Source organism: Pagrus pagrus (assembly GCF_965226575.1).
Source record: "Pagrus pagrus genome assembly, chromosome: 13".
Lineage (NCBI taxonomy): Eukaryota > Metazoa > Chordata > Actinopteri > Spariformes > Sparidae > Pagrus > Pagrus pagrus.
In genome coordinates this window covers 15,845,825-15,917,913 of record NC_140197.1, presented here as the reverse complement: position 1 = coordinate 15,917,913, position 72,089 = coordinate 15,845,825, and the positions used below count along the sequence as shown (strand labels likewise).

At 37.4% G+C, this 72,089-nt stretch overlaps 1 protein-coding gene, 1 long non-coding RNA gene and 2 gene segments (V, D, J or C); 1 reads left to right on the top strand and 3 right to left on the bottom strand.

Annotated features, from left to right (window-relative positions):
* Positions 1–22,888: 22,888 nt before the first annotated feature.
* On the bottom strand, positions 22,889–28,129 carry LOC311267352 (immunoglobulin heavy constant mu-like). The segment is given in 7 exons: positions 27,183–28,129; positions 26,766–27,092; positions 25,467–25,793; positions 24,735–25,043; positions 24,337–24,663; positions 23,656–23,807; positions 22,889–22,943 (listed from the first exon to the last, which is right to left on the bottom strand).
* Positions 28,130–31,108: 2,979 nt separating this feature from the next.
* Positions 31,109–32,495, top strand: LOC311267353. Its single transcript, XR_014623823.1, has 2 exons — positions 31,109–31,306; positions 31,384–32,495. It is a non-coding gene; the product is annotated as an uncharacterized lncRNA (long non-coding RNA).
* Positions 32,496–35,665: 3,170 nt separating this feature from the next.
* Positions 35,666–41,997, bottom strand: LOC311268488 (immunoglobulin heavy constant mu; the record flags this gene model as incomplete). Its single annotated transcript, XM_084372156.1, has 8 exons — positions 35,666–36,003; positions 36,734–36,873; positions 37,398–37,718; positions 37,815–38,126; positions 38,230–38,508; positions 38,646–38,933; positions 40,665–40,725; positions 41,932–41,997. 8 exons carry the CDS (start codon positions 41,995–41,997, stop codon positions 35,989–35,991), a joined length of 1,482 nt encoding a protein of 493 aa, XP_084228282.1. The 3' UTR covers positions 35,666–35,988.
* A 14,583-nt stretch (positions 41,998–56,580) lies between these two features.
* On the bottom strand, positions 56,581–58,211 carry LOC311268486 (Ig heavy chain V region 1-62-3-like). The segment is given in 3 exons: positions 58,169–58,211; positions 57,956–58,072; positions 56,581–56,897 (listed from the first exon to the last, which is right to left on the bottom strand).
* Positions 58,212–72,089: the final 13,878 nt, after the last annotated feature.

Here is a 72,089-nt window from a genome sequence, read left to right as displayed (position 1 = left end):
TGTTTCTTTATGTTCGCGCACTGCTGAAAAAGGCCTTTAGTTTAACTGTTGTGTGTCTTAGTGCAGAAGTACATTTAAAATTATGGGTTAAAACAATTATGTAGTTTCCCCAGCATTTCACTGTGGTTCTACTGTTGGCATCGCTAGACAGCGTTAACAACGTGGCTACCACTAGCAGCCTGGCTACTGTCCGAAGCAAAACACAACCGTAAGAGTCGCAATTTGACATAGAAGCTCCGAACTCAGTGCTATGAAAAGGCAGAGTTAAACACTTGCTAGTATTAATAAGTAGGCAGGTTTTGTTGCGTACGGATTAAGTAGAAAGTATTCCTGTTTTGAACCATCTCAAGTGCCACTGGTAAGGGGTGACACACATTAACAGGGGACCTGACTTAAACACAACACCAGAGCGCTCTCCAACCAGTAAATTAAAAACATCTTTAAAATAATTTGACATCAAATGAACTCTAAGTAGTCACATGTACTGTATGTCGTTTTATGTCTGTGTTTCAGTGTGTGAATTTATTATCTTTACAAATACAAAGCAGGGGAGAACAAAAACTAGCTTTTCTGATGTCTCCTGCTTAAATTATGATCATTAGTTGACATTTAAAACATACTTCAAAGAACTTGACATCAAATTAACAATAAGCAGTCACACATCTTTTGTTTTGTGTTTGTCAGGGTGTGAAATTATTATCTTGACTGATACAAAGCAAGTGAAGATAAAGAAGAGTGTCAATTTTCCCCTCTCTTTTTTTTCCCAGATGAATGCAATTTTCCCTTCAACTATTCTTGAATTGAATACACCTCCCAGTGTCTGGGGGCACAGTGTCTCAGTTCAGTTGTCTAGAGGTTTTTGTATTACCACATATCACTGTGGTTGCCCCAGTACACAGTGTCATATACTCATACAAAAACCTTTGCTTGACATGATGCCTTTGTCAGTGTTTTCCACTCTTTGTACTCAAGAGTATTTACTTTGTTCACTACCTGTTTACATTAATACTATAAAACCATAAATAAACATCATATATCTTAATCACATTTTTATCTTGTGCATATTAACGTGATGTCCTATGTGTATTACTTTTAAGCTCATAAAGTCCTAATTCAACCCTTTATGAAGAAGAACTCAATATTGTTAATGTTTAAAACATCTCTGCTGTCACTAACAGCTTTGTTGAACACGTATCTCACCCATTTGTTTTCTGTCTCAGCATCACATTTCTCTCTCAGTGGAAAGAGGTTTTTGTCAAAGGATATATCACTGTGGTCGCCGCTATATGCATCACTGTGATACAAGTCCATACAAAAACTTGTCTCTGCACACTGGCTATCACGACACACTAATGCTGTTACTTTAAATGTGTTTTAACGTTGAGATCTATTCATATGAAAGGAATCAGCAGTGCAAAAGTTACATAATCATTGTTCTTTTTGAATTATTAATATTTTTTACTTTTTCATTCATTCACGTTATAAAACAGGCTCCACAGTTATGATTATACATATTATGTCCTGGGGGCACAGTGCCTCAGTTCAGTTGTCTAGAGGTTTTTGTATTACCACATATCGCTGTGGCTGCCCCCACACAGTGTCACATACACGTACAAGAACCCTCTCTTCACTTGGTGCGTGGTCAGTATTTCCTACTCTTTGTACTTGGCAGGAGTATTGGTTTATTTCACTACCTTTTTACAGCACAACTATGAAACTATAAAAGAACATTCTACTTTGTGATAATCACATTTTTATTTCGTGATATTCATATGTTGTCCTCAGTGGTAAGGAAACAGAATCAGTTTAAGATCATGACGTCCTCACACAACCCCTTGAATAACAATAGATAGCTGTCCATCTTTAAACATCACTGCTGTTCCTCATAAGAGTTTTGTTGAACACTTATCTCACCTACTTGTTTCCTGTTTCAGCACCACATTTCATTCTCAGTGGAAAGAAGTTTTTTGTAACAGGATATATCACTGTGGTCCGCTGTCATATACTGATTTATGATAGATGACCATACAGAAACTTTACTTTCACACTGTGATATAACTCAATACACAAACTCCACCCTGCATGATGGCTAACATGATGCACAAATGCTGTGTTGTTTTTACATTAGTTTAACAAGTAATGTTTAGATCTAATCATATGGATAAATCAATGTTTTTCTGTTCATAAAACATTTAATTTGGTCATGTTTTACACTCCTGAAAAGAGTCTTCTTCATTAACTAAAATAGTAGTTTTGTGAGAAGATATACATAATGCATGCTGAAATTATGTTCATTAGCTGACATTCAAAACATACTTCAAAGAACTTGACATTAAATTAACCATAAGCAGTCACACATCTCTTGTTTTGTGTGTTTGTCAGGGTGTGAAATTATTTTCTTGACTGATACAAAGCAAGTGAAGACAAAGAAGAGTGTCAATTTTCCCCTTTCTCTCTTTTCTTTTTTTTTCTTTTCAGGTAAATACAATTTTCCCTTCAACTATTCTTGCATTGAATACACCTCCCAGTGTCTTAATACATTTTGGAAATGGCATGGTTTTGTAAATATCTCCTCTAATCCTTTAGGCACTGTGACTTTGTGTCAGTTTTTTGTATTACCACATATCACTGTGGCCACCGTCGTACACAGTGTCACACACTCATACAAAAACCTTTGCTTGACATGATGCCTTTGTCAGTGTTTTCTACTCTTTGTACTCAATAGTATTTACTTTGTTCACTACTTGTTTACAGTAATACTATGAAACCATAAATAAACATCATACATTTTTCTTAATCACATTTTTACCTTGTGCATATTAACATGATGTCCTGTGTGCATTACTTTTAAGCTCATAAAGTCCTAATTCAACCCTTTATGAAGAAGAACTCATTATTGTCAATGTTTAAAACATCTCTGCTGTCACTAACAGCTTTGTTGAACACTTACCTCACCCATTTGTTTTCTGTCTCAGCATCACATTTCTCTCTCAGTGGAAAGAGGTTTTTGTCAAAGGATATATCACTGTGGCCCCAGCTGCTATATGCATCACTGTGATACAAGTCCATACAAAAACTTGTCTCTGCACACTGGCTATCATGACACACCAATGCTGTTACTTTAAATGTGTTTTAACGTTGAGATCTATTCATATGAAAGGAATCAGCAGTGCAAAAGTTACATAATCATTGTTCTTTTTGAATTATTAATATTTTTTACTTTTTCATTTATTCACGTTATAAAACAGGCTCCACAGTTATGATTATACATATTATGTCCTGGGGGCACAGTGCCTCAGTTCAGTTGTCTAGAGGTTTTTGTATTACCACATATCACTGTGGCTGTCCCCACACAGTGTCACATACACGTACAAGAACCCTCTCTTGACATGGTGCGTGGTCAGTATTTCCTACTCTTTGTACTTGGCAGGAGTATTGGTTTATTTCAGTACCTTTTTACAGCACAACTATGAAACCATAGAAGAACATTCTACTTTGTGATAATCACATTTTTATTTTGTGATATTCATATGATGTCCTCGGTGGTAAGGAAACAGAATCAGTTTTAAGATCATGACATCCTCACACAACCCTTTGAATAGCAACAGATAGCTGTCGACCTTTAAACATCACTGCTGTTCCTCATAAGAGTTTTGTTGAACACTTATCTCACCTACTTGTTTCCTGTATCAGCACCACATTTCATTCTCAGTGGAAAGAGGTTTTTGCCACATGATATATCACTGTGGCTGTCATATTGCACTGTGATATAACTCAATACAAAAACTCCACTCTGCATGATGGCTGTCATGATGCACAAATGCTGTTACTTGTGTTGTTTTTGCATTAGTTTAACAAGTAATGTTAAGATCTAATCATATGGAAAGAATCAGCATTTGTCTGTTAATTGTTTTTTTTATATATATATATATATATATATATATATATATATATATATATATATATAAAAAAACAATTAACAGTAACTAACAGTTTTTTTTAATATAAAAAAAATCATTTGGTCATGTTTTACACTCCTGAAAAGATTCTTCTTAATTACGGTGATGATGCAATAAAAAAAAAAAATCACACAAAAAAAACCATGTAGAAATATTGATAAATGATCTAGTGTTGTAAAACCACAAACAGATGACACCCTAATTTGAATGAGTAGCAAAGCTACTATATCATAAAACAAAATCAAGAGGCCAAGACAGGAGGATATATTTTTCATGTCAGGCAAAGGCTGGGTGACCCTTACACAAATGGTTATGACCTTTATTTGAACACTGTGATTGTCTTGTTTTAGAAGCACATGTAAATTTATGAGTTAAACCGGTTATGGTTAAAAATAGTAGTTTTGTGAGAAGTTATAAATAATGCATGCTTAAATTATGTTCATTAGCTTACATTCAAAACATACTTCAACGAACTTGACATCAAATTAACCATAAGCAGTCACACATCTCTTGTTTTGTGTTTGTCAGGGTGTGAAATTATTATCTTGACTGATACAAAGCAAGTGAAGACAAAGAAGAGTGTCAATTTTCCCCTTTCTCTGTCTTTTTTTTTTCTTTCAGGTAAATGCAATTTTCCCTTCAACTATTCTTGAATTGAATACACCTCCCAGTGTCTTAATACATTTTGGAAATGGCATGGTTTTGTAAATATCTCCTCTATTCCTTTAGGCACTGTGACTTAGTGACAGGTTTTTGTATTACCACATATCACTGTGGCCATCCCAGTACACAGTGTCACACACTCATACAAAAACCTTTGCTTGACATGATGCCTTTGTCAGTGTTTTCTACTCTTTGTACTCAAGAATATTTACTTTGTTCACTACCTGTTTACAGTAATACTATGAAACCATAAATAAACATCATACACTTTTCTTAATCACATTTTTACCTTGTGCATATTAACGTAAATGTCCTGTGTGTATTACTTTTCAGCTCATAAAGTCCTAATTCAACCCTTTATGAAGAAGAACTCAATATTGTTAATGTTTAAAACATCTCTGCTCTCACTAACATCTTTGTTGAACACGTATCTCACCTATTTGTTTCCTGTCTCAGCATCACATTTCTCTCTCAGTGGAAAGAGGTTTTTGTGAAAGGATATATCACTGTGGCCGTAGCCGTAGCCGCTATAAGCATCACTGTGATGCAAGTCCATACAAAAACTTGTCTCTGCACCCTGGCTATCATGACACACTAATGCTGTTACTTTAAATGTGTTTTAACGTTGAGATCTATTCATATGAAAGGAATCAGCAGTGCAAAAGTTACATAATCATTGTTCTTTTTGAATTATTAATATTTTTTACTTTTTCATTCATTCACGTTATAAAACAGGCTCCACAGTTATGATTATACATATTATGTCCTGGGGGCACAGTGCCTCAGTTCAGTTGTCTAGAGGTTTTTGTATTACCACATATCGCTGTGGCTGCCCCCACACAGTGTCACATACATGTACAAGAACCCTCTCTTCACTTGGTGCGTGGTCAGTATTTCCTACTCTTTGTACTTGGCAGGAGTATTGGTTTATTTCACTACCTTTTTACAGCACAACTATGAAACTATAAAAGAACATTCTACTTTGTGATAATCACATTTTTATTTTGTGATATTCATATGATGTCCTCAGTGGTAAGGAAACAGAATCAGTTTTAAGATCATGACGTCCTCACACAACCCCTTGAATAACAATAGATAGCTGTCCATCTTTAAACATCACTGCTGTTCCTCATAAGAGTTTTGTTGAACACTTATCTCACCTACTTGTTTCCTGTTTCAGCACCACATTTTTCTCAGTGGAAAGAAGTTTTTTGTAACAGGATATGTCACTGTGGTCCACTGTCATATACTGATTTATGATAGATGACCATACAGAAATTTTACTTTCACACTGTGATATAACTCAATACTCAAACTCCACCCTGCATGATGGCTAACATGATGCACAAATGCTGTGTTGTTTTTACATTAGTTTAATAAGTAATGTTTAGATCTAATCATATGGATAAATCAATGTTTTTCTGTTCATAAAACATTTAATTTGGTCATGTTTTACACTCCTGAAAAGAGTCTTCTTAATTAACTAAAATAGTAGTTTTGTAAGAAGATATACATAATGCATGCTGAAATTATGTTCATTAGCTGACATTCAAAACATACTTCAAAGAACTTGACATTAAATTAACCATAAGCAGTCACACATCTCTTGTTTTGTGTGTTTGTCAGGGTGTGAAATTATTATCTTGACTGATACAAAGCAAGTGAAGACAAGAAGAGTGTCAATTTTCCCCTTTCTCTCTTTTTTTTTTATTTTTTTCCAGGTAAATGCAATTTTCCCTTCGTCTATTCTTGCATTGAATACACCTCCCAGTGTCTTAATACATTTTGGAAATGGCATGGTTTTGTAAATATCTCCTCTATTTCTTTAGGCTCTGTGACTTTGTGTCAGTTTTTTGTATTACCACATATCACTGTGGCCGCCGTCGTACACAGTGTCACACACTCATACAAAAACCTTTGCTTGACATGATGCCTTTGTCAGTGTTTTCTACTCTTTGTACTCAAGAGTATTTACTTTGTTCACTACCTGTTTACAGTAATACTATGAAACCATAAATAAACATCATACATATTTCTTAATCACATTTTTACCTTGTGCATATTAACATGATGTCCTGTGTGTATTGCTTTTAAGCTCATAAAGTCCTAATTCAACCCTTTTTGGAAGAAGAACTCATTATTGTCAATGTTTAAAACATCTCTGCTCTCACTAACAGCTTTGTTGAACACTTACCTCACCTATTTGTTTTCTGTCTCAGCATCACATTTCTCTCTCAGTGGAAAGAGGTTTTTGTCAAAGGATGTATCACTGTGGTTGTAGCTGTAGCTGTAGCTGCTATAAGCATCACTGTGATACAAGTCCATACAAAAACTTGTCTCTGCACACTGGCTATCATGACACACCAATGCTGTTACTTTAAATGTGTTTTAACGTTGAGATCTATTCACATGAAAGGAATCAGCAGTGCAAAAGTTACATAATCATTGTTCTTTTTGAATTATTATTATTTTTTACTTTTTCATTTATTCACATTCTAAAACAGGCTCCACAGTTATGATTATGCATATTATGTCCTGGGGGCACAGTGCCTCAGTTCAGTTTCTAGAGGTTTTTGTATTACCACATATCACTGTGGCTGCCCCAGTACACAGTGTCAAATACACGTACAAGAACCCTCTCTTGACATGGTGCGTGGTCAGTATTTCCTACTCTTTATACTTGGCAGGAGTATTGGTTTATTTCACTACCTTTTTACAGCACAACTATGAAACCATAAAAGAACATTCTACTTTGTGATAATCACATTTTTATTTTGTGATATTCATATGATGTCCTTGGTGGTAAGGAAACAGAATCAGTTTTAAGATCATGACATCCTCACACAACCCTTTGAATAACAATAGATAGCTGTCCATCTTTAAATATTACTGCTGTTCCTCATAAGAGTTTTGTTGAACACTTATCTCACCTACTTGTTTCCTGTATCAGCACTACATTTCATTCTCAGTGGAAAGAGGTTTTTGCCACATGATATATCACTGTGGCTGTCATATTGCACTGTGATATAACTCAATACAAAAACTCCACTCTGCATGATGGCTGTCATGATGCACAAATGCTGTTACTTGTGTTGTTTTTGCATTAGTTTAACAAGTAATGTTAAGATCTAATCATATGGAAAGAATCAGCATTTTTCTGTTAATTGTTTTTTTTTTTAATATAAAAAATCATTTGGTCATGTTTTACACTCCTGAAAAGATTCTTCTTAATTACGGTGATGATGCAATAAAAAAAAAAAAAACACAAAAAAAACAAAAACATGTAGAAATATTGATAATGATCTAGTGTTGTAAAACCACAAACAGATGACACCCTAATTTGAATAAGTAACAAAGCTACTATATCATAAAACAAAATCAAGAGGCCAAGACGGGAGGATGCATTTCTCATGTCAGGCAAAGGCTGGGTGACCCTTACACAAATGGTTATCACCTTTATTTGAACACTGTGAGTGTCTTGTTTTAGAAGCACAGGTACATTTATGAGTTAAACCGGTGATGGATAAAAATAGTAGTTTTGTGAGAAGTTATGTGTAATGCATGCTTAAATTATGTTCATTAGCTGACATTCAAAACATACTTCAAAGAACTTGACATTAAATTAACCATAAGCAGTCGCACATCTCTTGTTTTGTGTTTGTCAGGGTGTGAAATTATTATCTTGACTGATACAAAGCAAGTGAAGACAAAGAAGAGTGTCAATTTTCCCCTTTCTCTCTTTTTTTTTTTTTTTTTTCCAGGTAATTGCAATTTTCCCTTCAACTATTTTTGCATTGAATACACCTCCCAGTGTCTTAATACATTTTGGAAATGGCATGGTTATCTCCTCTATTTCTTTAGGTGCTGTGACTTAGTGACAGATTTTTCTATTACCACATATCACTGTGGCCATCCCAGTACACAGTGTCACACACTCATACAAAAACCTTTGCTTGACATGATGCCTTTGTCAGTGTTTTCTACTCTTTGTACTCAAGAGTATTTACTTTGTTCACTACCTTTTTACAGTAATACTATGAAACCATAAATAAACATTATACATTTTTCTTAATCACATTTTTACCTTGTGCATATTAACATGATGTCCTGTGTGTATTACTTTTAAGCTCATAAAGTCCTAATTCAACCCTTTATGGAAGAACTCATTATTGTCAATGTTTAAAACATCTCTGCTCTCACTAACAGTTTTGTTGAACACTTATCTCACCCATTTGTTTTCTGTCTCAGCATCACATTTCTCTCTCAGTGGAAAGAGGTTTTTGTCAAAGGATATATCACTGTGGCCGTAGCCGTAGCTGTAGCTGCTATAAGCATCACTGTGATACAAGTCCATACAAAAACTTGTCTCTGCACACTGGCTATCATGACACACTAATGCTGTTTCTTTAAATATGTTTTAACGTTGAGATCTATTCACATGAAAGGAATCAGCAGTGCAAAAGTTACATAATCATTGTTCTTTTTGAATTATTATTATTTTTTACTTTTTCATTTATTCACGTTATAAAACAGGCTCCACAGTTATGATTATACATATTATGTCCTGGGGGCACAGTGCCTTAGTTCAGTTGTCTAGAGGTTTTTGTATTACCACATGTCACTGCGGCTGCCCCACACAGTGTCACATACACGTACAAGAACCCTCTCTTGACATGGTGCGTGGTCAGTATTTCCTACTCTTTGTACTTGGCAGGAGTATTGGTTTATTTCAGTACCTTTTTACAGCACAACTATGAAACCATAGAAGAACATTCTACTTTGTGATAATCACATTTTTATTTTGTGATATTCATATGATGTTGTTTTTGCATTAGTTTAACAAGTAATGTTAAGATCTAATCATATGGAAAGAATCAGCATTTTTCTGTTTATTGTTTTTTTGTTTTTTTTGTTTTTTTTATAAAAAAAATCATTTGGTCATGTTTTACACTCCTGAAAAGATTCTTCTTAATTACGGTGATGATACAATAAAAAACCAAAAACAAACAAAAAAACATGTAGAAATATTGATAAATGATCTAGTGTTGTAAAACCACAAACAGATGACACCCTAATTTGAATAAGTAACAAAGCTACTATATCATAAAACAAAATCAAGAGGCCAAGACAGGAGGATACATTTCTCATGTCAGGCAAAGGCTGGGTGACCCTTAAGCCTAGTTTATGCTTCTGCGTCGCGGCGACGGCCTAGCTACGTCGTCGACCCTACGCCGTCATTGAGCATTCGAAGTTCTGCGTCGAGGGAACGCTTTGTTCTGCAATTCACCGCCAAGCCGCTAGGGGGGTGTGGCTGACTTTCTGACCTCCTCGATAATTCTTTCGTCTGCCTGGTCCATTTTTTCCGCGCCGCTCGTACCACAAAAACTTTAAAAATGGCGGTGTTGTTATACTGTTGACCGGAAAAGCAACTGTCAGAAATGACGTTCTGAGCGGACCAATCACAGTCCTTGCCGTTCGCGTCTCGACGCGTCGACGTGACGCGTAGTCAGGATTTTTTGGAGGCGCACGTCAGGCTACAGCGCAGGGTCCGTGTAGGGGTCTGTGTCGACGACGTAGCTACGCCGTCGCCGCGACGCAGAAGCATAAATTAGGCTTTACACAACTGATTATCACCTTTATTTGAACACTGTGAATATCTTGTTTTAGAAGCACAGGTAAATTTATGAGTTAAACGGTTATGGATAAAAATAGTAGTTTTGTGAGAAGTTATACGTAATGCATGCTTAAATTATGTTCATTAGCTGACATTCAAAACATACTTCAAAGAACTTGACATCAAATTAACAATAAGCAGTCGCACATCTCTTGTTTTGTGTTTGTCAGGGTGTGAAATTATTATCTTGACTGATATAAAGCAAGTGAAGACAAAGAAGAGTGTCAATTTTCCCCTTTCTCTCTTTTCTTTTTTTTTTTTTCAGGTAAATACAATTTTCCCTTCAACTATTTTTGCATTGAATACACGTCCCAGTGTCTTAATACATTTTGGAAATGGCATGGTTATCTCCTCTATTTCTTTAGGTGCTGTGACTTAGTGACAGATTTTTCTATTACCACATATCACTGTGGCCATCCCAGTACACAGTGTCACACACTCATACAAAAACCTTTGCTTGACATGATGCCTTTGTCAGTGTTTTCTACTCTTTGTACTCAAGAGTATTTACTTTGTTCACTACCTGTTTACAGTAATACTATGAAACCATAAATAAACATTATACATTTTTCTTAATCACATTTTTACCTTGTGCATATTAACATGATGTCCTGTGTGTATTACTTTTCAGCTCATAAAGTCCTAATTCAACCCTTTATGGAAGAACTCATTATTGTCAATGTTTAAAACATCTCTGCTGTCACTAACAGCTTTGTTGAATACTTATCCCACCCATTTGTTTTCTGTCTCAGCATCACATTTCTCCCTCAGTGGAAAGAGGTTTTTGTCAAAGGATATATCACTGTGGCCCCAGCCACTGCTGCTATAAGCATCACTGTGATACAAGTCCATACAAAAACTTGTCTCTGCACACTGGCTATCATGACACACTAATGCTGTTACTTTAAATGTGTTTTAACGTTGAGATGTATTCATATGAAAGGAATCAGCAGTGCAAAAGTTACATAATCATTGTTCTTTTTGAATTATTAATATTTTTTGCTTTTTCACTTATTCAAGTTCTAAAACAGGCTCCACAGTTATGATTATACATATTATGTCCTGGGGGCACATTGCCTCAGTTCAGTTGTCTAGAGGTTTTTGTATTACCACATATCGCTGTGGCTGCCCCCACACAGTGTCACATACACGTACAAGAACCCTCTCTTCACTTGGTGCGTGGTCAGTATTTCCTACTCTTTGTACTTGGCAGGAGTATTGGTTTATTTCACTACCTTTTTACAGCACAACTATGAAACAATAAAAGAACAGTCTATTTTGTGATCATCACATTTTTATTTTGTGATATTCATATGATGTCCTTGGTAGTAAGGAAACAGAATCAGTTTTAAGATCATGATGTCCTCACACAACCCCTTGAATAACAATAGATAGCTGTCCATCTTTAAACATCACTGCTGTTCCTAATAAGAGTTTTGTTGAACACTTATCTCACCTACTTGTTTCCTGTATCAGCACCACATTTTATTCTCAGTGGAAAGAAGTTTTTTGTAACAGGATATATCACTGTTGTCCGCTGTCATATACTGATTTATGATAGATGACCATACAGAAACTTTACTTTCACACTGTGATATAATTCAATACAAAAACTCCACTCTGCATGATGGCTGTCATGATGCACAAATGCTGTTACTTGTGTTGTTTTGCATTAGTTTAACAAGTAATGTTAAGATCTAAACATATGGAAAGAATCAGCATTTTTCTGTTTATTTTTTTTTGTTTGTTTTTTTTTTTAAATAAAAACAATCATTTGGTCATGTTTTACACTCCTGAAAAGATTCTTCTCAATTACAGTGATGACAAAATAAAACAAAAAAATCAATCAAACAAAAAAAAACATGTAGAAATATTGATAAATGATCTAGTGTTGTAAAACCACAAACAGATGACACCCTAATTTGAATGAGTAACAAAGCTGTTTTATCATAAAACAAAATCAAGAGGCCAAGACAGGAGGATACATTTATCATGTCAGGCAAAGGCTGGGTGACCCTTACACAAATGATTATCACCTTTATTTGAACACTGTGATTGTCTTGTTTTAGAAGCACATGTAAATTTATGAGTTAAACCGGTTATGGATAAAAATAGTAGTTTTGTGAGAAGTTTTAAATAATGCATGCTTAAATTATGTTCATTAGCTTACATTCAAAACATACTTCAAAGAACTTGACATTAATACTTATCCCACCCATTTGTTTTCTGTCTCAGCATCACATTTCTCTCTCAGTGGAAAGAGGTTTTTGTCAAAGGATATATCACTGTGGCCGTAGTTGTAGCCGCTGCTGCTATATGCATCACTGTGATACAAGTCCATACAAAAACTTGTCTCTGCACACTGGCTATCATGACACACTAATGCTGTTTCTTTAAATGTGTTTTAACATTGAGATCTATTCACATGAAAGGAATCAGCAGTGTAAAAGTTACATAATCATTGTTCTTTTTGAATTTTTATTATTTTTTACTTTTTCATTTATTCACGTTATAAAACAGGCTCCACAGTTATGATTATATATATATTATGTCCTGGGGGCACAGTGCCTCAGTTCAGTCGTCTAGAGGTTTTTGTATTACCACATATCACTGTGGCCACCCCAGTACACAGTGTCACACACTCATACAAAAACCTTTGCTTGACATGATGCCTTTGGCCGTGTTTTCTACTCCTTGTACTCAATAGTATTTACTTTGTTCACTACTTCTTTACAGTAATACTATGAAACCATAAATAAACATCATACATCTTAATCACATTTTTATCTTCTGCATATTAACGTGATATCCTGTGTGTATTACTTTTAAGCTCATAAAGTCCTAATTCAACCCTTTATGAAGAAGAACTCATTATTGTCAATGTTTAAAACATCTCTGCTCTCACTAACAGCTTTGCTGAACACATATCTCACCTATTTGTTTTCTGTCTCAGCATCACATTTCTCTCTCAGTGGAAAGAGGTTTTTGTCAAAGGATATATCACTGTGGCCGTAGCTGTCGCTGTAGCCGTAGCCATAGACTCTATAAGCATCACTGTGATACAAGTCCATACAAAAACTTGTCTCTGCACACTGGCTATCACGACACACTAATGCTGTTACTTTAAATGTGTTTTAACGTTGAGATCTATTCACATGAAAGGAATCAGCAGTGCAAAAGTTACATAATCATTGTTCTTTTTGAATTATTAATATTTTTTGCTTTTTCATTTATTCACATTATAAAACAGGCTCCACAGTTATGATTATACATATTATGTCCTGGGGGCACAGTGCCTCAGTTCAGTTGTCTAGAGGTTTTTGTATTACCACATATCACTGTGGCTGCCCCCACACAGTGTCACATACACGTACAAGAACCCTCTCTTCACTTGGTGCGTGGTCAGTATTTCCTACTCTTTATACTTGGCAGGAGTATTGGTTTATTTCACTACCTTTTTACAGCACAACTATGAAACCATAAAAGAACATTCTACTTTGTGATAATCACATTTTTATTTTGTGATATTCATATGATGTCCTCGGTGGTAAGGAAACAGAATCAGTTTTAAGATCATGACGTCCTCACACAACCCCTTGAATAACAATAGATAGCTGTCCATTTTAAACATCACTGCTGCTCCTCATAAGAGTTTTGTTGAACATTTATCTCACCTACTTGTTTCCTGTATCAGCACCACATTTCCCTCGCAGTGGAAAGAAGTTTTTGTAACAGGATATATCACTGTGGCCGCTGCTATAATACTGCACTGTGATAGCAGTCCATACAAAAACTTCACTCTGCACGCTGGCTATCACAACACACAAATGCTGTGTCTCTAACGATGTTTTTTCATATAAGTTTAACGTTGAGATCTATTAATATGAAAGGAATCAGCAGTGCAAAATTTACATGATCATTGTTCTTTTTTAATTATTATTCATTACTTTTTCATTTAGTCATTTGCTGGTAGTTTATGTTTTTTTTATTAGTATTTATTTTTTCATTTCTTATGGTTATGTGCACCACTGAAAAAAGGCAGTTGCTTAGACAAGATCAATAGATTCTGACAGGAGGATATTTCAAATCAAGTATAATTTTTCAGCATATCATCCAAAGGTTGTGTGACCTATCGCACAAATGGTTGTTGCCTGTAGTTTTACAGCATGAGTATCTTGGTGTAAAAGAACATTTAATTGTATCAATTAATTGTACTTATTTTGATGACTAATGCCTAAAGGATAAGTTCATCCGAAAATGAACATTCAGTCATCATCTAATCACCCCCATGTCGATGTCGAAGGTTTGGTGAAGTTTCGTAGTCCAAAAAACATTTCTGGAGCTTCACCGACAAAAAAAATAAATAAAAAAACAACAACAACAGCAAAAAACTGTGTTGCAGCATTCTCCTGAACAACAGTGGTAGATGGGGACTTGTTTTAAAATCTAAAAAATACAACAGAAAAAAATATAACATGGCTCCACGCAGGTCAGCCGATGTAATCCAAGTCTCCAGGAGCCACAACATCCCAAATTGATTTGAAAAGACACAATTTACACCATTGACAGGTGCTGGAGCTCATGCACCCACATCTGCATGCTAATGTTTTTTAGCTTAGCAGTGTTCCAGCTTTAGTAAGTGTGTAAAACATAATTTCAAATCACTTTGAGCTTCCGGATACTTGTATTATACCAGTTTTTGTTTTGTTTGTTTGTTTGTTTGTTTTTTGTCCGATCTACTTCAGTTGTAGAGAACGCTGCAGCTCTGTTTTGCTGTGAAGCTCCAGAAATATTTTGTGGACCACGAAACTTCACCTGACTTTCCATCAGCATGAGGCTCATTAGATAATGATAGTTCGGTTGTGGAGAGGTTTTTGTATTACCACATATCACTGTGGTTGCCACCCCACACAGTGTCACATACACGTACAAAAACCCTTTCTTGATGTGGCGTGCAGTCAGTATGTTGTTGTCTTTGCACTCCGCGGAAGTATTCACTATATTTAGTACCGTTTTACGATAAAACTATGAAACCATAAAAGAACATTTTTACCCTGTGAATATTTACATGATGTCCTGCATGGTGAGGAAACTTTATTACATTTAAGGTCATGATGTCGAAACTCAACCCTTTGTATAAGATCATCTTAAAACATCTCTGCCGTTCCTAATAAGACGTTTGTTGAACACTTATCTCACCCACTTGTTTCCTGAATCAGCACCGTATTTCCTTCTCAGTGAAAAGAGGTTTTTGTCACATGATATATCACTGTGGCCGTTATACTGCACTGTGATGTAACTCAGTACAAAAACTCCACCCTGCATGATGGCTATCATGATGCACAAATGCAGTTACTTGTCTTGTTTTTTTATATTAGTTTAACAAGTAATGTTAGGATCTAGTGATACGGAAAGAATCAGCATTTCTCTGTTTATTGTTTTTTTGAAAATAAAGATAATAATTTGGTCATGTTTTACACTCCTGAAAAGTGTCTTCATAATTATAGTGATGACACAATAAATGTACAAATATTGTCAACGATTGTAAAACCACATACAGATGACACTCTTATTTGAATGAACAACAAAGCTATCATAAAACAAAATCAAGAGGCTTAGACAGGAGGATACATTTTTCATGTCAGGCACATCATCCAAAGGCTCGGTGACAAATGGTTATCACCTTTATTTGAACAGTGTCTTATTTGAGTGTCTTGGTTTAGAGGCACGTGTAAATTTACGGGTTAAACCGATTTATACAAAATGCATGCTTAAATTATGTTCATTAGCTTACATTCAAAACATACTTCGAAGAACTTGACATTAAATTAACCATAAGCAGTCACACATCTCTTGTTTTGTGTTTGTCAGGGTGTGAAATTATTATCTTGACTGATACAAAGCAAGTGAAGACAAAGAAGAGTGTCAATTTTCCCCTTTCTCTCTTTTTTTTTCCAGATAAATGCAATTTTCCCTTCAACTATTCTTGATTTGAATACACATCCCAGTGTCTTAATACATTTTGGAAATGGCATGGTTTTGTCAATACCTTATCTATTTCTTTAGGCACTGTGACTTTGTGTCAGGTTTTTGTATTACCACATATCACTGTGGCTGCCGTCATACACAGTGTCACACACTCATACAAAAACCTTTGCTTGACATGATGCCTTTGTCAGTGTTTTCTGCTCTTTGTACTCAAGAGTATTTACTTTGTTCACTACCTGTTTACAGTAATACTATGAAACCATAAATAAACATCATACATTTTTCTTAATCACATTTTTACCTTGTGCATATTAACGTGATGTCCTGTGTGTATTACTTTTAAGCTCATAAAGTCCTAATTCAACCCTTTATGAAGAAGAACTCATTATTGTCAATGTTTAAAACATCTCTGCTGTCACTAACAGCTTTGTTGAACACTTACCTCACCTATTTGTTTTCTGTCTCAGCATCACATTTCTCTCTCAGTGGAAAGAGGTTTTTGTCAAAGGATATATCACTGTGGCCGCCGCTATATGCATCACTGTGATACAAGTCCATACAAAAACTTGTCTCTGCACACTGGCTATCATGACACACTAATGCTGTTTCCTTAAATGCGGTTTAACGTTGAGATCTATTCATATGAAAGGAATCAGCAGTGCAAAAGTTACATAATCATTGTTCTTTTTGAATTATTATTATTATTTACTTTTTCATTTATTCACGTTATAAAACAGGCTCCACAGTTATGATTATACATATTATGTCCTGGGGGCACAGTGCCTCAGTTCAGTTGTCTAGAGGTTTTTGTATTACCACATATCGCTGTGGCTGCCCCCACACAGTGTCACATACACGTACAAGAACCCTCTCTTGACTTGGTGCGTGGTCAGTATTTTCTACTCTTTGTACTTGGCAGGAGTATTGGCAAAATAAATAAAAATAATAATTTGGTCATGTTTTACACTCCTGTGTGTATTACTTTTAAGCTCATAAAGTCCTAATTCAACCCTTTATGAAGAAGAACTCATTATTGTAAATGTTTAAAACATTTCTGCTCTCACTAACAGCTTTGTTGAACACTTATCTCACCTATTTGTTTTCTGTCTCAGCATCACATTTCTCTCTCAGTGGAAAGAGGTTTTTGTCAAAGGATATATCACTGTGGCCGTAGCCGTTAGGATCACTGTGATACAAGTCCATACAAAAACTTGTCTCTGCACACTGGCTATCGTGACACACTAATGCTGTTTCTTTAAATGTGGTGTTTTTCATATTAGTTTAACGTTGAGATCTATTCATATACCGTACAAGGAATCAGCAGTGCAAAAGTTACATGATCATTGTTCTTTTTTAATTATTTTAATGTTTTACTTTTTCATTTAGTCATGTTATAAAACCAGTTATGATCATGCACATTTCATACCAAAAATGTTTTAAGCACCTCATCCAAAGATTGGGGGCCCTAACACAAATATTTGTTATATTTTGTTCAACATCGTGTGTCTTTGTGTTGCAGTATTTTAAAACTTAATGGAACATCATTATGTAGCATTTAAAATTAGCTATTTTAATTTTAAATCAAATTTAAAATGATGACTTAGTAATATGGGTGGCAATAGTGATTTATTTGATAATTAATACATCCATCATTTATGACCATTAGCAGACAATTAAAATGTACTTAACATCAAATTAACTAAGTTGTCACACATCTGCCTTTTTACATTTGTTTTTCAGTATTTGAAGTTATGATTTCTGCTGATGCAAAGCAAATGAAAAATAATTCTGAGGTGTTATAATTTGGAATTGAAGAAAACAAAAAACAACAAAACAATACAATTCCACATAAATGCATTTTATTCTTCCGTTGTTCTATTAAATATGAGCTTTCTTCAGAGTGACTGTCAGGACCTGACTTCTCTTATTCCTGTGACGCAATGACTTTTTGCTTCAGTTCAGTTCAAGGGAGGTTTTTGTATGACCAAATATCACTGTGGCTGCCACTCCATACACAGTGTCATGTAGTCATACAAAAACCTCTCCCTGATATAGTGCATTGTTGTACTGTACAGTATGTACCCAGCAGGAGCACCAATGAAACACCATTCTGCATTTTCTCCATTTTAATGATTTTTACCCTTGATCCCATACTTTTTCAATGTTTTTGAAAATCACATTTGTCCCACTTTGGTGATTTGTAGTCATACCCTGGCTCTAAGGATAGCAAAGCTAGTCTGTCCACCACTTTAGTCTGGACTGACTAGTCTGGACTATTTCAACAGCTATTTGATGGATTGGGGATGAAATTTTCTACAGGCGTTCCTGGTCACCAGATGATGAATCCTGATTACTTTGTTGATTTCCAACATATTGGCTTTTAGTAAAATACCTTGACAACTGTATATGTTAAACTAAGATGTGAACATGGTAAAAGTTGTATATACTTAACACAAGTATGTTGTCATCATCATGGTGAGCATGTTAGAATGCTGACATTAGCATTTAGCCCAAAGCATCCACTGTGCTATAACTGCAGCCTCACAGAGCTGCTAGCTTAGCTATAGACTTTGTCTTTTTACCTTGTGAGTATTTACAATCTCCTGTGAGTAAAAGACACTGTTTAACATGTTATCTCATAATGTCCTTTAACAACCCTTACCCCTTATACTTATTTACTTTTCATTATAAAGTTTTGTTGGACATGTATTTTACCTACTTGTTTTCTGTATCAGCACCACATTTCCCTCTCATTGGACAGAAGTTTTTGTCACAGGATATATTACTGTGGTTGTTATTGTACACTGTGACATAACTCCGTACAAAAACTCCACCTTGCACACTGGCTTTCACAACGCATACTGTATGCTGTTACTTTTATCAGCAGTTTACCTTTTGATTTCATGATGATTACGTGATTATGTTCACATTATGGGAAAGGATTCAGGAGTTTTTTATTATTTGTTTATTTATGTAGTTTAATTTATTCTGGGGGAAAAAAGCGTTTACCATTAATGAAACAAATACAGTTACACAGTTTATTATGTATTTTCGCTGACAGGATGATAAATATTTAACACTCAATTTTCTTTTTTTTTTTCAGGCATATCACCCAAAGGCAGTATAAGCAGCTGCCCTACTGTATCAGTGATATAACAACGCTGCCCAGTCATTTATTAAGTCTTTAAACTACATGATATACAGAATTTTGATTTAGTCTAGCTGCCTGTTTATTACCATGTATCAGTGTTTACATACACCTTTCATTACAGTATAAAGAGCTTTGCCTCTCTTATGAGGTTTTTGTAACTGTGGAAATCACTGTGACCACCCACAGTGAGACACCAAAATACAAAAACCTATGCCACAGTGTCCCTGTCACACCCTGCTGTGCAATGCACAATACAAGAAGTCTGCTTATTTTTACTTAAAAAATTAAACAGTGTGAGTGTGTCAGTTTTTTTTTATAATAATAACTTGTGATGAATGTTTTTCAACAACTTAACATAATGAATATGTGAAATGTGCCCTTCTGCACTGCCAACAAAGACATAATATTGTATTTGTGAGGGTTTGTTATGTGCTATAAAGGGTACCATATGCTTAAATTACAAAGGAAAGACTGAAATTGATTTTCTGCTTCTATATGGCTTCGTGGCTTTGATTTGAAAAATTATGCATTTCATTTTTTATGTGACCTCAGAATGTGAGTGTGTACAAGCTGTATAATTTGTTTGCAATAAACTAAAAAGATTGTTTTGAAGAGATGAGAAAATTATAATTGTTGGAAATGTAATTTAATATTACCAATGTAGCCTTTCAAAGAAATTTGACATGGTTGCATTATGCATTGCATTGCCTTATGATTAGGCCTACATGGTTTTTGTTATGGTGTGTAACACAGTGCTGTAACCCCAGCTACTACTATAGTCACCACAGTGACACAAGCAGTTACCAAAACCTTACCACACCGGCATGAGGCACGTTTTATTTATTGAACAGATAAAGGAGAGATTGTTTTACAAATAAATAAATAACGTACATTTAAGAATGCAATTCTCTGTACACTTTTTTTTTTTTTTCTAGTACAATATGAATTGATCTTATTAAACCCTCTGATGAAGCCACTTATACTGTAAAGGTGAACACTAATTTTGAGCACAGTACCTTAAAGGGGCACTATGTAGTTTTGTAGAAGAAAATAAAAACTTTGATGTTACAATATTAATGAGATAATAATAACAACTTAGACATATTTATTTTTTCCATCACTGAATAAACAAGCTGTTGTCAGAGGAAAAGAAGGTCCCATGAACACTGTTTGAAGCTAGAAAGGTGGCAGGGTCCGCCAAATGTAAACAAAATAAAACAATGAATACAAACATCATTTGTATTCACCCTCTAAACCTGGTGGCCTCAAACAAATCCTACCCTTGAAATAAGACACTTTTAAAGATCAACGTCATGCTTAATGTTGCATGAAAGAAAAGCATTGTTGCACTGACCTCTATAGGAAGAAAGCTTCAAGTCTTTTGCATTTGTGACCACATCTTGCGGTCATGAAGCGTCAGATAATATTAACAGTGCAGATTGGGGGCGGTGCACATAGAAGCCAGAAGATGGCAGCACTAGCAAGCTTTTCAACTTGATAGTTCATCTTCACTGGTAGGATGCACCAAAGAAGACCAGTGATTTAGTAGCTTACCACCTGCTGCCTTAATGTGCATCAAATATTAAGCTTACTGTAAATAGGCTGTAAATGCAAATAAGGTCAACGTATTTTAATATAGACCCACATAAATCTGGTTCTGTGAGGTTATTTTAAAGTATTTTGGCAAAAACATCCACTCATTATTGATATATTGAGAATTTACAGGATTTTGCTTACTTGAATTATTGTTGGAAATAGGACAATTAATCATTTTACCCCTAAATGTTTCCACTGCACATTTGTGAAATTATCTGAATACACAACCACAGCGGACATAAGGCTTTTGTCTACTCATCAGTAGAAGTGAGTCAAAATGTACCGAGTAAATGTTAAATTTTTTAAATGAGTGTGTAGGGGGCACGTTTAATTGTAAATCCAGTGGAACAGCATCATGCCAGAACCTGAGGCCACATAGAAAAAGCACTTTGTTGAAAACAATGATCAAATTGACAACATTATAATCAGATATAATACAGAAAAGTCACATGCCCGCAATAAAAGCCTCTCAGACAGCTTCACAATGTCTTTGTCACTAGATGGCAGTCTGGACTCACTTTTCATGCTTCTATCAACCAGCTGGCATGTGAACCATAAACCAAAATGTCCATGTAGCACATGAACCAGCTGACATTATAAAACATTTCATGAAGTGAAATTGTTTATAAGGACATATGTCTGTGGAGGGTTTGAAGGATAGAGAACGCAGGTTGAGATATCTTTCTGAATGATTAAATTGCAGTAAAAAAACTCACAAATAAACAATTAAATAACTAGAAAAGAATGAATAAGTAAATACATTTGTTAAAGTAGTTAGAAGAAGTATGCTACATATTAGCCCAAGCAGTTGAAACTGTGTGTGCTGATATTCTAGATTACTGTACAATACAGCAAAACAAACAAAACAACCTACAGTAATACGCAAATAAAAATGCACTTTATCTGGTATTTCTGTACCTTCCTGCATTTCCTGCAATATTGTTTGATGAGCTTATAAATTCTGTGTATTTGACATTCATCCTGCAACATCATGTGTGTCACATTTGTAAAATTGCTTACGATGCAGGTGAAGATGTGCATCTGCTGTGTGCATCTCAGCCACTTCATGCCTGAATTCACACTGAGATGCAAATATAGGCTGAGATGAGTCTCGTGCTTCGAGGGAAGTTTATTTGTAGCTCTGACAGTTTCCAGAAAGTTTCACTGCTACAGGTGCAGTCCCAGAGGTGCTGAGAGACGGGGGAAGTGGCTCTCTAAAGATGATATGTTTAGAAATGTCAGGAAACTGAAACCCTCAGAGCTTAACTGATAACAGAAGTTTACAGTCTGTTGGCTTGATGTGGTGTATTTTAGATATTCTTAGATCCCCCTGCTGTGACTACAAAATCCTCAAAAGCTATTGATTTTTATCACATGCACACTATCAACCATATTTAATACTTGCTTTATTTTTTATGTGGCTGTAAAATATCTATTGAGTTCATTATTAAAGTTAAAAAAAGCACATATTTCTAGTTATATTACACAATGCAATACCACACACAGAATATATGTATTATTAGTTACATTTTTTTTTTACATATTATTAAAAAGTGATGATACACTTCACTAACGCACTTTAATTACCCCTACTGTGTTAAATAAAAGTAATCAGGTAATTTCTGTAATCATAATGTACCAACAGTACACACATTTATTTATACAAACAATTTTTAAACTGCAGATGCATTTTTAATTTTACAACCAAAACCATCTCCAGTTACTTAATCACAATTCATGATGACCCTCTGATTTAGCAGATGAACAGTATATTATCAATTAAAATTAAATCTCTGAAATGCTTGAACTTAAATGTTTTTTAAACTATAAAATATATATTAAAAAACAAGCAAATGAAGACCTGTAGTTGTCTCTTGCGCTGCATCCATCTTGTCCTTCACTGTCTCTTCATCTGGAAGAAAAAAAAATCAAACAATTAAAAATATATATTATGTTTACTTGTCAAATACAGATCGTTTAACACTGTTAAGGTTTGATTTATCACTTCAATCTGGAGTTTCAGACAGCTGGAGAACTGACACCTGTGTCTTTAAAAGTGGTGCAGGTGACTAAGCTGTTGGGCCGTATCATTGGTTCATTTAGTTTTTTAGAACTTGCATAAAAAGCTTTATCCTCATACAACTGGACTCTTACTTCCTGTGGTTTGTTACTGAAAGATGGTATGGCTACTCATTTTTATGTACGTGCCATGGAACGTATAAAAGACACAAACCAGCACATTTTCTATAGATGCTCTTCAAATTAAAAGTGTTGATCAGTCGAACATGTGCTAGCTGACTGTGCTAATGAACTGCAAATGCTACATGTCACAACACTTTACTGTCTAAAATGGTATTGTAGCCAGATGGAGAAATTTACCCTTTTTATTATCATTATTATTGTCTCTGTAGTTTCTAATTTTATTGAGTTGAACGGATGCATTTCTTGAAACTACAGGGGTATCCCTTTTCAAGATCATGTACATTTCACAATCTGGATAAAGCTGACAGTCCATCATAATGACAGACAGAAAATCTTTAACTCTGGGCAGTTGATGGATGTGTACATTCTCATTATATCTTTAGTTAGTATAACTGAAATGCAGAAGAGTCCTGCATGTTTACCTTGACCAGGCTCAGTATCACGCTATAGAAGGCAGAAGATATGAAGAGAAATATGAAGGAGGAGGCTGTGGACCACAGACTGCTGTACTCATCCTCTTCACTGGCACTGTCTGTGCAGCTCAGAGAAAAACTCATTGACTCTGGATCAAACTCTAAGAAGAGGAAGGCATAGGTGGTTAGATAAGATGTGTGTGTGTGTGTGTGTGTGTGTGTGTGTGTGTGTGTGTGTGTTAACAGCATGTTTTTATTAAGATAAGATGACTTTGTCTCTCTTGAATAGTGCTCAAACTTGAATCATCAGCATCACTATTTGATCTCATGTCATGTTTAAATGTTTCTCTAGCTAAACAGTGGCACAGTACAGTAAACTACAGTGAGTTTGCCAGTCATTCATGAACGTGTAACACAAGTGTCTCCATGCAACATTTATTTGAAACAGTCAGCACACATCTCTAGCTGTCAGACATTGTGACACAGACAGATTAAAACACAATACGATGACATTAAAACAGAAGGAAAACTATATTGACATGTTGACTCATATTTTCACAATCACACAGACTGGTGACATCACAGAGCGCACATGTTTCCATGGCAGCAACGACACACAGGGATAGAACACGCTAGCACAAAATACCACATGTAAAGCTGAATCTGCTATTCAACATTCAAGCGAGTTACCCTGGGCCTTCGACACTTCTTGCGGCTTCATGCTGATGTTGCTGCCAGCAGGCCAGACATAGCACCCGATCTTGTGATGTGCGTTCCACTTTTCCTTGGTGATGGTGTAAACACTTGTGACTGAGTAGCCATTTTTGGTCTTCTGTGGCGGGGAGTTGATGCCATCAGTGTACTCTTTGATCTCTTGTTCATTTTGTTCTGACCAGGCGATGTAGTAATCCTGTAGCCCACGACTGGAGACCAGACACACCAGAGTGACCTCACTGGCAGCTTTTTGGATGTCCTCCTCTGGGAGGACATGCACTGTTACTTCTGGCGTCCCTCCATCTGAAAGAGATACTCAGTTTAACAAAGTGGTTCACTAGACATAAATTATGACGTGTGACTCAGTGACATACCTCCTTTGTGGACAGTCAGATCTTGAACAACTGGAGTCATATCGTTTCCTTCGGCAGTACAGCGCACTTTGGTGACTTCCAGCCACTCAGTGTAATTGCGAGTCATTGTGCTTGTTTTGCTTAAATGGCCCTTGCTGGACTTTGTTTCTGTCAATCTGTCAATCACATTTTGTCCATCAATTTGCCACATGATTTTAGTATCATCGACAATGCTCCGGTCTTGTCCAGTAATGATACACTCCAACTTCACCTGGTTGTTGTTGAAAATCTCTTTGGGACTCGGTTGGTTCAGTGTCACTGTGATGAGAGCTACATAAAAGAGAGCAACATGTTTCTTAACATTTGTGTACTATTATGTCACTATTGAGTTACAGAACAACAGTATTAACAACGACTGTAGTGGGTCCGTACCTATCATCTAAAGATGATACGTTTAGAAATGTCAGGAAACTGAAACCCTCAGAGCTTAACTGATAACAGAAGTTTACAGTCTGTTGACTTGATGTGGTGTTATTTTAGATCTTCTTAGATCCCCCTGCTGTGATTACAAAATCCTCAAAAGCTTTTGATATTTATCACATGCACACTATCAACCATATTTAATACTTGCTTGACATCACAGAGCGCACATGTTTCCATGGCATCAACGACACACAGGGATAGAACATGATACTGTAGCACAAAATACCACATGTAAAGCTGAATCTGCTATTCAACATTCAAGCGAGTTACCCTGGGCCTTCGACACTTCTCGCGGCATCATGGAGGTCTTGCTGCCAGCAGGCCAGACATAGCACCCGATCTTGTGATGTGCGTTCCACTTTTCCTTGGTGATGGTGTAAACACTTGTGACTGAGTAGCCATTTTTGGTCTTCTGTGGCAGGGAGTTGATGCCATCAGTGTACTCTTTGATCCCTTGTCCACTTTGTTCTGACCAGGCGATGTAGTAATCCTGCAGCCCACGACTGGAGACCAGACACACCAGAGTGACCTCACTGGCAGCTTTTTGGATGTCCTCCTCTGGGAGGACATGCACTGTTACTTCTGGCGTCCCTCCATCTGAAAGAGATACTCAGTTTAACAAAGTGGTTCACTAGACATAAGTTATGACGTGTGACTCAGTGACATACCTCCTTTGTGGACAGTCAGATCTTGAACAACTGGAGTCATATCATTTCCTTCGGCAAAACAGCGCACTTTGGTGACTTCCAGCCACTCAGTGTAATTGCGAGTCATTGTGCTTGTTTTGCTAAAAGGGCCCTTGCTGGACTTTGTTTCTGTCAATCTGTCAATCACATTTTGTCCATCAATTTGCCACATGATTTTAGTATCATTGACAATGCTCCGGTCTTGTCCAGTAATGATACACTCCAACTTCACCTGGTTGTTGGTGAAAATCTCTTTGGGACTTGGTTGGTTCAGTGTCACTGTGATGAGAGCTACATAAAAGAGAGCAACATGTTTCTTAACATTTGTGTACTATTATGTCACTATTGAGTTACAGAACAACAGTATTAACAACGACTGTAGTGGGTCCGTACCTATCATCTAAAGATGATATGTTTAGAAATGGCAGGAAACTGAAACCCTCAGAGCTTAACTGATAACAGAAGTTTACAGTCTGCTGACTTGATGTGGTGTCATCTTAGATCTTCTTAGATCCCCTTGCTGTGACTACAAAATCCTCAAAAGCTTTTGATATTTATCACATGAACACTATCAACCATATTTAATACTTGCTTTATTTTTTATGTGGCTGTAAAATATCTATTGAGTTAATTATTAAAGTCAACAAAGCACATATTTCTAGTTATATTACACAATGCAATACCACACACAGAATATATGTATTTTGACTAGTTACATTTTTTTAAATTGATATGTTGACTCATATTTTCACAATCACAGAGACTGGTGACATCACAGAGCGCACATGTTTCCATGGCAGCAACGACACACAGGGATAGAACACGCTAGCACAAAATACCACATGTAAAGCTGAATCTGCTATTCAACATTCAAGCGAGTTACCCTGGGCCTTCGACACTTCTCGCGGCATCATGGAGGTCTTGCTGCCAGCAGGCCAGACATAGCACCCGATCTTGTGATGTGCGTTCCACTTTTCCTTGGTGATGGTGTAAACACTTGTGACTGAGTAGCCATTTTTGGTCTTCTGTGGCGGGGAGTTGATGCCATCAGTGTACTCTTTGATCCCTTGTCCATTTTGTTCTGACCAGGCGATGTAGTAATCCTGCAGCCCACGACTGGAGACCAGACACACCAGAGTGACCTCACTGGCAGCTTTTTGGATGTCCTCCTCTGGGAGGACATGCACTGTTACTTCTGGCGTCCCTCCATCTGAAAGAGATACTCAGTTTAACAAAGTGGTTGATATATAGGCTTGATGTTCACTAGACATAAGTTGTGATGTGTGACTCAGTGACATACCTCCTTTGTGGACAGTCAGATCTTGAACAACTGGAGTCATATCGTTTCCTTCGGCAGAACAGCGCACTTTGGTGACCACCAGCCACTCAGTGTAATTGCGAGTCATCGTGCTGGTTTTGCTATACTGGCCATTGCTGGACTGTGTTGCTGAAGTATCAATGTCGTTCACATTTTGTCCATCAATTTGCCACATGATTTTAGTATCATGGACAATGCTCCGATCTTTTCCAGTAATGATACACTCCAACTTCACCTGGTTGTTGTTGAAAATCTCTTTGGGACTCGGTTAGTTCAGTGTCACTATGATGGGAGCTACATAAAAGAGAGCAACATGTTTCTTAACATTTGTGCACTATTATGTCACTATTGAGTTACAGAACAACAGTATTATACAATGACTGTAGTGGGTCTGTACCTTTAGAGGCCTTCTTTGTATATTGTGTTCCTTCATGCGTCACCTCACACGTGTAAACATCGCCAGTGCCCCAGTCCGTGTTCTTGACGTTCAGGATACTGACAGCTGAATACTTTTTTCCAGTTGATTCGGGCGTCCAATCAGTGCTGCCAGAGACATCGATTGCATTCTTTTTCCATTTGATTTTCAATTGTTTTGGGGCAAAATCCTCAATTGTGCACACTAGGGCTTGAGTATCTTCTCTTGGCACTGATAGCAAATTTACCTTTGGAGGGGATGAGACTAAGAATACAAAAACACAGACAGATGAGTGTAAGCACGAGAAAAAAACAAGAGAAAAAAGAGAAAAATTATAACTGAACATTTAAAAATCAAACCAAAATAAACAAGGTGATGAATGTTGTTAAGCTGAAAATCACATACTTTTTTTCAGTGTCACAATCTCGGAGCCTGCAGAACAATTAAAAGAATGCTTCGCATTCCAGTCAGACTTTGACAATTTCACCACACTGACTTTTGTGTATTTGTTGTTTTTCTCGACTGAAGGGTATTGTACAGAAGTCAAGCTGTTCCCATTGGTACCGGCCCACTTAAACTCAAGATGGCTTGGGAAGAAGTCAAGTGCAAGACAACCAACAGTGATTGTAGTACCAGACTCAGCTTGGCATTGAACCAAAGGAAACAGAGTCGGGGCGGCAGGTTGTTCTGTGAAAGAGGAAACATGTCAATACCCAAGTAGGTAAATAACACATGCAGCTAACCGATAGCTTGTCGTGTACCAGTTACCATCATTGACAGAGGATATCATGCTCCTTTGTTGCAAAGATCGCCACTATACAATAATATACAAAAACATAAACAATACCATTATCATTGTTCACAAAAAGATGCTACGGCTGAAATGATTGTTTCCTAGCAGCATAGGCATTTTTTTTAGGCATCTTTATAATCCTTACTTAATACTTTACTATACTACTTACTGTTTACTATAAAATACTTAATTAGGTAATAGTCAAAGTTAGTGACCGTCCACTAAGTTTTCTTTGGATAGAAGTTGGAAGTTAAATGCAAGAAAACCAACAATGATTTGATCTGAATAAATGAAACAGAGTGGATTTTTCAATTTTAAACAACACAGACAATGAATCACTCATTTAAAAGTTAATGATTGGTTGAATCTTCAAAAAATGGAGGCCCGGAGTTTTTCCAATATTAAATAAATGATCTTACAAATAATTACAATATATTGAATATAATCATGATACTGTGAACTACTTCAATACATGTTTAAAACTCAGGTCATGATAATTAAGATTTTTCTCACTTTTTAACATTATTTCAACTTTTGTTTTCTTTACTGTATATTGTCTTATTCATTAATTTAAAGCTGGACATATTCAGAGGATTTGAGCAAATCTTGAACTTAAACCTAAATCATTCTGTACCATTTTGCAGGAACAAAGCTCGGTTTATCTTTAAATATCTATACGGTGTATTAATACTGTCATGAACGAATAAACAATTAAATAATCATGTGAATATAATGGATCACAGAAATCATCAACAACTTAGAACACCGGCAAATACGGTAGTCAGTTTGCACATGGAATTTTCTTTCATAGGTGATAAATAAAACAATATTTTTTAGCATTTTTGTTTTTTTGTATAGATGATTAACAGCTGTACCTACTGTGCATTTTAAAAGTTAGTTGTCCCTGTGCTATTTCAATCACACACAAAAAAGTATTCAATTTTATCAATTTTGATAGGTAGGTACTTGTTTCTTTGAATCACGTACTGATCCTGTATTTAAACACAGAAAAATATCTTAAGTATGTCAAATTCATGCTACTTTTTATTTATTTAAGAAAATGCTGGTATGGTATTGTACGCAGTAAAATTACACTGTAGAAAAAAATGTCTAGAATAATAATCTGAATTAAAAAAATCATCAGAATTGTGAATGTTAAGTTCAACTCAAACATCATCCTGCATCGAGTGAAATTACTTTTTCAACGCTCTCTAAGAAACAGCTGTGCTAAAACACATCTGGCTGCTCAGTTTTCTAGTTTTTCCAACATCAGTATGAACCTATATAAGAAATTTCAACATTTCTCTACCACCAATATTTGTATCTTAAAGATAAAATTAAAAAAAAAGGTCACAAAATTATGTTTAAAAGTGACTTACCTGAAGATACTGTGACTTGGGTCCCTTTACCCCAGTAGTCGAAATAATCACAGTGCTGCGTCTTCACTCACTGCTTTAACAAAAACCTCAAGTACCAGAAAAATGGGTTAAAACCTCATTAAGTGTTTGAAAAACACAGAAAATCCTGGTCAGTATTATACTGCGGTGTCATCCTATGAACATGTGTTGTGTGTTGATTCTCAATCAGTTATTAAAGTAAAGATTTACTGGTAGATAGACTTTACATCTCTGCGCTAACATGGACTTTTAACTACTTATTAACTAACTTTTGACCACTGATCTACTTATTTAAGATTATAAAGATGGTAGTTACCTCATAATCCAATCAGAAATATTTTGTCCTGCCTTTTTTCCATCACAAGAATGAGAGAGTGTAAGATTAGTGCTCTTAGGTTTTTGTATGGCTCTATATCACAGTGGCCACCCCAGTCCATCACTGTGATGAACCCTCATACAAAAACTAGATACTGGTGGCTTCACTGAGACTCAGGGGACCTGCAGTGTCAGGGAGGATACGAGTTAAACACCAGAATACCATTATGAACTGTGCTAATCTGAAGAACTGAAATTAAAATTGACCCCTATTTTTTTACTTTTAATTTGAACTTTTTATGTTCTAATTTATTGGTGCATTATCCATTATTTGTGGGTTGGTGACCCACAAATAATGGTGATGATTGCCATCCTCTATTCAGAACATGTTGGATAAAACTGTAACATAATATTCTGCTATATTGGTTTTGAAAGGCTATATTGTTGAAAACAAACCAACAATACAGCAAAAACAACAACAACAGTATTTTCAATGTAAATATTTAGAACATATTGAAGAAATACTAGGAGTTTTAAAATGTGTCAAGAAACTCTAAGCAGCTTTTTATTGCACTTTACTTTTATTTGAATGTAAAGATTACATGTAAAAACTTCACATGGTGAACAAATTGCATGTTAAAAACAGTATTACATGTTAAAATTACATGTTAAAAACAGTATTACGAACATATATATATATTACATATATTAACAGTATTACGAACATATACAGTACTGTTAGTGTGGAAGTCCAAGAACATCGACAGGAGAGTTACGGCTCACTCGAAGACACCAGGTTTCTCAATCCAGCCTGCAAGTAGCCGTGCGTGTGTGTTTCTCTCTCTGTGTGTGTGTGTGTGTGTGTGTGTGTGTGTGTGTGTGTGTTTACTTTGTGATGTCTCATCATATTTGATCATATTTATTAGGTTTTTTAAAATGTATTCAGAATGGACTAGCAAGACCATGAATCAGCCAACATGAAACGGGCTAATGGACAAAGATCAACAGGTTTTCCCTTCTTTATATTCCTAAATACAAAATGTACAAACTGTTATTCTAAAGGTGTTTAGGAGGATTTTGGCTCTCGTTCGATGGCGTTAATTTATTTCATTTCTGTTGTTAGCGGGTAGTTGTGGCCGCGGTTACTGTCCCCGTTCCAGTACGCACAGGTGACTGGAGGAGTAAGGTGCGTACTCGCAACATCTCGTGTTTTGAGTCTTTAGTGTCATCAGCTGATAGGCAACCTGTTGATTTTCTTTGTAGCTCCCGGACTCTCCATCTGCGGACCCGAGACGCTCCATCTCTCACGGAGTAATACCTTCTCCCTCCTCGGTTGGTCACAAGGACGCCTGTGAAATCGGGACGTACTAGGGCTTGGACACATTAAAGAAAAGTAGCCTGTGGGATCACTGCTGCTCCGCCGGGCCCTGATTCGAGCCGCGACTCACTATATAGACGTTAGACTGTCCGACTTTCTAATTGTCGGCGGAGCTCACCGCCGCTCCACGTTGCGCCTCGGCGCATTCTCTGCGCGCTGCTGCGCTCAGCGCATAAACTCCGACACCTGTCGCCCGAAAACGCTCCCTCCGCCCCGTCCTTTGTGGCCAGTTACGGGCAGAGCGGCCGCACCACGAGGGATCGTGGCTGTTTGGTGTCTCTGTGTTGTGGGTGTTGGGTGCGTGTGTGTGAAACGTGTTGACGAGTGTGAGTGTGTATGTGAGTGTGTGGATCAAGGGGTTATGATGGGGCCCAGGTGAACCATCAGATTTATATTTTCTGTTGATTGTTTTCTTTATTTTCCCTGGTTTAGTATTTGTTTCATGATTGATTAAGAAATCATTTATCTCTGGCCAGAGGTTACTTTCTTTGGTTCTTTTTTGGTTTCTTTATTTCTTTTGGTTTTGGTTCAGAACCAATCATTTATTGGGTTATTGTGTGTTCTCCCCTTAGCCTGGTTAACCTTGTATTAAGATAAGTTGTTTGCTATTTTTGTTTTTCTTGGACACTGTTATATTATTTGCTTATATGATTGTGTTTATTGTTTATGGCGGTTCCCTTATTAATTGTCCCCTTTTTGTTTCCTGTTTCTAGTAGCTGAGAGCCAGCGGTGGAGGTGGTGCCCTGGGTGATGGTTTCCCTCTGCGTGCTGTGTGACACTTTTCGGTTTGTTTTCTCTACACATTATACTGTAATTTGAGTTGTTTCACGTGTGAGTGGGGTGCTCTTTTAATTTGAAGGATTTCCTTCCCCTCCTACCCCTCCCTGCTGTGTCTTCTCCTCTGTACAGGAACCATTTATCCCCCTATTCCCTTCTTAGATTTTTAACTTTGCAATATTTGTTATAAAAATAAAATTGGTTGTCATAATTTACTGAACCACGTCTCCTGCCGTTTTGAGTTACGTACCTGTGTCCATTTTGTTTTGCTGATTATTGTTCCCCTCACTTAAATTTACTTTAAAGGTCCTGGGGTGAAACCCCCCAGGTGGCGTTGTCGGTTTAGGTTACAGAAATCATAGATTTAAGTAAATTTCCTTTCTTAATTTAAAGTATTTTTGGGGGCCCAACCCTCGTACTGCTACAATAATAAAAAAAAAAAATGATGCCCTCGAACAGGACTTTTACTCTTCTAACATGCAGTATACATTTTGAAAGTTGTACAATGTCTTAATTTCTTGATTTTGGACGGCCAAACTACTATTTTCGTGACTTTTTGTGTGACAAATTTTCAATTGGATTTAACATTTCAGTTCAGATAAAATAAGAACTCCATATTGAGTCTTTTCTTTCATGACTGACAGTTACTCACAGAAATGTGATACTGAGACAAGTGAATGTTTCCAGTGGTGGTAAATAGAGGAAGTATTTTTTGTATGACTCCTGTTATTGTCTCTCATTGTGTCTCTCTGGCACAGTAATACACAGCAGTGTCTTCAGGCTGCACATTCTGTCCATATAGAGTCACTGTGTTACTGGAAGAGTCTGAATCAATACTGAACTTGTTCTTTAGTGAATCTTTGTAATCTGAATCTCCAACAACTGCCCACCCACTCCAGTCCTTTCCCTGCAGGCTGTCTGATCCAAGCTGTGTAGCGGCTGCTAACAGAATAAGAGACCCGACAGGTGATGGTCAGACGTTGACCTGGCTGCACAGTCACAGAGGCTGGCTGTGTCAGCTGTTCACACTTCACACCTGTTTAAAAAAAGAAAATGTTTTGTAACAAATGATCAAGTTAAACTCCAAAAGAAGAACTGCTGACTTTGACAAATCCAGAGAGACTCACATCCAGCTGCCAACAGCAGCAGCAGAGCTACAGAAAACATGGTTGATGTTGAAACTGATGTGCTGTGAAGTTTTTATAGCTGAGTAACAAGGAAGCTCACTGAGTTTGCATAGAATCAAACACATGAAGCATCAATGTTGGTCTGACTGGAGCCAATAGAAGAGTCGGTTGACTGTTATTATATCTGCTGCAACTATTCTTACTGTGAATATTACATGAACCATAGATAATGGAAAACATAGTCCGCCAAATGTAAACAAAATAACAGTATGAAATTGTGTTTTCTGTTTATTCAGCCAATGAAATTAAGATAGTTTGTTTATTTAGTTTGTTAAAGGAAGATCTTTCAGTTCTGATTAAAATCTCTTCCCCACAACTACATAGTGCACCTTTAACAACCTTTTATAAGATGAGAGAAAGCAGAGATGGTGGTTGTGTTATTAAAATTCAACTGGACTTGAAAGGACACCAACAAGGATGCATTTGTCTGCAGCTAACCTCGGGATAGGGAGACAGTGTCGTCTGCGTCCACGTCTTCTGGTCTCAGTGTTTGGCTTGTGCTTTTATTGTCAGTATTTGTATTATTTGATTTCCCCCAATAATGTATGAATCAAAGACTTAATAAATGTTTTATTATCTAGTTAATTATCTAGTGTGTTTGTATTTCAGCAACACTATCATTTGTATTCACCCTCTAAACCTGGTGGCCTCAAACAAATCCTACCCTTGAAATAAAACACTTTTAAAGATCAACGTCATGCTTAATGTTGCATGAAAGAAAAGCATTGTTGCACTGACCTCTATAGGAAGAAAGCTTCAAGTCTTTTGCATTTGTGACCACATCTCACGGTCATGAAGCGTCAGATAATATTAACAGTGCAGATTGGGGGCGGTGCACATAGAAGCCATAAGATGGCAGCACAAGCAAGCTTTTCAACTTGATAGTTCATCTTCACTGGTAGGATGCACCCAAAGACCAGTGATTTAGTAGCTTACCACCCGCTGCCTTAATGTGCATCAAATATTAAGCTTAAATAGGCTGTAAATGCAAATAAGGTCAAAGTATTTTAATATAGACCTGCATAAATCTGGTTCCGTGAGGTTATTTTAAAGTATTAAGATAATAAGATATAATACAGAAAAGTCACATGCCAGCAATAAGAGCCTCTCAGACAGCTTCACGATGTCTTTGTCACTAGATGGCAGTCTGGACTCACTTTTCATGCTTCCATCAACCAGCTGGCATGTGAACCATAAACCAAAATGTCCATGTAGCACCCAGCTGACATTATAAAACATTTCATGGAGTGAAATTGTTTATAAGGACATTTGTCTGTGGAGGGTTTGAAGGATAGAGAACGCAGGTTGAATTATTTTTCTGAATGATTAAATAAACAATTAAATAAAAGAATGAATAAGTAAATGCATATGTTAAAGTAGTTAGAAGAAGTATGCCACATATTAGCCCAAGCAGTTGAAACTGTGTGTGCTGATATCCTAAATAACATAGATAACAATAACAATAAATGTACAATACAGCAAAACAAACAAAACAACCTGCAGTAATACACAAATAAACATGCACTTTATCTGGTATTTCTGTACCTTCCTGCATTTCCTGCAATATTGTTTGATGAGCTTATAAATTCTGTGTATTTGACATTCATCCTGCAACATCACATTTGTAAAATTGCTTGCGATGCGTGTGAAGATGTGCATCTGCTGTGGGCATTTCAGCCACTTCATGCCTGAATTCACACTGAGATGCAAATACACGCTGTGAAAGATGAGTCTCATGCTTCGAGGGAAGTTTATTTGTAGCTCTGACGGTTTCCAGAAAGTTTCACTGCTACAGGTGCAGTCCCAGAGGTGCTGAGAGACGGGGGAAGTGGCTCTCTAAAGATGATATGTTTAGAAATGTCAGGAAACTGAAACCCTCAGAGCTTAACTGATAACAGAAGTTTACAGTCTGTTGACTTGATGTGGTCTTATTTTAGATCTTCTTAGATCCCCCTGCTGTGACTACAAAATCCTCAAAAGCTTTTGATATTCATCACATGCACACTATCAACCATATTTAATACTTGCTTTATTTTTTTTTATGTGGCTGTAAAATTTCTATTGAGTTCATTATTAAAGTCAACAAAGCACATATTTCTAGTTATATTACACAATGCAGTACCACACACAGAATATATGTATTTTTACTCATTACATTTTTTTTTTCACATATTATTAAAAAGTGATGATACACTTCACTAACGCACTTTAATTACCCTTACTGTGTTAAATAAAAGTAATCAAGTAATTTCTGTAATCATAATGTACCAACAGTACACACATTTATTTACACAAACAATTTTTAAACTGCAGATGCATTTTAAATTTTACAGCCAAAACCATCTCCAGTTACTTAATCACAATTCATGATGACCCTCTGATTTAGCAGATGAACAGTATATTATCAATTAAAATTAAATCTCTGAAATGCTTGAACTTAAATGTTTTTTAAACTATAAAAAATATATAAAAAAAACAAGCAAATGAGACCTGTAGTTGTCTCTTGCGCTGCATCCATCTTGTCCTTCACTGTCTCTTCATCTGGAAAAAAAAAAAATCAAACAATTAAAAATATATATTATGTTTACTTGTCAAATACAGATCGTTTAACACTGTTAAGGTTTGATTTATCACTTCAATCTGGAGTTTCAGACAGCTGGAAAACTGACACCTGTGTCTTTAAAAGTTGTGCAGGTGACTAAGCTGTTGGGCCGAATCATTGGTTCATTTTGTTTTTTAGAACTTGCATAAAAAGCTTTATCCTCATACAACTGGACTCTTACTTCCTGTGGTTTGTTACTGAAAGATGGTATGTGAAATGTGCTTAATTTGTTAAATTGTTATGGCTACTCATTTTTATGTATGTGCCATGGAACGTTTAAAAGAAACAAACCAGCACATTTTCTATAGATGCTCTTCAAATTAAAAGTGTTGATCAATCGAACACGTGCTAGCTGACTGTACTAATAAACTGCAAATGTCACAACACTTTACTGTCTAAAATGGTATTGTAGCCAGATGGAGAAATTTACCCTTTTTATTATTATTGTCTCTGTTGTTTCTAATTTTACAGAGTTGAATGGATGCATTTTTTGAAACTACAGGGGTATCCCTTTTCAAGATCATGTACATTTCACAAACTGGATAAAGCTGACAGTCCATCATAACGACAGACAGAAAATCTTTAACTCTGGGCAGTTGATGGATGTATACATTCTCATTATATCTTTAGTTAGTATAACTGATATGCGGAAGAGTCCTGCATGTTTACCTTGACCAGGCTCAGTATCACGCTATAGAAGGCAGAAGATATGAAGAGAAATATGAAGGAGGAGGCTGTGGACCACAGACTGCTGTACTCATCCTCTTCACTGGCACTGTCTGTGCAGCTCAGAGAAAAACTCATTGACTCTGGATCAAAGGAAGGCATAGGTGGTTAGATGTGTGTATGTGTGTGTGTGTGTGTGTGTGTTAACAGCATGTTTTTATTAAGATAAGATGCCTTTGTCTCTCTTGAATAGTGCTCAAACTTGAATCATCAGCATCACTATTTGATCTCATGTCATGTTTAAATGTTTCTCTAGCTAAACAGTGGCACAGTACAGTAACCTACAGTGAGTTTGTGCCTTTCGGCCCAAAGTCATTCATGAACGTGTAACACAATTGTCTTCATGCAACATTTATTTGAAACAGTCAGCACACATCTCTAGCTGTCAGACATTGTGACACAGACAGATTAAAACACAATACGATGACATTGAAACAGAAGAAAAACTAAATTGACATGTTGACTCATATTTTCACAATCACAGAGACTGGTGACATCACAGAGCGCACATGTTTCCATGGCAGCAACAACACACAGGGATAGAACATGCTAGCACAAAATACCACATGTAAAGCTGAATCTGCTATTCAACATTCAAGCGAGTTACCCTGGGCCTTCGACACTTCTTGCGGCTTCATGCTGATGTTGCTGCCAGCAGGCCAGACATAGCACCCGATCTTGTGATGTGCGTTCCACTTTTCCTTGGTGATGGTGTAAACACTTGTGACTGAGTAGCCATTTTTGGTCTTCTGTGGCGGGGAGTTGATGCCATCAGTGTACTCTTTGACCCCTTGTCCATTTTGTTCTGACCAGGTGATGTAGTAATCCTGCAGCCCACGACTGGAGACCAGACACACCAGAGTGACCTCACTGGCAGCTTTTTGGATGTCCTCCTCTGGGAGGACATGCACTGTTACTTCTGGCGTCCCTATATTTGAAAGAGATACTCAGTTTAACAAAGTGGTTGATATATAGGCTTGATGTTCACTAGACATAGGTTGTGACGTGTGACTCAGTGACATACCTCCTTTGTGGACAGTCAGATCTTGAACAACTGGAGTCATATCGTTTCCTTCGGCAGAACAGCGCACTTTGGTGACCACCAGCCACTCAGTGTATTTGCGAGTCATCGTGCTGGTTTTGCTATACTGGCCATTGCTGGCCTGTGCTGCTGAAGTATCAACGTCGTTCACATTTTGACCATCAATTTGCCACGTGATTTTAGTATCATTGACAATGCTCTGGTCTTTTCCAGTAATGATACACTCCAACTTCACCTGGTTGTTGGTGAAAATCTCTTTGGGACTCGGTTGGTTCAGTGTCACTGTGATGGGAGCTACATAAAAGAGAGCAACATGTTTCTTAACATTTGTGCACTATTATGTCACTATTGAGTTACAGAACAACAGTATTATACAATGACTGTAGTGGGTCTGTACCTTTAGAGGCCTTCTTTTTATATTGTTTTCCTCCGTGCGTCACCTCACATGTGTAAACATCCCTAGTGTCCCAGTCCGTGTTCTTGACGTTCAGGATACTGACAGCTGAATACACGTTTTCAAATAATTCAGGCTTCCAATCAGTGCTGCCAGAGACATCGTTTGCATTCCTTTTCCATTTGAATGTCAATTCTTTTGGGTCAGTATACTCAATTGTGCACACTAGGGCTTGAGTATCTTCTCTTGGCACTGATAGCAAAGTTACCTTCGGAGGGGGGGCTAAGAATACAAAATACCAGACAGATGAGTGTAAGCATGAGAAAAATCATGAAAAAAAGAAAAAATTATAACTGAACATTTAAAAATCAAATCAAAATGGACAAGGTGATGAATGTTGTTAAGTTAAAATGACATACCTATTTGCACACTCTTTGGGCCTCCAGAGTGAATCACAGAACAATTAAAAGAATGCTTCGCATTCCAGTCAGACTTTAACAATGTGATCACACTGACTTTTGTGTATTTGTTGTTTTTCTCAACTGCAGGGTATTGTGAAGGAGTCAAGCTTTTCCCATTGGTACCGGCCCACTTGAAGTCAAGATGGCTTGGGAAGAAGTCAAGTGCAAGACAACCAACAGTGATTGTAGTACCAGACTCAGCTTGGCATTGAACCAAAGGAAACAGAGTCGGGGCGGCAGGTTGTTCTGTGAAAGAGGAAACATACCCAAGTAGGTAAATAACACATGCAGCTAACCGATAGCTTGTCGTGTACCAGTTACCATCATTGACAGACAGGATATCATGCTCCTTTGTGCAAAGATCGCCACTATACAATAATATACAAAAATATAAACAATGCCATTATCATTGTTCACAATAAGATGCTACGGCTGAAATGATTGTTTCCTAGCAGCATAGGCATTTTTTTTCTAAATAATCTTCATAATCCTTCCTTAATACTTCACTATACTACTTACTATTTACTATAAAATACTTAATTAGGTAATAGTCATATCAATGCTAATGGAAAATCACCCACAGGATAACACCACATCAACTGTGACTGATATTAGTTTGAATGATGAAATTGAAGAGAGATAGAATCTGCCCAAATATCATTTCAATTGATTATACATTTTAATAAATTATGTCCTATTTATTATTTTTGTTTTATCTGCTCATCACACAGATAAACAGGCTGGATCAAAGTTAGTGACCGTCCACTAAGTTTTCTTTGGATAGAAGTTAGAAGTTAAATGCAGGAAAACCAACAGTGATTTTATCTCCAGTCGGGTCACACTGAACCAAATGAAACAGAGTGGATTTTTCAATTTAAAATCACATAAATACAATTTCACATAAATAACGCAGGCAATGAATCACTCATTTAAAAGCTAATGATTGGTTGAATCTTCAAAAAATGGAGGCCCAGAGTTTTTCCAATATTAAATAAATGATCTTACAAATAATTACAATATATGGAATATAATCATGAAACTGTGAACTACTTCAATAAATGTTTAAAACTCAGGTCATGATAATTAAGATTTTTCTCACTTTTTAACATTATTGCAACTTTTGTTTTTTTTTTACTGTATATTGTCTTATTCATTAATTTAAAGCTGGACATATTCAGAGGACTTGAGCAAATCTTGAACTTAAACCTAAATCATTCTGTACCATTTTGCAGGAACAAAGCTCGGTTTATCTTTAAATATCTATACGGTATATTAATACTGTCATGAAGGAATAAACGATTAAAAAATCGTGTGAATATAATGAATCACAGAAATCATCAACAAGTTAGAACACCGGCAAATACGGTAGTCAGTTTGCACGCGAAATTTTCTTTCATAGGTGATAAATAAAACAATATTTTTTTAGCATTTTTGTTTTTTTGTATGGATGATTAACAGCTGAACCTACTGTGCATTTTAAAAGTTAGTCGTCCCTGTGCTATTTCAATCACACACAAAAAAGTATTCAATTTTATCACTTTTGCTAGGTAGGTACTTGTTTAACTGAATCACGTACTGATCCTGTATTTAAACACAGAAAAATATCTTAAGTATGTCAAATTCATGCTACTTTTTATTTATTTAAGAAAATACTGGTATGGTATTGTACGCAGTAAAATTACACTGTAGAAAAAATGTCTAGAATAATAATCTGAATTAAAAAAATCACCAGAAATGTGAATGTTAAGTTCAACTCAAACAACAACCTGCATCGAGTGACAATGGCAATAAATAACTTTTTCAACGCTTTCAAGAAACAACTGTGCCAAAACGCATCTGGCTGCTCAGTTTTCTAGTTGTTCCAACATCAGTATGAACCTATATAAGAAATTTCAACATTTCTCTACCACCAATATTTGTATCTTAAAGATAAAATTAAAAAAAAAGGTCACTAAATTATGTTTAAAAGTGACTTACCTGAAGATACTGTGACTTGGGTCCCTTTACCCCAGTAGTCGAAATAATCACAGTGCTGCGTCTTCACTCACTGCTTGAACAAAAACCTCAAGTACCAGAAAAATGGGTTAAAACCTCATTAAGTGTTTGAAAAACACAGAAAATCCTGGTCAGTATTATACTGCGGTGTCATCCTATGAACATGTGTTGTGTGTTGATTCTCAATCAGTTATTAAAGTAAAGATTTACTGGTAGATAGACTTTACATCTCTGCGCTAACATGGACTTTTAACTACTTATTAACTAACTTTTGACCGCTGATCTACTTATTAAAGATAATAAAGATGGTAGTTACCTCATAATCCAATCAGAAATATTTTGTCCTGCCTTTTTCCATCACAAGAATGAGAGAGTGTAAGATTAGTGCTCTTAGGTTTTTGTATGGCTCTATATCACAGTGGCCCCATCCCACCACAATGATGAACCCTCATACAAAAACTAGATGTTGGTGGCTTCACTGAGACTCAGGGGACCTGCAGTGTCAGGGAGGATACGAGTAAAACAAAACTTAAATTCCACTCAACAAAAATAGTTACTGAATTTAAATTTTGCACTTTACTTAAATCAGTTTATCATTGTTGTTTTTTTTGTTTTTGTTTTTTTATCGATCATTTGAATGATCATTACCACTGAATACCATTATGAACTGTGCTAATCTGAAGAACTGAAATTAAAATTGACCCCTAATTTTTTACTTTTAATTTGAACTTTTTATGTTCTAATTTATTGGTGCATTATCCATTATTTGTGGGTTGGTGACCCACAAATAATGGTGATGATTACCATCCTCTATTCAGAACATGTTGGATAAAACTGTAACATAATATTCTGCTATATTGGTTTTGAAAGGCTATATTGTTGAAAACAAACCAATAATACAGCAAAAACACCAACAACAACAACAACAGTATTTTCAATGTAAATATTTAAAACATATTGAAGAAATACTAGGAGTTTTAAAATGTGTCAAGGAACTCTGAAGAACACATTCATATTAAACTGACAATGATTAATTTTAAAAAATCGCTAAATGAACAAAATTATTGCAACATCAAAGGAACGATGAATGTTTAAATTTAGAGTTTTTTTTTTTATTTCAGCCCTGTGGCCAAAATACAATCTTGGCATTTTATATTCCAGCAAAGCACTGACACATGTCACATGTATCATATTCTAAACAATTACACAATACATGTCATATCACATCACTGTACATGTGTGAGCTAACTTTCATGTTGGGAGCTGGAGGGGACAGCAGTGGCAGCTGCCAAGCCGCCGAGCCAGAGACCGCCATTTTCGACAGCGTTTCAAAAATTGTAAGCGTGACACAGCTGGATATATTTGATGAAACATCAGGACATTTTCTAGCCGGGTTAGTGTCAAAAACACCAGGTAAGCCAAAAAATGTTTTTTGACGTTTTTTGACTAAACCTACTCAGACCATAAGCACAAAATTGTCACAACATTTAATTGAGAACAAATCGTGAAGAAAGTAAAGTTGCAAGATACAGTATCTGCGTTTTGAAGAAACATAAATTGCCAACATTTATCTGGCGACTGGGTTGTTTATGTGATCCTTTTGGCAGCAAATAGCCTATACAGTATATAAGGGGTATGAAAGACTAAGATAATGTTGCATTGTTGATACAAAGTAAGTTATGTGCTGCTCAGCTTCATAAGAGAAGATCAACCTGATGATGTGTAGACTCCACTCTTTGTTTCAGTTTAGCAAAAGTTGGACAGGACCATGGTGTGGGCAGACATACCAAATATTCTGAATTAGGAGTTGATTTAGAAACAATTTGTATGTGCAGCACTTTCTATCAGTGACTGTCACAGTGACGTCTGCAGTGGTTTGTGTACGGCTCTGAGGCTTCCTGTGTCACTGTGGCTGTCGAGCACAATAATAAATAGCAGAATCTTCAGCCGTCAGACTGTTCATCTGCAGATACACCTGATGTCTGCTGTTGTCTCTCGAAATGGTGAAGCGATTCTGGACCGATGTGGTATATAGTTTAATGCTTCCACTCGGAGCAGAAATGTGGGAAACCCACTCCAGTCCTTTTCCTTCAGCTTGTCTGACCCAGCTGATATGAGCATCACCATCTGATATTCCTGCATATGTACAGGTCAGTCTGTGGGATTCTCCATGCCGCTTCACCACTGGTTCAGACTCGGTCAGAGTCTGAGTGCAAACACCTGGAGAGAAAAGCAGTTTGATCAGAATGGAGCCAAACAGAAACCTTGACATAGAAAGTAAAGAGTTCAGAAGCTTGTATTCACCAGAAGCCAGTGATAGTATCAGAAATGTAGTTAGAGACATAGTGAAAAGACGTCGCATGTTTAGCTGGTGGTTTGGTTTGTCTTCAGTTTGCAGCCAGATAAATAAAGATGGAAGAGTTCAAGATTTGCATTGACTCCTCCTAACAATGCTGAAAAAAACTGATGTTTATTGACTGAAGGGAGTCATCTTATTCAGAGAATATTTTTGATGGCTTATTTAAGATATTAATTACATTAGTGTTTTGCCCTTTTTTTGCTTATTATATGTGTTTTTAATAAAAGTTTCAGCACTCATACACGTAATAAATGGAACAGAGGGATATAACATTTGGTGCCTGAATCCGAGCACACAGCTGCTAATACAGATTTACTCATTTAGTCATCACAAGTGAGGAACAAGTTTGATAATGGAGTCGTATCAGGATGCTATTCATTTTCCTGCTTGTCTTATTTTATGGTCACAGCAACAAGACAGGTTGAAATACATCTGTACAGACAAACACTCACACGTATGAGCACTTGAAAAAGTAAGGTCGACACCTAAATTGCTTATGTGTCGACAGGGTGAGGAAACCATCACAGAGACTCACAGAATGATGAAATCATTAATTGTAATTGTGTTGATGGTTTACTTCCTGCCATGTGTTCCATGTAAGGCCAAGTGAGCAGCATTAAAAACACAGTCAGTCCTTGTCTGCCCTCTAGTGTTACAAAGGGGGGACTGTTACTATCTCCTTCATAGTAAACTGTGTCCGCATCTTCTCTGCAGTCAGATAAGTATAGATGCTGTAACATTGCATGGACAGGGACTTTTAATTTCTCTTCTGTGAAAGAAAACAACACACATTGTTCCAGTAGCTATTATACTGCAAACTGAGCCTATCTACAGTTGTCTGCTGTTTGTGTGTGTTTGTCAGTGACTTGAGCTGAGCCCTCAGCACCTCCCCTGCAGCTGCACAGAGTCGAGGACCCTATTTATTTAAACTTTCTTTTAAGTTTGAAAGGATTTGATGAATGACTCCTGAGGTTTGCAAACCACAGAAAGAAAGAAAGAAAGAAAGAAAGAAAGAAAGAGACTTTCTTTATGTAGAAAAATGTTTTGTTGTATTTGTGTGATGATTTCCAGAGAGATACAATGAATTTCCAATATGACAAGAAACTGAACTAACAAACCACTTTTCTTATATAAATGCTGAAAATCTTAATCCTGCTACCACAACTATCAAATAATAATAATCAAAGCTATGACAGTACAGATTTAATTTAAATTGACAGCTTTCAGAGTTTTACTACCCCTTGTGAGCCGCAGCAGATGAGAACACATGATCATATGCACCAGGAACCAAATCGATTATTTAATATCCCTCCTTTCTGATGTAAGTTCAAAGCTCAAAGGTAAGAGACACACCTGAATCCTGTGGAGGAAACATTATGTGTTACTTTTCTTTGAGATAAGCATGGTCTTTTTTAATGCAAGAGAGTAGAGTAAGAGTACTTTTACTCAGTTTTCATGTTAAAACGTGTTAAATACTTTTTCTCAAGTAAAATTCTGGATGCATGGTTTTTACTTTTAACAGAGTATCTCTACATCTGTGCTCGTCTGTCAGCTCTATATTGGAACTTCGAGTCAACAGGGCCGTTAAAAGTTTTAGCAGTAAAATTTCTTTTAGCTTTTTAGGTTTTTGTAGAAAACTGTCTTGCTTGTGAGTCTTAGAACTGTTGGGCTCCAACGTAAAGGCCATTTTGTACTTACAAATCAGAAATGAGGTATAAAAGTCAACATGAAACAGATGCAATAATGGCACCTATTCAAATTGATTGAAAAACTGTACTCCAAACACAGATCTGTCAACAGATCAGCTTTATACAGTATGCCATACACCAGAAAAAATGTCATCTGACAGGAGGGCACCAGAAAATGTCGTCTCTTAACTCATTATTATTATCAAGAGAGTCTAGATCATTCTCCAAGGTGTCTGTACCTCCAGTCACCCAGGGTCTGCTTATACTGTATAAGTATGCCAAGTGTAAGTGACAGTAAGTTACAATGTCATTGCACAAATTAAACAGGAGATACAAAACCAAAAAACATTCTTTCATGATCAGAAGTTTCTCCCATGGACTTTTTTACATCTCCTCTAAACATTACTTCCAAGGAAAAACAGGCAACACAGACTTTTTGTTATTTATAAAGTCTCTACTCTAACTCTGTGACTTTGTGCAGCACAACTCAATTAGAAGAGGAAGTAGTTTTTGTATGACTCTCCTGTTATTGTCTCTCACTGTGTCTCTTCTGGCACAGTAATACACTGCTGTGTCCTCCGTCTTCAGACTGTTCATCTGTAGATAGACTTTACTGCTGGAGTCATCTCTGGAGATGGTGAATCTACCCTTGACTGACTGGGAGTAAAAGATTGGAGTACTGTCTGTGTGTACAAGCGCGATCCACTCCAGTCCTTTTCCAGGAGCCTGTCTGATCCAGTTCCAGACCGAGCCTTCAAAGTCAAATCCAGATGTTGTGCAGGTGAGTCTGTGAGACTCTCCGGGTCTTTTAACTGCTGGTTCAGACTCTGTTATGGTCCGACCTTCAGCACCAGTCGAAACAAACAGAGCAACATCCAGGAGTGTCAGCTTTCTGTAAGCCATGTTCAAAGTGTGCTTCTGTTTTCAAATCCATGAGTCCTCTTTAAATATGATGTAAACTGGGTCACTGTGAGAGTTTGTTTACAGGAAGCTCCTCCTACATCACATTCTGCTTTTAAAGTCAAATTAGAAAATTTGATTTTTCTATTTCATTATATTTTTGTCAAAGCATCCAGCAGATTGGTTGTTATAAACTTGAGTCAAATAAGTTACATAATCACATCAATTCTTTGATTAATATCATAATGTAAAATGCTAAACAGTTTAATCTGGAATTTTAGGATCATGAAAAACATGTTATTATAATTGTAAGATTTATAATGTATTAATTCATATATTTCCTTTTGTTTTTATATTTTAATTGCAAACAAAGGTGACGTAACCATGATCATATAATTTAATACTTCAGTCTGCTGCAGCTGGTTTAAGGCCTGAATTTTCAAGGTTCAGTTTTCATATTGTGGATGTTGGAAGCCACAGACAACCAGAAAAACTTGGATACTAAAAACTGATTGCTGTAGTGCACGTGTAAATCTCTGCTGAAAATGTGCAATTACTACACAAATGCTGTTTTTTGTCAGCTACTGTTTTCTTTAAGGTGGGTTTGAGGTGTGGATTCCAAGAAATTCAACTATGGAAAGAATAAGATGTCCTTTTTTAGTAATATTTGTGTTTGTAATTAAACATCATAGGTTTCTCACAAAGATTTAAATTAAGCTGCATGTATTATATATATGTACTTGTATTATATATAATTTTCTTTGACTGATAGAAGTGAGGACAGGAATGATGTAATATGATTGTGATGTTTACAGTTAGACTTTTTTAAATTATTTATGTATTAAATAGTTTTTGTTATTGCTTAATGGTGATCTTTATCAGGCCAGTTTAGATGATTCTCTTAAAAATTAAAAGATGTAAATACAAATGTAATTCTTTCTTATGGGTCTATCAGCCCAGTAAAGATGAGTACTGCAGGTTTTTGTACAGCTGCTCAACCAACTCCAGTCACTGTGGCTCTCGAGCACAATAATAAACAGCAGAATCTTCAGTCTTCAGACTGTTCATCTGCAGATACACCTGCTGTCTGCTGTTGTCTCTGGATATGGTAAACCGGCCTTTGACTGACTCAGAGTAGTAGATGCTACCACTGCTACCACTGATAGTAGCAACCCATTCCAGTCCTTTTCCAGCAGCCTGTCTGATCCAAGCGTTCCAGCTATTGCCACCAAACCCTGAATATGTGCAGGTCAGTCTGTGGGATCCTCCAGGCCTTTTAACTGCTGGTTCAGACTCAGTCAGTGTTTGACCCTCAGTACCTACAGACAGTTAAACAGCACATTAGTTACTGTAATGCAGCCATGTTGTCTTTGTAGCGGGAGGTTTGTCAGAAAAACAATCATTGTTCTTACCTGCCCAGTTAATAGACAGGATGAGAAAAACAGCCAGATAATCAGGTCTGATCATTGTAAAAGCCAGTTGTCTCTGTCCAGTCTACAGTGTGTATGTCAGTGATTCAGTCTCTGTCCTTCACTCTGCAACACATATGTAGAGATGAAGAGATCAGAGTTTTGCATCGACTCCTCCTCCTCACAGAGAAACACACCACATCTCACACACCTCTGGACAAAACGAGAATGACATCATCATATTATTTTATATATTTTAAGATTTTTATTGTGATTGTTTTAATGATAAAGATGTTTTTGAAGTTATTTAACAGTGATGTTTATTCACACACCAGTAAGATGTATTTATTTGGTGGTCCATCCATATACTGGATATATCATGTAAATGTTCAAATATTCTCAACACTTGCTGTTAAACATTAATAATGGGAACATTATAAAACATCATTGTTGTAGAAAAACACATGTTAAATGTAACACTGAGAAACAGGAAGTCACAAACCACAACATCAGCTGTCGTTTTCATATGATCCATGCATGTGAGTGTTTAGAGTCACTGTCATACTCTCCTTAGTTAGTGTCATCTGACTTCATATGTTCTGCTGCCACCTGTAGGTCTTTGTAAACAAATGTTCTGTGGAGTTTTTGTAAAGCTTCTCTGCTTCCTTTAACCAGTGTGTGTTTGGCACAGTAATACACAGCAGAGTCCTCTGGCTTTAAGTTGGACAGTCTTAGATACACCATGCTGTTGCTGTCATCTCTACTGATTTCTGCACGTCCTTGCACACTGCTGGTATGCGTGTTTTTACTGGCATCAGTCCAGCCTTCCCCGATCCATTCCAGTCCTTTTCCTGCAGGTTGTCTGATCCAGTTCATAGTGCAGCAGCTGAATGTGAAGCCAGATCCCCTGCAGGACAGACTGAGAGTCTCCCCAGGCTTTTTCACTACTGAACTGGAAGGAATAGACTCCATACTCTGACCTGTACAACCTGATGAGAGGAAAGACGAGAGGAACCACAGAAGAAAGTGAGACAGTCATCTGGGAGGTTTTCTGCTATCACTGACTGACCATCAGTCCATGTTGTGTGATAAAAGATAAAACAGCAAGAAGCAGGAGGACTCACAGGGCAGAGAGAGAGAGCAACCAGCAGAAGAGTGAGTGTGTTCATCATCCTGAGGCTGGAGATGTGACCTCTGATGCTCCACACAGAGTACAAGAGCAGTCAGCAGGACAGAAGTACACTGCACAGACTGAAGATTTGCATCCGGATATCATGAGGAGGGGGTGGCTCATGTACAGGCACTCTGTTAAAGTTTCATTTAATTGTGTCGTTAATTATTTTTTTAAATTGATGATGCTTGTCGTTTCATGTTGCAGGGAAGAAAGGTGGGTTCTTTTTTATCGGGTGGAGAGCAACACTGAGGAGACCAAAGAGCCAAACTTCAAGAATACAAAAGTTTCAAATTTATTTTACCAGAATAAACACAGTTTCCCCACAATCCCCGTACAATAGGGCCTAAAAAGTCCACAGGTTCTGGCTGGCAATCTAATCTAAGGTTCTCAGTGAGTCAGGGACAGATTCAGAATGAGGGTGAGAACCACCAGGGTGCCATTCCCCACCTCTCTTAAGCCTTCACAAAAGGGCATCGTCACACCATGATTGGCTGGGATGGAAATGCCCCAAGCTGCCTCCACTCCTCAATCAGGAGTCAGTCTCCCCACCCTGCTCACAGGTGATCAGAATTCCCTGCAATTAGTCCAGAGGGATTTTGGAAAATCAGCCCAAAACAAAGAAAGATAGCAAGTCTTAAACAATGGGACTGCTACAAATAAACTGAGCTAAACCAACAAACCCCTTTTTCTTATATAAATGCTTAATTTTTTTATCTGGACTGAGGTTTGTTGATTATCTGACTGGAATCTGTCCAAAACAAACAAAAAGGTAACTGCTGTTCATATGTTGTAATACCTGATATAAAACAGTACAACTGAGGACATAAAACTTGATTCAATAAAAGATAGTGCTGCATTTACACTCTTTTTTCATCATGAAATTAGTTTATCTTATATGTACTAAAGACTTACAAGGATGTACAATTTGATTTCTTAAACTATCACTATATTTGTGCTCTAATTTGGACTGTTAATAACAGGTTAGACAAGTAATAAGATATTTTGATTAGAACTGTAAAATGGGGCAGAGAAGTTTTAATCAAAACAACTTGAATGCTCCTGAAACAGGACTTTTACTTTTCCAACAACTTTTTGTTAGAACATTTCACAAGTTTGTTGGGAGATCTTGGGACGGCCAAACAAGATCATTTTCATGACTTTTTGTGTGACAAATTTTGAATTGAATTTAGCATTAAACATTTCAGTTTATTTAAAATAAGAGTTCAATATTGAGTTACAGCTCTGAACTTTCATGACTGACAGTTACTCACAAAAAAGTGATACTAAGAGAACTGAATGTTTCCACTGGTGGTAAATAGAGGAAGTAGTTTTTGTATGACTCTCCTGTGATTGTGTCTCTCTGGCACAGTAATACACAGCTGTGTCTTCAGGCTGCACATTCTGTCCATTTAGAGTCACTGTTTTACTGGAAGAGTCTAAATCGATGCTGAACTTGTTCTTTAGGGAATCTTTGTAGGATGAGCTTCCAGTATTTTTCATCCCAATCCACTCCAGTCCTTTCCCTGCAGGCTGTCTGATCCAAGCTGAGTAGTAGCTGGCTGTGTCAACTGTTCACACTTCACACCTGTTAAAAAAAGAAAATGTTTTGTAACAAATGATCAAGTTAAACTGCAAAAGAAGAACTGTTGACTTTGACAAATCCAGAGAGACTCACATCCAGCTGCCAACAGCAGCAGCAGAGCTACAGAAAACATGGTTGATGTTGAAACTGACGTGCTGTGAACTCCACTGACAGCCTGATGTGAAGTTTTTATAGCTGAGTAACAAGGAAGCTCACTGAGTTTGCATAGAATCAAACACATGAAGCATCAATGTTGGTCTGACTGGAGCCAATAGAAGAGTCTGTTGAATGTTATTATATCTGCAGAGTGAAAACATGCCTGGAAATCACCTCTGCTTTACATATGATATTTTCATTTCATTACACACTCAACTGTAACATTTTGAAAATGCCGCTGTATTAACAGAAATGAAACAACTGTAAATGATTATCACAACTAATCTTACTGTGAATATTAAATGAACCATAGACAATGGAAAAAAAAATCCTTAAAATCAACATTACAATATTAATGATGATGTGTCGTGGAAACAAAAGAGAAACCACCAAGAATGTTGCTTTCTATAAGACATGTTTACAGTTTGTTCAACATGTTGTCAAATCATTAAAACACTTTAAATATGATGTGAGCTGTTTTCCTGAGATCATTTATTTACTGTCAGCACCTCCTACATCACATTTAAGATTAACTTCAAATGTAAGAACAGCTTGTTGTAGTTGCAGCATTTGATCACTTAGTGTACTTCCTGTATTTGCAGCAAAGTGACAACAGACAGCATCATGTAAACAGTATGGAAACTTCTGTCTGATGCTGCTGGTTGGCATGAAAGATTTTTAATAATTTCAGTGTCAGCAAATGTTTGAAGACATACAGAGAAACTTGGAGCCTCGAGAGGAAAACAGCTGCTCAGGAACTGAAACCTGTGAGACAAAATGCAAAAACTACATCTGAGTGTTGAGAGTCAGTCAGTTAATATCAATGAGAACACAGAGTCTCCTTTAAGTAACAGAGGAGAGAGAAACTTGTCACTGACTGCCCTCTAGTGATTTTATACAAGAAACTGTAACATTATTTTTCTCCTTCATATTATGACTAATTTAGATTTCACAAAATTCAGAGACATTATTGCCTCTTAATTTGTAGAAATGTTTAAATTTGTAGTAGTTTTATTTCAGAGACCACATTGTTGTGTTGTCTTTGGGCCTTTTATCAACAACAAATCTTTATTGTGTTTTGTTTCATTTAATATTTACTATCAATATTTCTCAGGAACAGATTTAATAATATAATTTAATATAATATGATTATGTGTGATATGAAATACTTCATGCTCGAGCTCTTCCAGGCCAGTAAAGATGAGTACTGCAGGTTTTTGTACAGCTGCTTAACCAACTCCATGTCACTGTGGCTCTCGAGCACAATAATAAACAGCAGAATCTTCAGTCTTCAGACTGTTCATCTGCAGATACACCTGCTGTCTGCTGTTGTCTCTGGAGATGGTGAACCGGCCTTTGACTGACTCAGAGTAGTATTGGGTGCTACCACTAGGACTACTGATATAAGCGATCCACTCCAGTCCTTTTCCAGGAGCCTGTCTGACTCAGTGCATCTGGTAGTCACTGAATGTGAATCCAGAGGCTGTACAGGTCAATCTGTGAGATTCTCCAGGCCTTTTAACCACTGGTTCAGATTCTGTCAGAGTCTGACCATCAACACCTGTCAAGACAAAAAAGACGTACATGTGATGAGTTACATTCACAGCACAAATGAAAATATGTCTGATCAAATTCTTGGAAGATCTTCACCTGCCCAGCAGACAGTTAAAAGCAGCAGTCCTGTCCTATAGTCCATCATGTTAAACTGTGTGTCCACTGTTCTCTGTCATCCTCTCTGCAGTCAGATAAGTAGAGGAGGAAGACATCTGAGTTTTGCATTGACTCCTCCTCACAGGGAGGAACATTCCCCTGTTTGTTTTTTTTTTAGTAACACACCAAAATATGAAATTTGGTTCAGGAATCTGTCACATTTCCAAACAGCATTCATTCAGACAAATTCACATATAATTTGTCTCAGTGTCAATGTTTCTCATCACTTCCTGTAGACAGCATATGCGCTAAATACTAATCTGCAGTGTTCTTATGATCACCAATATCCATTTTTATTTTATTTGTAATTGTATCATTCGTATTTTTTAAATTTGTTGAATTGTCATTTTATCATGTTAAACAATTCACCAATAATCTGAATATTTGTTCGGGGGAATTTATGACATTAAGAGTTTGTACTTATGTAGATGGCATTAGAAATATAGTGTTATTTAATGTTTTCACAACTGAAGAAACTCTGTTACAGTGAGTGATGTAACGTAAAGAGAATAAATATTATTCATGAGTTTACAGTAAACTCTGTGGGAAACCAATGTAGATATATCAAAGTGCTTTTGCAGGTGGTGAGAAAACCCAGATGTCATGAAGATCACATGTTTGTTGTCTGTGGAGGTTTTTGTGCAGCTGCTCCACTGTCCTCAGTCACTGTGTCTGTCGAGCACAGAAGTAAACAGCAGAATCTTCTGCTGTCAGGCTCTTGACCTCGAGGTACTGAGTGCTGCTGGACACGTCTTCAGTCATGAGGAAACGACTTTGAAAGGAGCTGGCATAGCTAGCAGAGTTGTGACCTGTGCTCATCCACCCAATCCACTCCAGAGCTTTCCCTGGCTTCTGTCGTATCCAGTGAATATTGTAGCTCGTCATGCTATAACCAGATATGATACATGACATCTTCACTGTGTCTCCAGGTCTTTTCACCTCAGAGGCAGACTGGTCCAGTTTGATCTCACTCCAAACTCCTGTAAGCAAAGAAAATGTGATCATTATCCAACAAACGTGTAAATCACAGGTTTGACATTTACAAAAGAAGTAAAGCAGAATTAATTTTCTCACCATGAATACTAACGACAAATAATAAACTCCAGATGATTGTATTTCCCATTCTGTGCTAAACAATGTAGTTCAGAGCTCTCTGATCTCAGTGTTTCAGATATATCTCAAGCTGTCACAGGTTTCTGTCACAAGTTACTGATGGTGTGTTTATAAGAGAAGAGTTTGCATAGACCTCCTCTACAGGTTTAAAGAGGGAACATGTGACACACACACATTTTCATAAGTAGAGTAACAGCAGACACTGTAGAAAAAAGTCCTGGCAACTAATTTCTGGACTGATGGTGTCATGGAAAAAAAAAATCTTTATTCTAAATGACAATCTTTAACTGAAGATGTAAAACTTTAGAGCTTTGTTGACTAGGTGTTTTTTTAATGTGGCCCAGAGCACACGTGCCAACACACTGCTCAAAGACTGTGGTAACATCCATCTAAGACCTCCTCCAAATGGTGAGTGATCAGACCTCTAATGTGTCGTCAATGCGTCATGGGAGTGCTCACACCTGTATCTGTACTACTGTACTGAGCTGGGGACGTTATCTCTCAGAGCTCCACAAAATAGGTGTCCAAAACAACAAACTCAACAGTTTAATTAATTCATATGCTTTGTCATTCTAGCTCAGTTTCTTACTGATTCTGTCAAGAGGCACACAGGGTATGATAAAGGAAAGACAACATTTCTTTTTCTTGACTCAGATAGTGTCCATCTTTGTTGGAATCTTGCCGCCAAATGGATTGAGAACCTGTATTCCAAACACAGATATGTCAACACATCAGCCTTATACAGTATCAGACAGATTGTCACCTGACAGGAGGGCACCAGAAAATGTGTGTGTAACACTTGATCAGTGTCATCTCTTAACTCATTATTAAGGGAGTCCAGATTCTCCAAGGCTCATCTTTGAGTGTGTGAACCTCCAGACACCAGGGTCTGCTTCTACTGTGTGAGTATAAAAACATTATTTTATGATCAGAAGTTTCTCCAATAGACTTTATACATCTCCTTTAAACATTACTTCCAAGGAAAAACACACAAACCAGACTTTTTGTTATTTAAAAAGTCTCTATTCTAATTATCTGTGACTATGTGCAGCTCATTTGGAAGAGGAAGTAGTTTTTGTATGACTCTCCTGTTATTGTCTCTCACTGTGTCTCTCTGGCACAGTAATACACTGCTGTGTCCTCGGTCTTCAGACTGTTCATCTGTAGGTATAGTTTACTGCTGGAGTCATCTCTGGAGATAGTGAATCTACCCTTGACTGACTGTTAGTAAAAGATGTGAGAACTGCCTGTGTGTATAAAAGAGATCCACTCCAGTCCTTTTCCAGGAGCCTGTCTGACCCAGTTCATAGCATAGCTGCTGAATGTGAATCCAGAGGCTGTACAGGTCAATCTGTGAGATTCTCCAGGCCTTTTAACCACTGGTTCAGATTCTGTCAGAGTCTGACCATCAACACCTGTCAAGACACAAAACAGTGATTCACTATAAGTTTGTTGCTCTTTTAAGACAAATTTAGATCAGTGTAAATTTTCCCCTGCCCAGCAGACAGTTAAAAGCAGCAGTCCTGTCCTATAGTCCATCATGTTAAACTGTGTGTCCACTGTTCTCTGTCATCCTCTCTGCAGTCAGATAAGTAGAGGAGGAAGACATCTGAGTTTTGCATTGACTCCTCCTCACAGGGAGGAAACATTTCCCTAATTTATTTTAGTAACACTCCAAAATGTGAAATTTGGTTCAGGAATCTGTCACATTTCCAAACAGCATTCATTCAAACAAATTCACATATAATTTGTCTCAGCGTCAATGTTTCTCATTACTTCCTGTAGACAGCATATGCGCTAAATACTAATCTGCAGTGGTCTTATGATCACCAATACCCATTTTTTTTTTCTTTGTATTTGTATCATTTGTATTCTTTAAATTTGTTGAATTGTCATTTTATCATGTTAAACAATCCACCAATAATCTGAATGTTTGTTGGGGATTTATGACATTAAGAGTTTGTACTTATGTAGATGACATTAGAAATATAGTGTTATTTAATGTTTTCACAACTGAAGAAACTCTGTTACTGTGAGTGATGTAACGTAAAGAGAATAAATATTTAGTTATTAGTTTACAGTAAACTCTGTGGGAATCCAATGTAGATACAGTGAGTCCAATATGTATTTGATCCCTTGCTGATTTTGCCGGTTTGCCCACTAATAAAGACATGATCAGTCTATAAATTTATGATAATATGTATTCAAACATGGAGAGACAGAATATCAAAAAAAAAATCCAGAAAATGAACCTAAGGAATATATATTAATTGATTTGTATTTCATTGAGGGAAATAAGTATTTGATCCCTTAGTATTCATTAGGAGTTCTGGCTTTTACAGACCAGGTAGACACTCCCAATCGACTTGTTACCTGAACTGAAGCCACCTGTTCTCACTAATCACCCGTGTGAAAAACACCTGTTCACAGAATCAGACAATCAGACAGATTCCAAACTGTTCACCATGGGGAAGACCAAAGAGCTGTCTCAGGACCTCAGAGTCAGGATTGTTGATCTCCACAAAGCTGGAATGGGGTACAAAAAGATTAGCAAGGTGTTGGATTTGAAGGTAACAACCATTGGTGCAATTGTAAGAAAATTTAAAAAGCATAACATGATCATCAACAGACCTCGGTCCGGTGCTCCTAAGAAGATTCCACCTCGTGGGGTAGCAATGATTCTGAGAACGGTCAAAAATCATCCTGCAACCACTCGGCAGGAGTTGGCAAATGACCTGAAGGCAGCTGGGACCACAGTTTGCAAGGAAACAATAGGCAACACTTTGCGCAGCAATGGGTTAACATCCCGCAGTGCCCGAAAGGTACCCCTTCTCAAGAAGGCACATGTGGACGCGCGCCTTAAGTACGCCAATGATCACCTGAAAGATGAACCAAGTTATTGGGAGAAAGTTATGTGGTCGGACGAGACCAAAATTGAGCTTTTTGGCCTCAATTCTACCCGTCATGTGTGGAGGAAAAAAAATGCTGCTTATGACCCCAAGAACACTGTGCCCACCGTCAAGCATGGAGGTGGAAGCATAATGTTTTGGGGGTGTTTCTCCGCCAAGGGTACAGGGCTACTTCACCGCATCACTGGGAAGATGGATGGAGCCATGTACCGTACAATCCTGAAGGACAACCTCCTCCCCTCTGCCAGGAAGCTGAAAATTGGCCGTGGTTGGGTCTTCCAACATGATAATGACCCGAAGCACACAGCAAAGGCAACAAAGGATTGGCTCAAGAAACATCACATCAAGGTCATGGAATGGCCCAGCCAGTCACCGGACCTCAATCCGATCGAAAATCTATGGAGGGAGCTGAAGGTCAGAGTGGCCAGGCGACAGCCCACCAACCTTCATGATTTAGAGAGGATCTGCAAAGAAGAGTGGGCCAAAATTCCACCTGGTGTGTGTGCTAAACTTGTGGTTAACTACAAAAAACGTCTCACTGCTGTGCTTGCAAACAAAGGCTTTGCCACTAAGTATTGAGTGTGTTTGGCCAGAGGGATCAAATACTTATTTCCCTCAATGATATACAAATTAATTAAAATATATTCTTTAAAGTTATTTTCTGGAATTTCTTTTTGATATTTTGTCTCTCCATGTTTGAATACATATTATCATAAATTTATAGACTGATCATGTCTTTATTAGTGGGCAAACCGGCAAAATCAGCAAGGGATCAAATACATATTGGACTCACTGTATATCAAAGTGCTTTTGCAGGCGGTGAGTAAACCCAGATGTCATGAAGATCACATGTTTGTTGTCTGTGGAGGTTTTTGTGCAGCTGCTCCACTGTCTTCAGTCACTGTGTCTGTCGAGCACAGAAGTAAACAGCAGAATCTTCTGCTGTCAGGCTCTTGACCTCGAGGTACTGAGTGCTGCTGGACACGTCTTCAGTCATGAGGGAACGACTTTGAAAGGAGCTGGCATAGATAGCAGAGTTTGAACCTGTATCCATCCTCCCAATCCACTCCAGAGCTTTCCCTGGCTTCTGTTGTATCCAGTGAATATAGTAGCTCGTCATGTCAAACCCAGATATGATACACGACATCTTCACTGTGTCTCCAGGTCTTTTCACCTCAGAGGCAGACTGGTCCAGTTTGATCTCACTCCAAACTCCTGTAAGCAAAGAAAATGTGATCAATATCCAACAAACTTGTAAATCACAGGTTTGACATTTACAAAAGAAGTAAAGCAGAATGAATTTTCTCACCATGAATACTAACTACAAATAATAAACTCCAGATGATTGTATTTTCCATTCTGTGATAAACACTGTAGTTCAGAGCTCTCTGATCTCAGTGTTTCAAATATATCTCAAGCTGTCACAGGTTTCTGTCTCAAGTTACTGATGGTGTGTTTATAAGAGAAGAGTTTGCATAGACCTCCTCTACAGGTTTAAAGAGGGAACATGTGACACACACACATTTTCATAAGTAGAGTAACAGCAGACACGGTAGAAAAAAGTCCTGGAAACTAATTTCTGGACTGATGGTGTCATGAAAAAAATAATCTTTTATCTAAATGGCTTGAGAAAGTTTAGAGCTTTTTTCAGCTTGGCCAAATTACAACAGGGAAAGTTGCATCTTATTTGTGCATTTGTGAAGAAATGTAGCTACTGTTGAAGTTGTAGTTAAGTTATGAATTTCTTTTTTCATTTTTTCAAGGCATTGCAATACATTAAAATAAATTAATAAAACATGTCACATGTATCTTGTATTGAGGGAAATTTCTCACTTCTCTTCTGTACTGATGTCGACTGCAGGGGAAGTCAACTTAGATCTACCATTAAAATTCTCAACTCCTCTTCTGTCGAGCACAAACAAAAAATACCTTAATGATTCAGTGAATTACGTAAAGATTCATTTATATAAACTCCTCAGTCAGCACTGTCTGTATTAATTTTAGCGTTTATAACGTGTGTGGTTGAGTCACATGGTTTCTGGGTATTTGTGCAGGTCTGTTGGTGGTTTGTATCACTGTGGGCTGACGTACACAGTAATAAACAGCTGTGTCCTCAGGCTGCAGATTCTGTCCTGTTAGAGTCACAGAGCTGGTAGAAGTGTGTGTGTGGTAAAGGAACTTGTTCTTCAGAGCATTATTTTGGTAAAAGTCTCCTCCACCCCACCGGTGCAAAATCCAGTCCATTGGTTTTCCTTCACACTGTCTGATCCAACCTGTTGCATAGCTGTCATCAGTCAAAGAATAACCAGAGACCTGACAGGTGATGGTCAAAGACTGTCCAGGCTGCACAACCATTGAGTCTGGCTGGATGAGATCAATACTGTTCACACCTGTGGAAACACAAATCAACATTATCTCCATCATCCATCTGACTATTCAGTGTTTCTAATGTGTTTATTAGTGTGAATCCACTGAAAGCTCCTCACAGGATCCAGCAGCCAGCAGCAGCAGCAGAGCTACAGAGAACATGGTTGGTGTTGAAGCTGATCTGATGTGAGCTCTTCTGTCCTCCACTGACACAAACTTCACTTCCTTATGAGGCAACACACAAGGAGGCTAATTTACATACTGATGACAGTAAATCACTGACTTACATATTTAAATGAATCAAAGTGAAGACTAAATGTTCAGGAACTTAAATCACTGACAAACACACTTTGGATCTGTATAACTTTCAGTGTCTTCAAGATGTGAACTAAATTTACTTCATCACTTACATTTTTTTACATTTAATAATGTATAAGAGTGTTATTTGTTTTTCACTGTAAACATACAATAAAGTATCACACATCATAACATCCAAGTATTTAACCTGTTGTTGTCAAATTGAATTAAGATCCTTTTTCTAAAATCTACAGACTGTTTCTCTCTTCATCATGAACTGGTGTTGAAATCATCAGTGGTCTGAGGGCTCCTCCTCTGGTGGCTTCACGTAACAAGTGTTCAGGCACTGAGGGGTTTTTGTCCAGGTTTTTTGTGTTTTTGTGTTACTGAAAGAGTCTAAGTCGAAACTAAACTTTTGGGAATCTTCGATGAACATGTCCGTTCCAACATGTGCACTTCCAATCAAGTCTTCATAGCAGAATGTGAGGAAGTTCACTTTGCATAGAGAAGGACAGTGACAGGATATAACAGAAGGATCAACTGTCCTGTGCCGAGCAGTCGGAGCTTGGAGTTGTGTTGTGAACATTTATTTAAAAAGCATGAAATAAAATGTGTTTATTATCTGAAGCATAGTTTAATGTGAAAGTATGTTTTTTTCACTAATCGTCTGACACAAGAGGAGTTAAACATTCACATTTATGCTCAGCTCAACAAAATATTTACTGTTCACACTCTGAACTTCATGTGTACAAAAAAACAACAACCTAAAACCGATTTTATTTTTTTATTATTTTCAATCTGTTTATGTGAAATGCAGAGTTTTGACTTGTGTGTGTTTCTTTGATCGGACCCAAAAAATTATTTCAGCAACCAGACTGTTGTGCTGTTCTTGGCTGTTTTTGAGGGGGTGACTGTTACTGTTAAACATTTGTTTTCTTGTGTTTTTAATGGTTATTGTAGCCGGTAAATAATCATTCTCCTTAATTTTTCACGATTTTGATTAAAAAATAACCACAAAAGAGAAAAGGAAAGAAATCACAACACTGTCTCATCCCAGTGGAGTAGAGATGAGCACTGTAGGTTTTGTACAGCTGCTCAACCAACTCCAGTCACTCTGGCTCTCGAGCACAATAATAAACAGCAGAGTCTTCAGCCGTCAGACTGTTCATCTGCAGATACACCTGATGTCTGCTGTTGTCTCTGGAGATGGTGAAGCGATTCTGGACCGATGTGGAATAACGTTTAGTGCTTCCACTTGGAGCAGAAATGTGGGAAACCCACTCCAGTCCTTTTCCTTCAGCTCGTCTGATCCAGCTGATATCAGCAGCATCATCTGATATTCCTGCATATGTACAGGTCAGTCTGTGGGATTCTCCATGCCGCTTCACCACTGGTTCAGACTCGGTCAGAGTCTGAGTGCAAACACCTGGAGAGAAAAGCAGTTTGATCAGAATGGAGCCAAACAGAAACCTTGACATAGAAATTAAAGAGTTCAGAAGCTTGTATTCACCAGAAGCCAGTGATAGTATCAGAAATGTAGTTAGAGACATAGTGAAAACACGTTGCATGTTTAGCTGGTGGTTTGGTTTGTCTTCAGTTTGAAGACATTAATAGTAATTGTGTTGGTGGTTTACTTCCTGCCATGTGTTCCATGTAAGGCCAAGTGAGCAGCATTAAAAACACAGTCAGTCCTCGTCTGCCCTCTAGCGTTACAAAGGGGGGACTGTAACTATTTCCTTCATAGTAAAATGTGTCCACATCTTCTCTGCAGTCAGATAAGTATAGATGCTGTAACGTTGCATGAACAGGAACTTAGTAGTTTCTCTTATGTGAAAGAAAGTTCAAAGTTCAAAGCTCAAAGGTAAGAGACACACCTGAATCCTGTGGAGGAAACATTATGTGTTACTTTTCTTTGAGATAAGCACGAGGGTCTTTTTTAATGCAAGAGAGTAGAGTAAGAGTACTTTTACTCAGTTTTCATGTTAAAACATGTTAAATACTTTTTCTCAAGTAAAATTCTGGATGCATTGTTTTTACTTTTAACACAGTGTCTCCACATCTGTGCTGGTCTGTCAGCTCTATATTGGAACTTTGAGTCAACAGGGCCGTTAAAAGTTTTAGCAGTAAAATTTCTTTTAGCTTTTTAGTTTTTTGTAGAAAACTGTCTTGCTTGTGGAGTTAGAACTGTTGGGCTCCAACGTAAAGGCCATTTTGTACTTACAAATCAGAAATGAGGTATAAAAGTCAACATGAAACAGATGCAATAATGGTACTTATTCAAATTGATTGATTGATCTGTACTCCAAACACAGATATGTCAACAGATCAGCTTTATACAGTGTGCCATACATCAGAAAAATTGTCATCTGACAGGAGGGCACCAGAAAATGTGTGTGTAACACTTGGGCAATGTCGTCTCTTAACTCATTATTATTATCTAGATTTTCCAAGGCTCATTCTCCAAGGTGTCTGTACCTCAGGCACCCAGGGTCTGCTCATACTGTATAAGTATGCCACGTGTAAGTGACAGTAAGTTACAATGTCATTGCACAAATTAAACAGGAGATACAAAACCAAAAAACATTCTTTCATGATCAGAAGTTTCTCCCATGGACTTTTTTACATCTCCTCTAAACTTCCAAGGAAAAACAGGCAACACAGACTTTTTGTTATTCATAAAGTCTCTACTCTGATTCTCTGTGACTTTTTGCAGCACAACTCAATTAGAAGAGGAAGTAGTTTTTGTATGACTCTCCTGTTATTGTCTCTCACTGTGTCTCTCTGGCACAGTAATACACTGCTGTGTCCTCCGTCTTCAGACTGTTCATCTGTAGATAGACTTTACTGCTGGAGTCATCTCTGGAGATGGTGAATCTACCCTGAACTGACTGGGAGTAAAAGATAGGAGTACTAGCTGTGTCTATATAAGCGATCCACTCCAGTCCTTTTCCAGGAGCCTGTCTGATCCAGTTCCAGACTGAGCCTCCAAAGTTAAATCCAGATGTTGTGCAGGTGAGTCTGTGAGACTCTCCAGGTCTTTTAACTGCTGGTTCAGACTCTGTTATGGTCCAACCTTCAGCACCAGTCGAAACAAACAGAGCAACAGCCAGGAGTGTCAGCTTTCTGTAAGCCATGTTCAAAGTGAGCTTCTGTTTTCAAATCCATGAGTCCTCTTTAAATATGATGTAAACTGGATCACTGTGAGAGTTTGTTTACAGGAAGCTCCTCCTACATCACATTCTGCTTTTAAAGTCAAATTAGAAAATTTGATTTTTCTATTTCATTATATTTTTGTCAAAGCATCCAGCAGATTGTTCGTTATAAACTTGAGTCAAATAAGTTACATAATGGCTTCAGTTCTTTGATTAATATTATAATGTAAAATGCATAAAAGTTTAATCTTTAGGATCATGAAAAACACATTTTATTACAACTGTAAGATTTATTAACGTATGAATTCATATGTTTGCTTTTGTTTTTATATTTTAATCGCAAACAAAGGTGACTTGGGCAAGATCATATAATTGAATACTTCAGTCTGCTGCAGCTGGTTTAAAGCCTGAATTTTCAAAGGGTCAGTTTTCATATTGTGGATGTTTGAAGCCACAGACAACCAGAAAAACTTGGATACTAAAAACTGATTACTGTAGTACACGTGTAAATCTCTGCTGAAAACTTGCAATTACTACACAAATGCTGTTTTTTGTCAGCTAATGTTTTCTCTGAGGTGTGGATTCAAAGAAGTTCAACTATGGAGTGAATAAGATGTCCTTTTTTAGTAATATTTGTGTTTGTAATTAAACATCATAGGTTTCTCACAAAGATTTCAATTTAGCTGCATATTATGTACTTGTATTATATATAATTTTCTTTGACTGATTGAAGTGAGGACAATAATGATGTAAGATGATTGTGATGTTTACAGTTAGACTTTTTAAAAAATTATTTATGTATTGAATAGTTTTTGTTATTAGTTAATGGTGATCTTCATCAGGCCAGTTTAGATAATTATCTTAAAAATTAAAATATGTAAATACAAATGTAATTCTTTCTTATGGGTCTATCAGTCCAGTAAAGATGAGCACTGTAGGTTTTTGTACAGCTGCTGCACCAACTCCAGTCACTGTGGCTGTCGAGCACAATAATAAACAGCAGAATCTTCAGTCTTCAGACTGTTCATCTGCAGATACACCTGCTGTCTGCTGTTGTCTCTGGAGATGGTAAACCGGCCTTTGACTGACTCAGAGTAGTAGATGTAGCTACTGCCACCACTGCTGATATAGACATAAGCAACCCACTCCAGTCCTTTTCCAGGAGCCTGTCTGACCCAGCTCATACCATAGTCACTGAATGTGAATCCAGAGGCTGTACAGGTCAATCTGTGAGATTCTCCAGGCCTTTTAACCACTGGTCCAGATTGTGTCAGAGTCTGACCATCAACACCTGTTGAGATACAAAACAGTCGTTTACTATAAGTTTGTTGCTCTTTTAAGATAAATCTAGATCAGTATAGATCTTCACCTGCCCAGCAGACGGTTAAAAGCAGCAGTCCTGTCCTATAGTCCATCATGTTAAACTGTGTCCACTGTTCTCTGTCATCCTCTCTGCAGTCAGATAAGTAGAGGAGGAAGACATCTGAGTTTTGCATTGACTCCTCCTGTGTGTGTGTGTGTGTGTGTGTGTGTGTTTACTTTGTGATGTCTCATCATATTTATTAGGTTGTTTGAACATGTTGACAACAGGCTAATGGACAATGATTCACAGTGTTTCCCTTCTTTATATTCCTAAATATAAAATGTACAAACTGTTACTCTCAATGTGTTTAGGGGGATTTAGTCCCCACTGCTATCTACTTTTGACTTTCTTGTTGTAGAATAATGTTTTTTTCCCAATTGTACGCAATTGCCAGATGGACACAGTAAATTCTCAATAAACTAATATTTCAAGAAAATAATGTCTCAGAAACAAACAAAAAGGTAAATGTTGTTCATGTTTATGAATGAACGGACAAACAGCAATGACAGAAATGGGTGATACTGTAATACGATACAACTGAGGACATGAAATTTGATTCAATAAAAGATACTGCTGCATTTACGATCTTAGTTTTTCTTATATGCATTATACATTTGTATATGTATAAGACTTATTTGATTTCTTAAACTATAATTATATTTGCAATCTAATTTGGACTGTAAATAACAGGTTTGATAAGTAATAAGATATTTTGATAAAAACTGTAAAATGGGGCAGAAAAGTTTTAATAATAATGAAAATGCTCATTGAACAGGACTTTTACTCTTCTAACATGCAGTATATATTTTGAAACTTGTAAAATGTTTTAATTTCAGACATTTCTGGGAGATCTTGGACGGCCAAAAAAAATTGTTTTCATGACTTTTTGTGGGACAAATTTGCAATTTCATTTAAAATGTAAAATTTCAGTTCAGATAAAATAAGAATTCAATATTGAGTCACAACTCTGAACTTTCATGACTGACAGTTACTCACAAATAAGTGATACTGAGACAACTGAATGTTTCCAGTGGTGGTAAATAGAGGAAGTAGTTTTTGTATGACTCTCCTGTTATTGTCTCTCACTGTGGGTCTTCTGGCACAGTAATACACAGCAGTGTCTTCAGGCTGCACATTCTGTCCATTTAGAGTCACTGTGTTACTGGAAGAGTCTAAGTCGATACTGAACTTGTTCTTAAGTGAGTCTTTGTAGAATGTTGTGTATCCAGCAGCTGCCATCCCAATCCACTCCAGTCCTTTCCCTGCAGGCTGTCTGATCCAAGCTGTGTAGTGGCTGCTAACAGAATAAGAGACCTGACAGGTGATGGTCAGACGTTGACCTGGCTGCACAGTCACAGAGGCTGGCTGTGTCAACTGTTCACACTTCACACCTGTTAAAAAAGAAAATGTTTTGTAACAAATGATCAAGTTAAACTGCAAAAGAACTGCTGACTTTGACAAATCCAGAGAGACTCACATCCAGCTGCCAACAGCAGCAGCAGAGCTACAGAAAACATGGTTGATGTTGAAACTGACGTGCTGTGAACTCCACTGACAGCCTGATGTCAAGTTTTTATAGCTGAGTAACAAGGAAGCTCACTGAGTTTGCATACAGTAGAATCAAACATATGAAGCATCAATGTTGGTCTGACTGGAGCCAATAGAAGAGTCTGTTGACTGTTATGATATCTGCAGAGTGAAAACATGCCTGGAAATCACCTCTGCTTTACATATGATATTTTCATTTCATTAAAACCCAACTTACAGGAAGGAAACAGCTGTAAATGATTATCACAACTATTCTCACTGTGAATATTACATGAACCATAGATAATGGAAAACATATTCTTTAAAATCAGCATTACAATATTAATGATGATGTGTCATGGAAACAAAAGGAGAAACCACCAAGAATGTTGCTTTCTATAAGACATGTTTACAGTGTGTTCAGCATGTTTTCAAATCATTAAAACACTTTAAATATGATGTGAGCTGTTTTCCTGAGATCATTTATTTACTGTCGGCACCTCCTACATCACATTTAAGATTAACTTCAAATGTAAGAACAGCTTGTTGTAGTTGCAGCATTTGATCACTGAGTGTACTTCCTGTATTAGCAGCAAAGTGACAACAGACAGCATCATGTAAACAGTATGGAAACTTCTGTCTGATGCTGCTGGTTGGCATGAAAGATTTTTAATAATTTCAGTGTCGTCAGATGTTTGAAGACATACAGAGAAACTTGGAGCCTCGAGAGGAAAACAGCTGCTCAGGAACTGAAACCTGTGAGACAAAATGCAAAAACTACATCTGAGTGTTGAGAGTCAGTCAGTTAATATCAATGAGAACACAGAGTCTCCTTTAAGTAACAGGGGAGAGAGAAACTTGTCACTGACTGCCCTCTAGTGATTTTATACAAGAAACTGTGACATTATTTTTCTCCTTCATATTATGACTCATTTAAATTCCACAAAAAATAGAGACATTATTCCCTTTTAATTTGTAGAAATGTTAAAATTTTGTAGTAGTTTTATTCCAGTGACCACATTGTTGTGCTGTCTTTGGGCCTTTTATCAAAAAACAGTATTGTGTTTTGTTTCATTTAATGTTTACTATCAATATTTCTCAGGAACAGATTTAAAAATACAATATAATTGTGTATGATACAAAAATGCTTCATGCTTGGGCTCTACCAGGCCAGTATAGATGAGTACTGCAGGTTTTTGTACAGCTGCTCAACCAACTCCAGTCACTGTGGCTGTCGAGCACAATAATAAACAGCAGAATCTTCAGTCTTCAGACTGTTCATCTGCAGATACAGCTGCTGTCTGCTGTTGTCTCTGGAGATGGTAAACCGGCCTTTGACTGACTCAGAGTAGTAAGTCCTGCCACTAGGATAGATCTCAGCCAGCCACTCCAGTCCTTTTCCAGGAGCCTGTCTGACCCAGTTCATAGCATAGCTGCTGAATGTGAATCCAGAGGCTGTACAGGTCAATCTGTGAGAGTCTTCAGGCCTTTTAACCACTGGTTCAGATTCTGTCAGAGTCTGACCATCAACACCTGTTGAGACAAAAAAATATATGCATGTTATTGGCTTGGCAGCACAAATAAAAGGTATCTAAAATTAAGAGCTATATAGATCTTCACCTGCCCAGCAGACAGTTAAAAGCAGCAGTCCTGTCCTATAGTCCATCATGTTAAACTGTGTGTCCACTGTTCTCTGTCATCCTCTCTGCAGTCAGATAAGTAGAGGAGGAAGACATCTGAGTTTTGCATTGACTCCTCCTCACAGGGAGGAACTGTAATCCACTTGGATCTAGGGCTGTAGCTATCGATTCTTTTTGGAATCGATTAATCTAGCACTTTATCGATCGATTAATCGATTAATCGTATATATATATATATATATATATATTTTTTTTTTGCATTTTTAAACAACCAAAACAAATAATGCATGACGAAAATGATGTGGCTGTAAAATGATCAACCATTTGGCTTTTATTTCTTAAAAAAACAGAGGTATTTCTTACAACTCAAACATTTGGCTCCAAAACTTTATTGCAATTTACCCATTTAGTGCAAGTGCAAACAATTAAATAACAATACAGTTTCAACTTACTGTAAAACATGTATAACATGTAACACTATGAATCAATACAAACTTAAATAGTAACGGCCATTTTGCCTTAGTGTTGTCTTATACAACATTACAAAAAGGGATTGCACCTTCTAACCACCTACTAACAAATAATATATAATCTCTGGGATAGGCCTATTTGCTATGGTAACCTAGCAACCTATGTGTGTGCACGCATGCTGTGTTATATATAATTTTATGTTATACATAGCACCAAATCACAACAGAAGTCATTTAAGGTCACTTTTCCTATAGAACCGGTCCGGACCGTGTTCGTTTAATTAATAATTTCTTCATCGTCGCGCATCTACAATTCTCCTCCGCTCTGTTTTACGAAGGGAGGAGCTCCGGACCGACGTAAACAAACACACGTGCACACACACTTACAGACAGACAGAGAGAGAGAACATGTCACGTCGGTCTCAACTGTCTGTAAAGCAGATATCATATCTACGTTTTTTAAACGCGCACAAACTGATTCTGCTCTGGCATGTCATCTCGAGCCTTCGCAGTTCTCCGTCGTGGTGGCGGATACGCAATGCAATCTCCCCCGGGCTGCTGGAGAACCAGCGTGAGGACGTGAGTTTAGAGGACCAATCACAGCCCTTGCCGTCTCCGTTTCCCCTCGACGGAGTGACGGACACTTAAAAAATCTTTCATGCGCCCGGAGAGGCTCTCCGTCAGGCTCTCCGACGATGGCTCTCTGTGTCCGTGTACGGCACTTTACGCAGTAGTAACAACGGTCCGTGTGGAACATTCAAGATCCCTGCGCGTCATAGGAATTTAACGACGCTTCGAGGCAGAGTTTTTGCCTCGACCAATTTTTGTAATCGAGTAACTCAGGTAACTCGATGAATCGTTACAGCCCTACTTGGATCTCAGTTACTCTTTGGTGAAACTGGAGAATGAATATTTACTGTAATGCATGAATAATAAGTCCAAGATGCACTCTTGCATTTTGTCTTGAAAATGCTCTTGCATTTGTGCAACAGACTGAAAAACACATTATTTAAGGTGATTGTGTTTCAATATTGCGCAGTCTGCATCATGTGAAACGTTTATTCATTTTAAAATACCACTGAAGTGAGTATTTCTACTTATGTTCACTATATAATTCTGTTGACTTTTGGACAAAGTGTAGACAGTGGAACCATTTTCAGGACATCAGGGGAAAGAAAATCCCTGTAGGAATGAAAATGGGATGAAAAGCTTTGTAAAACACATGACCTTAAATATTTCTTTCATTAATTCACATGAATGCTGTGAGTCAGACAGGAGACACTTCATTAAAAATGTCACTACTATTGTTAATGTATTTTAAAGAACCCTGTTATATTCACTTTTCTTTATCATTGTTTAATGTGTCTGTTCCTTTCTTTACTGTAACAGTGAACTGGTGTTGAAATCATTAGTGGTCTGAGGGCTCCTCCTCTGGTGGCTTCATGTTACAAGTGTTCAGGCACTGAGGGGTTTTTGTTCAGGTCTACTGATGGTTTGTGTTATTGTGTCTCTCTGGCACAGTAATACACAGCAGTGTCTTCAGGCTGATCATTCTGTCCATTTAGAGTCACTGTGTTGCTGGAAGAGTCTGTGTTGATACTGTACTTGTTCTTTAGTGAATCTTTGTAGCGTGTGCTGTATCCCACACGTGCCCCTCCAATCCACTCCAGTCCTTTGCCTGCAGGCTGTCTGATCCAGTGTGTGTGATAGCTGCTAACAGAATAAGAGACCTGACAGGTGATGGTCAGACGTTGACCTGGCTGCACAGTCACAGAGGCTGGCTGTGTCAACTGTTCACACTTCACACCTGTTAAAACAAGAAAATGTTTTGTAACAAATGATCAAGTTAAACTCCAAAAGAAGAACTGTTGACTTTGACAAATCCAGAGAGACTCACATCCAGCTGCCAGCAGCAGCAGCAGAGCTACAGAAAACATGGTTGATGTTGAAACTGACGTGCTGTGAACTCCACTGACAGCCTGATGTCAAGTTTTTATAGCTGAGTAACAAGGAAGCTCACTGAGTTTGCATGGAATCAAACACATGAAGCATCAATGTTGGTCTGACTGGAGCCAATAGAAGAGTCTGTTGACTGTTATTATATCTGCAGAGTGAAAACATGCCTGGAAATCACCTCTGCTTTACATATGATATTTTCATTTCATTACACACTCAACTTACAGAAATGAAACAGCTGTAAATGATTATCACAACTATTCTCACTGTGAATATTATTTTTAATAATTTCAGTGTCAGCAGATGTTTGAAGACATACAGAGAAACTTGGAGCCTCGAGAGGAAAACAGCTGCTCAGGAACTGAAACCTGTGAGACAAAATGCAAAAACTACATCTGAGTGTTGCGAGTCAGTCAGTTAATATCAATGAGAACACAGAGTCTCCTTTAAGCAACAGAGGAGAGAGAAACTTGTCACTGACTGCCCTCTAGTGATTTTATACAAGAAACTGTAACATTATTTATCTCCTTCATATTATGACTCATTTAGATTTTACTAAATTTAGAGACATTATTGCCTCTTAATTTGTAGAAATGTTTAAATTTTGTAGTAGTTTATTTCAGTGAAATGACAAAGCACATTGTTGTGCCGTCTTTGGGTCTTAATGTTTACTGTCAATATTTCTCAGGAGCAGTTTTAGGATTATAATTTAATAATGTTTGATATAAAATATTCATGCTTGGGATCTTCCAGTCCAGTAAAGATGAGCACGGCATCTCTTTTCACTGTTATGCTGATGACACTCAGTTGTACCTCCGAACTGACCCCAACCTACGTTCAACCCCGGTCGGCACATCATCACCTACTCTAGCCCTCTCCAACTGCCTGGAGGAGATTAGGGCGTGGATGAGTCACAACTTCCTCCAGCTGAACAGTTCCAAAACCGAAGCCATACAAATTGGCACCCCTCATCAGGTCCAGTCATCACCCATAACCACCATCTCCTTCTCTGGTCAAGACATCCCCCTCTCTACCTCAGTTACCAACCTCGGTGTGAAGCTGGACCCACAACTTACCTTTGTAAACCACATCAAACATCTGTACAAAACCTGCTTTTTCTATATCAAGAACATTTCTAAACTCCGCCCATTCCTCACTTTCTCTGATGCAGAAAAACTCGTCCACGCCCTAATCTCCTCCAGGCTTGATTACTGTAACAGCCTGCTCATCGGTATACCCAACAAACACCTTCAGAAACTTCAATTCATTCAGAACTGTGCTGCCCGAACTCTGATGAAAACCCGCAAATACGACCACATCATCCCCATTCTTCAGAACCTCCACTGGCTTCCCATAACCTCAAGAATCCAATACAAAATCGCCCTCATCACCCACCTTTGCATCTACAGCAACGCCCCGCAATACCTCAAAGACACTCATCCACCCGTAACCCCAGGTCCCAAAGTACCTACCTCCTCCATCTGCCCCGCACACGACTCCGCACCACGGGAGACTGAGCTGTCTGCTCCGCTGCCCCCCACATTTGGAACTCCTTCCCTGAACACCTACGACAACCCCAGTCTGTGGTCACCTTTAAAAAAGGGCTTAAAACTTTTTTGTTCAGGCAGGCTTTCCTAGGTCATCCCTAGATGTTTTTATTCTCTCTCTGCACTTAATCTCCTCCTTTAGCTGTTTTATCTACTGCTGATTTTAACGTGTCTGATTTTTCTCTTAGTCTTTTGTTTATTTTGTTTCTGGTTTCTGTAGCACTTTGAGATTACTTTATGAAAAGTGCTTTACAAATAAAATGTATTATTATTATTATTATTATTGCAGGTTTTTGTACAGCTGCTTAACCAACTCCAGTCACTGTGGCTCTCGAGCACAATAATAAACAGCAGAATCTTCAGTCTTCAGACTGTTCATCTGCAGATACACCTGCTGTCTGCTGTTGTCTCTGGAGATGGTAAACCGGCCTTTGACTGACTCAGAGTAGTGGATGTTGCTACTGTCATAGATAGCAGCAACCCACTCCAGTCCTTTTCCAGGAGCCTGTCTGACCCAGTGCATCCAGTTGCCACTAATTGAAAATCCAGAGGCTGTACAGGTCAATCTGTGAGATTCTCCAGGCCTTTTAACCACTGGTTCAGATTCTGTCAGAGTCTGACCATCAACACCTGTCCAGATAAAAACGATACATGTCATGCATTAAGATGGCAGCAAAATTAAGATGACAAATCAAGGTCAGTGTAGATGTTCACCTGCCCAGCAGACGGTTAAAAGCAGCAGTCCTGTCCTATAGTCCATCATGTTAAACTGTGTGTCCACTGTTCTCTGTCATCCTCTCTGCAGTCAGATAAGTAGAGGAGGAAGACATCTGAGTTTTGCATTGACTCCTCCTGTGTGTGTGTGTGTGTGTGTGTGTGTGTGTTTGTGTTTGTGTGTGTGTGTGCAGCGCCGCCCCTCCCTAAACGCAGAACACGCGCTGTGCGTAGGGCCCCACGATCCGTGGGGGGCCCCATTTTGCGCAAGGGGACGCATTCTCTGCAAATGCGCAAAGGATGCGCATTTGCAGAGAATGTCAGCCCGAGGCAGGAGAGAAAAAAAAAGAGACAAGTAATCTGACACCGCACAGTTGCCCCAATGATTGACAGCACGCAGCATCTGACCAATCAGCGGTCAGATGCGCCGATAGGCAGTTGGATGCAGGTGGAGAGATGGCCTCCAAACGGCAATATGAATCGGGAGCAAGCAAAAGAAAGACAAAGTCAAAACAAGAGGAGGCTCGTGCTTCACTTGAAGGTGGGTATGTTGTTGAAATAAAAAAGAAAACTTTGTGGCATAAACAGCCCAGCTGCTAGCATGCTAATCATGAGACAGAAGAGAGGATAATTCTGTCTAGATGTGGACTGGAGATTAAATTTTCCAGCGGCCCTGATTATCATTCATTGAATGTCTTGTTAACTGCATCTACATTCACCTCTGTTGAAAAAGGAGCGGTTAATTGACCAGTTGGTGGTCGTATGTTGGCTCAGGTTTATAGCCTATCAATCTATGCTATCAGTAGAAGTTTTGGGCTATTTTTATGGAGGTAAAATGTCACCATCTCTTGGTGAATTTAATTCATAACAGTATAAGATTAGATAAAATAAGATAAATTAAGATAATCCTTTATTTGACCCACAATGGAGAAATTTAAAGCGTTGCAGCAGCAAACAGCATATAGAACCTAATTACTAAATGTATAAATAAGTATATAAAAATATCTAAATATAGAAATATCATCAAATCAAATCATAATGAATATTATTATTAGTTGTAGTCGTATTTGCATTAATTGCATTTTAATCTTTGTGAGGAGGCTAGCACCATTGCAGTAACTCTCCCTGTTACAGTTGCCTTTGATGAGCAAAAACTGAAGCTCATCAATGGTGCAAGAACGCTTGAGTGGCCTGGCTATCATAAGCATCACCTCAGAAGTGGCACAGCAGCTGTCATATGATGACCTCATTGATGACGTTGCATCCAGAAAATGCAGACGTGTGCATCTGTAAAAGGCTTCTTCCATTGCTGAAAGAGTCATTTTGTAATTGGGGGGGCCTCAAAATAAAATTCTGCTTAGAGCCCAAATTTGG